Source organism: Scyliorhinus canicula, chromosome 12 (genome assembly GCF_902713615.1).
Source record: "Scyliorhinus canicula chromosome 12, sScyCan1.1, whole genome shotgun sequence".
Classification (NCBI taxonomy): Eukaryota; Metazoa; Chordata; class Chondrichthyes; order Carcharhiniformes; family Scyliorhinidae; genus Scyliorhinus; species Scyliorhinus canicula.
The window spans coordinates 59,423,242-59,495,330 of record NC_052157.1 but is presented as its reverse complement, the minus strand read 5'-3'; the positions used below and the strand labels follow the sequence as shown (position 1 = coordinate 59,495,330).

Below are 72,089 nucleotides of genomic sequence, written 5' to 3'. Positions count from 1 at the left end.
GGCCCCGCAAGTACTGACACACTCCCCGGGGCCCCCTGTAAATATTGACACACTTCTGGGGCCCTGCAAATACTGACACACTCCACGGGGATTCCCCCCTGTAAATACTGACACACTCCCAAGGACCCCCTGTAAATACTGACACACTCCTTGGGGATTTCCCCCTGTAAATACTGACACTCTCCCCGGGGATTCCACCCTGTGGACACTGACACTCCCCGGGGATTCCTCTCTGTGAATACTGACACACTCCCTGGGGATTCCCCCTGTAAATACCGACACACTCCCTGAGACCCCTTGTAAATACTGACACACTCCCTGGGACCCCTTGTAAATACTGACACACTCCCTGGGACCCCCTGCGAATACTGCCAAACTCGCTAGGCACTACTTGTAAATACTGACACTCCCCAGGGGTCCCCTGCAAATAATGACACACTCCCAGGGACGCCCTGTAAATACTGACCCACTCCCTGGGACCCCCTGCGAATACTGCCAAACTCGCTAGGCACCACTTGTAAGTACTGACACTCACCAGGGGTCCCCTGCAAATAATGACACCCTCCCTGGGACGCCCTATAAATACTGACACACTCCCTGGGACCCCCTGCGAATACTGCCAAACTCGCTAGGCACCACTTGTAAATACTGACACTCCCCAGGGGTCCCCTGCAAATAAAGACACCCTCCCTGGGACCCTCTGTAAATACTGACACACTCTCCAGGGGTCCCCTCTAAATACTGACAAATTCGCCCCCCCCATATACTGATGCACTCCCTGGGGGCCCCCTGTAGATACACACACTGGCCCCTGTAAATACTGACAGCTTCTCTATCCACAAATATACAAAGCCTTCCTTATATGGAGCACAATCTATTGGATGTAAAAGCAGTGGAAATAACGAGTTGCTTTATCTTTACAGTGATATATTAATTCTTGGATGTGGGTGCCACTGACAAGGTCGACATTTATTGCACATGCCGAGATGCCCCTTGGCAAGGTGGTGCTGGACCTTCTTGAACCTTTTCAGTTCCGTGTGGTGAAGGTGTTCCCATGGTGCTGGTAGGGAGGGTGTTCCAGGATTTTGATCCAGTGTTGCAAAGTGTGACAAAGTTTGAAACAGCAAAAATAAACAATAGGAATTGAATCGTATTTCACCTTTGACAGTGTTTGTAGAAACAAACAAATAGTTGTTTGTAGAAGGATTTTTAATTTTCAAAACAGTGTACTATTCTTTCAACACTTCCACTGACAAATAAATACATAGCTTCAGTTAATATTGACTGTTCATTTTCATTATTACTCAGAAAAACATCACAATGGGTGAATGGAAAATGTCATTTGGTGGTTCGAAAATGCAAACAGTAACGGCTGCATCCCCATATATCCAAGCTCCCAACGTACTGACTCAATTTCTAAGTCCCTCCCTCCATTTCCATCTCCATTTTCAACCTCCCAACCTCTTGTTCAAACCCCTCCCTGTCTCTGTAACCTCCTTCAGCCCCCAGGGGCTGAAAAAAAAATAAGGTTAAATATAAGGAAATAAGAAAAAAAAAATAAGGTTAATGGGGGTTGTTGGGTTACTGGTATAGGTATACGTGGGCTTGAGTAGGGTGATCATTGCTCGGCACAACATCGAGGGCCGAAGGGCCTGTTCTGTGCTGTACTATTCTAAAAAAAAATCTCTGTAACCTCCTTAGCCCTGACAATCCTCCCTATCTCTGTTATATCCTCCAGCCTTTACAACCGTCCCTATCTCGGCAACCTCTTCCAACCATGACAACCCTCCCTATCTATGTAACCTCCTTAGCCCCGGCAATTCTCCCTATCTCTGTAATATCCTCCAGCCTCCACAATCCTCCCTATCTCTGTAACCTCCTCCAACCCCGAAAATCTCTAACCTCCTTAGCCCCGACAACTCTCCCCATCTCTGTAAAATGAAAATCGCTTATTGTCACAAGTAGGCTTCAAATGAAGTTACTGTGAAAAGCCCCTAGTCGCCACATTCGGGTGCCTGTTCAGGGAGGCTGTTACGGGAATCGAACCGTGCTGCTGGCCTGCCTTGATCTGCTTTCAAAGCCAGTGATTTAGCCCTGTGCTAAACAGCCCCTGTACTGTACTCCTCCAGCCCCTACAACCCTCTGTGATTTCTGTGCTCTTCCAATTCCGGCCCCTTAAGCATCCCATGATTCCCATCACTCCACCATTGGTGGCCGAGCCTTCAACTGACGAGCCCCGAGCTTTGGAATTCCCTCCCGAAACCACTCTGCCTCTCTCTGATTCTCTCTCCCTTCCATCTCTCCCTCTCTCTCTGTCCCTCTCTCCCTGACACAGTCTCTTTCTCTGTCCTCTCTCTCTCTCCCTCACTGCCTTTCTCTCTCTGCCTCTCTCTCTATCCTGCTCTGTCTCTCTCACTGTCTCTCCCTCTAACCCTGTCTCTCTGTGTGATTTGAAGTGTTTATTGGAATTGGAAGGATTTTGTTGGAATTTGAAGACTTTTGTTGGGATTTGAAGGGATATTCCTAGATTTGAAGGGATGTGCTGGGATTTGAAGGGGTGTGCAGGATTTTGGATTTGATTTATTGTCACGTGTACTGAGGTACAGTGAAAAGTATTGTTCTGCGTACTGTCCAAACAGATCGTTCCATACATGAAAAACATATGACATACGATAAATATACAAAGTAAATACATAGACTTCGGGTGAAGCATACAGAGTGTAGTGCTACCCAGTGGAGGAGGTGTTGTTTATCCTTATTAATTGTGTTCTATGGGTCAGGAAGTTGAGGATCCAGTTGCAGAGGGAGGAGCCAAGACCTAAATTTTGGAGTTTTGGTATGAGTCTGGCTGGGATTATGGTGTTGAAGGCGGAGCTGTAGTTAATGAATAGGAGTCTGCCATAGGAGTCTTTGTTGTCGAGATGCTCCAGGGATGAGTGTGGGATGAGGGAGATGGTGGGTGCGATTCTCCGAGCCCCGCGCCAGGCCGGAGAATCGCCGCGACCGTGCACCGCCAACCCGATGCCGGCGCCAAATTCTCCGAGGTGCGTTTGGCACGGCGCCGGCCGCGGGCCGCTGGAATCGGCGGGCCACCGATTCTACGGCCCAGATGGGCCGAGCGGCCGCACGGAGATGGCAGAGTCCTGCCGGCGCCGTTCACCCCGCTCACTGCCGGCGGGAACTCTGCGCGAAGGGTCAGGGGGCGGCCTGTGGGGTGGGGAAAAGCACTCCTTCACCGGAGGGGGGGCCTCCGATGGGGTCTGGCCCACGATCGAGGCCCACCGATCGGCGGGCCGACCTCTCCCCCCACCGGCCTACTTTCTTCCGCTTCCGGTCCCAGAACCCCCGCGCCATGTTGCGTCGGGGCCAGAGCGTTGAAGAAATCCCCCGCGCATGCGCGGGTTGGCGCGGCACCCATTTGGCACCAGGAAGGGAGGCTGGAGCGGCGTGAACCGCTCCAGTGCCGTGCTGGCCCCCTGTGGGGGACAGAATCGGTCATCCCCGTGCCCGTTGCGCGCCGTCGTGAAACGCGACGGCGTTCACGACAGCGCAAACACTTTGTCTCCATTTTGGAGAATCGCCCCCGGCGTCTGCTGTACACTGGATATGGCAGTATGCGAATTGCAGTGGATCAAGGCATTCTGGGAGTATGGAGTTGACGTGTCTCATGACCAACCTCTCAAAGCACTTCATTATGATCGATGTCAGGGCCACCAGACGGTAGTCGTTGAGGCAGGTTGCCTGGTTCTTCTTTGGCACCGGTATAATGGTGGTCTTCTTGAAGCAGGTGGGGACATCGGAACGGAGTAGGGAGATGTTGAATATGTCCACAAACACATCTGCCAGTTGGTCCGCGCAGGATCTGAGCGCATGACGAGTGACCCCGTCACGACCTGTTGCTTTCCAAGGGTTCACTTTCAAGAAGGCTAATCTGACTTTGGAGGCTATGATGGTAGGTATGGGTGTGACCAAGGCTGCTGGGGCAATTGATAACGGTTTGTTGGTTTCCTGCTCGAAACAAACATAGAATGCATTGAGTTCATTTGGGAAGGGTGCACTGTTGTTGGAGATTCTACTCAGCTTTGCTTTGTAGCCCATTATCTTGCTTCAGCCTTGCCACAAACAACAAGAGTCCATGCTGTTAGTCTGTCACTCTAGCTTAGTCTGGTATTGTCTCTTGGCATCCCTGATGACTTTGCAGAGGTCATACCTCGATTTCTTGCATAGGTCAGGGCTGCCTGTTTTGAACGCCTGGCCTTCAGTAAGGAGTGAATCTCCCGGTTAAATCATGGTTTCCGGTTGGGAAACCACGTACTACCTTCTTTAGTACGCAATCTTCTGCACACCTACTGATGAAGTCTGTGAAGGTGGTGGCATACTCGTTTAGGTTGGCCGCTGAGTTCTTGAATATGGACCAGTCCACTGACTCCAAGCAGTTGCGTAGGAGCTCTTACGTTGCCTCGGACCAGCACTGCACGATCTTCTGAACCAGATTCTCCCGCTTATGTTTCTGCTTATATGCTGGGAGAAGGAGCACCGTCTTGTGGTCCAATTTTCCTAAGTGCGGTTGGGGGATGGATCGGGAGGAGCCTTGATTTTTGTGTAGCAGTGATCAACAATGTTGGGGTCCCTGGTGGGAAAGGCGATGTGTTGGTGGAATTTTGGCAGTCCACTCTTGAGGTTGGCCTGGTTAAAGTTCCCGGCCACGATGAACAAGGCCTCGGGGTGTTCTGTTTCACTGTTATTTATAGCAGTGTACAATTTGTGCAGTGCCTTCTTCACTTCCGCCTGGGGTGGGATGTAGACCGCCGTGATGGTGGCAGGAGTGAACTCACGTGGAGGGTAGTATGGGCGGCACTTCACAGTCAGGTATTCCAGGTCCGGGGAGCAGTAGGTCGCCAGGGTCGCCATGTCTGACCACCAGTGGGAGTTGACAAGGAGGCAAACCCCTCCACCCTTCACTTTGCCCGATGACGTCATGCAGCCCACCCCGGTGCATTGCGACGCCTTCAGGTTGTATGGCACAGTCCGGTGAGGCAGGAGCGAGCTATGTCTCTGTAAAACAGAGCACACAGCCGACTCTTACTTTTCTCTGAGAGGTAAGTCTAGCCGTCCAGCTTGTTTTTGAACCTTAGGACATTTGCCAGGAGTGTGCTGGGAGAAGAGACTTGAAACCGCGTTGTTTTAGTTGCACTTGCAGGTTGCCGCATTTCCCTCGCTTCCTCGGTCGGCGGCTGCTTCTGGATGGTCCTGAAATCCGATGGGAGAAGTCTGTCTTTGTGGAAGGTAAGTGGTTGTGTCTGGCCAGGTCCTGGGCGCTAGTTGCGATTTTGAGGTCGCTGGGGGGGGGGGGGGGGGGGGGGGGGGGGGGGGGGGGGGTCATGTTCAGATCCAGTCAGCCCTGGGGTTCTGCGAAGAAGGGTCTACCTCTCAGCATGTTCGGGTCTTTGCGTGGGGCCTTCTCTGGAGGGTCTTCCTCGGTCAGGTTGAGCTGGGTGAGGTGTTCGCTTCCAACATTGTTGGTCTGGTCGGGCTGTCCTGGAATCAGGTCTTGGAGTAGGCCTGATCGGGTCTCCACATCGATTCTACTCTTCTCCATCTGCTGGTTGATAGGTTTTGCTTTGATTTGAAGGGATGTGCGGGGATTTGAAGGGATGTGCGGGGATTTGAAGGGATTTTCTCTGATTTGAGGGGATTTATTTTAATAATCTTTATTGTCACAGGTAGGCTTACATTAACACTGCAATGAAGTTACTGTGAAACTTACAGTTGCCACATTCGAGCGCCTGTTTGGGTACACAGAGGGAGAATTCAGAATGTCGAAATTACCTAACAGCACGTCTTTCGGGACTTGTAGGAGGAAACCGGAGCACCTGGAGGAAACCCACGCAGACATGGGGAGAACGTCCCGACTCCGCACAGACAGCGTCCCAATCCGGGAATCGAACCTGGCACCCTGGCTCTGTGAAGCAACAGTGCTAAACACTGTGCTACCGTGCCCCCACAATTACCAGAGAAAGGTTTTATTAGGATTTGAAGGGGTGTGCAGGGATTTGAAAAGTTTTGCTGGGATTTGAAGGCGTGTGTGGGGATTCGAAGGGTTTTGCTAGGATTTGAAGGGGGTGTGGGGATTTGAAGGGTTTTGCTGGGAGTTGAAAGGATGTGTGGGGATTTGAAGGGTTTTGCTGGGGTTTTGTGGCTTTCTCTGGTAATTGTGGGGTGAATTGCAATTTGAAGATGTCATGTGAGTGTCCCTTTCAGAAAGGTTTTTGTCTTATCACATGGCTTCAGTGATGTCATTGTGCGGGTGGAGCTGAGCTGTGGCTGTAAGTTTTTCTTTCGCTTTGAGTTTTTAAAAAAATTTTAGATTACCCAATCATTTTTCCAATTAAGGGGCAATTTAGAGTGGCCAATCCACCTAGCTTGCACGTTTCTGGGTTGTGGGGGCGAAACCCCCGCAAACATGGGGAGAATGTGCAAACTCCACACGGACAGTGACCCGGAGCCGGGATCGAACCTGGGACCTCAGTGCCGTGAGGCCGCAGTGCTAACCCACTGCGCCCTCGCTTTGAGTTTTTGACTGGCTTGAACTGCACAGGATGAAAGAAGTGTTGTTCTCTATCTTCCTTTTAAAAGCTATTCCAGACTGCTTGGTAACTTAAAAGAGATAATTGCTTTCTGGAAGGAATTCAAACCTGCTGTTTGAAAAGTGGAACAGAGTATCAGTAACAACAGTCTCATACAAGTGAGAATGCCGTGTGCTGGACCAAAAAGGGGTTTCTGATTTTACTTGGATTTTGTCATTGCATTGGAACAGTTCAGGGGGAATTCATTAAGGGTTATACATACTAAAGCTATGTGGCATCTTTATATTAATAATTGATTAAACAAATTCTTGCTATGAGTGTTTATACAAATGTTAACTAAGTTCTTAGAATAAAGCTTGTTTTTTTGATTGAAAGCATGTAAGGATTCCGTTTAATATCACCTGAAACCTAACACCTAAAGGGAAGGTTCTTGTGCTCATCCTAACCAAATTCAACAAAAGGTTGTAGGTCAGGTGGACTCCATCATATACTTTGGAGTTTTTAAACCCTGGCCCATAACTAAGGGTTGCGTTAGGGTTTGCGATACGTTGTGATTTAAAGGGGTGTATTGGGGGAAGCTGCACTGCTGCCATGTTCAGGTGTGAGCTGGGATATATTTCTATGATGTGAGGACGATCTGGTTTCATGCCACTGCTATATCTGCGCTGGAAATACCTCAATATTAATGCCTTGCATTAGGTCACACTCCTGATACACAGATCAAAGATTTTCACGTCACACACATGATGGTGGAGTGCGGTTATAGTTGCTGTCTAGCTACAAAAGGAAACAACAAACACATTTCACAATACGCACAAACGTCGGTCACTACACTTATATGAGAAAAGTGGAAAATCCGGTTTGACAGCAAAGCCCTCACTGTTATGTAGGTGAATATCAGTGGCCAAACTGTACACAGTGCAATCCCAGGGAGCAGGAAAGGGGATACTTGTTTTGGGGGAGGAATATTGGCTCAGGGACTGATCGTAATGCTCAGGGCAGTACAGTGGTTAGCACTGCTGCCTCATGACACCGAGGACCCGGGTTCGATCCCGGCCCTGCGTTACTCTTCGTGTGGAGTTTGCACAATCTCCCCATGTCTGCGTGGGTCTCACCCCCACAAGCCAAAGATGGGCAGGTTAGGTGGATTGGCCATGTTAAATTTGCCCCTTAATTGGAAAAAAATGAATTAGGTACTTTCAATTAAAACAAAACCTGATCTCAATGCTCCATCCACCCTGTGAACTTCCACACCTTCCTGGGCAAATAGCTCGAGCTTTGCATAAATTTCTAATTTAATAGGTCACAGCTCCATTTGTTCTGCACTGGGCTGCCAGCTGAGCAGAATTTGCGTCTCGATATGAAAATGAAATGAAATGAAATGAAAATCGCTTATTGTCACGAGTAGGCTTCAATTAAGTTACTGTGAAAAGCCCCTAGTTGCCACATTCCGCCGCCTGTCAGGGGAGGCTGGTACGGGAATACGAACCGTCCTGCTTGGTCCTGCTTTAAAAGCCAGCGATTTAGCCCAGTGAGCTAAACCAGCGCCCTTGCTTAGACCTTGGGAAGGTGGTGGCATAGTGGTATTGTCACTGGATTGTAATCCAGAGAGCTCAATATAATGCTTGGGTTTGAATCCCACCATGGAAATGATAAAATTTGAATTCAACAGATGTCTGGACTGCCTGAAAGGTCTAATGATGACCATGAAACCATTGTTCTAAAAACCCATTTTGTTCCTTTGGGAGCACTGTGCACAGTTCTGGTCTCCATAGAATTAGGGGCCATCAATATGTGACAGTCACTAATAACTCCAATGGGGAATTCAGGAGAATTTTTTTTACCCAGAGAGCGGGGTGAATGTGGAACTCACTCCCACAGGGAGTGGGGAGAATGTGGGACTCACTCCCACAGGGAGTGGGGAGAATGTGGGACTCACTCCCACAGGCAGTGGGGAGAATGTGGAACTCACTCCCACAGGGAGTGGGGAGAATGTAGGACTCGCTCCCGCGGGGAGTGGGGAGAATGTGGGACTCACTCCCACAGGGAGTGGGGAGAATGTGGGACTCGCTCCCACAGGGAGAGGGGAGAATGTGGAACTCGCTCCCACAGAGAGTGGGGAGAATGTGGGACTCGCTCCCACAGAGAGTGGGGAGAATGTGGGACTCACTCCCACAGGGAGAGGGGAGAATGTGGAACTCGCTCCCACAGAGAGTGGGGAGAAGGTGGGACTCACTCCCACAGGGAGAGGGGAGAATGTGGAACTCGCTCCCACAGAGAGTGGGGAGAATGTGGGACTCGCTCCCACAGGGAGTGGGGAGAATGTGGGACTCGCTCCCACAGGGAGTGGGGAGAATGTGGGACTCGCTCCCACAGAGAGTGGGGAGAATGTGGGACTCACTCCCACAGGCAGTGGGGAGAATGTAGGACTCACTCCCACAGGCAGTGGGGATAATGTGGAACTCACTCCCACAGGGAGTGGGGAGAATATAGGACTTGCTCCCGCGGGGAGTGGGGAGAATGTGGGACTCACTCCCACAGGGAGTGGGAGAATGTGGGACTCACTCCCACAGGGAGTGGGGAGAATGTGGGACTCACTCCCACAGGCAGTGGGGAGAATGTGGGACTCGCTCCCACAGGGAGTGGGAGAATGTGGGACTCACTCCCACAGGGTGTGGGGAGAATGTGGGACTCACTCCCACAGGCAGTGGGGAGAATGTGGGACTCACTCCCACAGGCAGTGGGGAGAATGTGGAACTCACTCCCACAGGGAGTGGGAGAATGTGGGACTCGCTCCCACAGGGAGTGGGGAGAATGTGGGACTCGCTCCCACAGAGAGTGGGGAGAATGTGGGACTCACTCCCACAGGGAGTGGGGAGAATGTGGGACTCGCTCCCACAGGGAGTGGGGAGAATGTGGGACTCACTCCCACAGGGAGTGGGGAGAATGTAGGACTCACTCCCACAGGTAGTGGGGAGAATGTGGGACTCACTCCCACAGGCAGTGGGGATAATGTGGAACTCACTCCCACAGGGAGTGGGGAGAATGTGGGACTCACTCCCACAGGGAGTGGGGAGAATGTGGGACTCACTCCCACAGGCAGTGGGGAGAATGTGGGACTTGCTCCCACAGGGAGTGGGGAGAATGTGGGACTCACTTCCACAGGCAGTGGGGAGAATGTGGGACTCGCTCCCACAGGGAGTGGGAGAATGTGGGACTCACTCCCACAGGCAGTGGGGAGAATGTGGGACTCGCTCCCACAGGGAGTGGGAGAATGTGGGACTCACTCCCACAGGGTGTGGGGAGAATGTGGGACTCACTCCCACAGACAGTGGGGAGAATGTGGAACTCACTCCCACAGGCAGTGGGGTGAATGTGGGACTCACAAGTTCCAAATTCTTCTTTTTTTTGGTTTACCTTGGTCGACAATGATCCATTAAAGACTATCATGAGTTGACTTCTGGTAGCGGCCATGGAGTAAGTGGTCGCACACAGGGCAGTTCCGGCTCAAAGGCATTGGTTTGGGCACCTTGTCCCCATTAGCGGGGTAGCTCCGGCAGGAAAATGGTGCAGAAGGTGGAGAGGGAGATATTCTCCCCAGGATTGGTGTATACAGGCTACCAGACCTGGCAAAAAAAACAGTCAAAGACCTGGCTAAGGAACTGGTGGGGTCGCGTGGTGCAGCAACAATTGTGAAAATGGCGGAGGGGGAAGGGTCGACACCAGAGAGAAAGCCCAGATGGAAGAGTTGATGGCCTTCATCAAAGATGAATTTCGACAGCAAAGGAAGGAGATGCATGGGGACTGGTCAAAGGACATCGAGGGAGCAGTGGCATCTCTGCGAGGGTCGATGGACCGAGTAGAGAAGTGACTTGAGGCACAAGGAGAGAAGATACGAGAGGGTAGGCGGTGGTGTCTGACCACAGCAACTGGATCGTATCCTTGGAGGTGGGAGGTGGGGGTCCTGGGGGACATATGCAAGTCGCTGAGGGTGACGGTGGAGGAGCAAGAAAACAGGTCCAGGTGGCAGAACCTATGGATTGTGGGCCTGCCAGAAGGTGTGGAGGGAACGAGCGCCACAAAATATGTGCCAAGGATATTGGCCGGGCTGGTGGAGCAGGGAGTGCTGAACAAGGCCCCAGAGGTGGACAGGACCCACAGGTCTTTAAGGCAGAGGCCGAGAGTGGGGGAGCTGCTGCGGGAGTGGAGAAGGAAATTATCCTATGATGGGCCAGAGAGAAGCGAGACTGTGAATGGGAGGGGAACCATGTCCGAATACATCAGGATATTGGTGCGGAGCTGGCGAAGAGGCATGCAGGATTCAACAAGGCAGTGTTATACCAAAGGCAGATCCGGTTTGTGGTGCTGTACCCGGCAAAACTGTGGGTCACTTTTGAAAATCGGGAATACTATTTTGAAATGGCAATGACTTTATAGGGATCATAAACTGGGGGAGAACTGAGGTTTTAAAAAAAATTTAGAGTGCCCAATTCATTTTTCCAATTAAGGGGCAATTTCGTGTGGCCAATCCACCTACCCTGCACATCTTTGGGTTGTGGGGGCGAAACCCACGCAGACACGGGGAGAATGTGCAAACTCCACACGGACAGTGAGCTAGAGCCGGGATCGAACCTGGGACCTCGGAGCCATGATCGAACCTGGGACCTCGGCGCCGTGAGGCAACAGGGCTAACCCACTGCGCCACCGTGCTGCCCGGGAGAACTGAAACTTGATGTGATATGGAGCAGCTATAACTGTAAAGGTTGGAGGTTATGATTGTTCTATGTTGCCGATGGGTGGGGGAATGTTTCTTCCGTTTGTTGATGTTACTGTACTTTGGGGAGTTATCCGTTTGTACGGAGGGTAGAGGGTAGCCTGCCCCCTCCCCCCAGCTGTCTGGTGTTTTCATTTTAGAGGGGGTGAATTGTGTGCTTGGTTTGTTTTTTATCTGGGTGGGGGGGGGTTGAAGTGAAGGGGTGTGCAGGGGAATATTCTGCTCTATTTCTGGAAGCACCGATTTCCCTACTACAAAGAGGTCGATGCGGGTGTAGACCTTATGTACTGGCGAGAAGAATGAACATTCCCTCTCACCTCGGTGCAGAAACCGCCATGGGCCTACTTCCCCCATCTGCTCCATGAACATTCCCAGTTCCCTAGCCATGTCTGTCATGTTCCCCGTTCTGGGGTTTGATCTGCCTGTCAGCGCTCCTGTACACAGTTAAAGTCACCCCCATGATACGCGGTTCTTATCTCTTTAGGGGACTTCCGCCATGGTCTTTTTACCAAATTCTGTGTCGTCCCAGCTGGGAGCTTACATGTTCTCCAGGATGTCCAAGATGCCGCTGACAATGTTGTACTGTTCCCCTTGGTGGGTGACTCTCTTTGTCGACGTGAACACGTCCTCTTGCTTATTAGGTCACTACACTCCCCAGTCCTCTTCCCGTAGCAGGAATGGTAGATCTGTCCCACCCAGCCCTTCCTTACCCACATTTGGCCCTTCTCCTAAAGGTATGTCACTTGGAGCAAGACTACGTCGGCTTTCATACTTTTCAGGGTGAGCCAAGACTCTGGATCTTTTCACTGGGCCGATGAGCCCTCTAAAATTCCAGGTGACTACCCTGGTGGGGGTTTTCTGCCCCCCCCTCTTTCTGCAGGATCAACCATACTTACCTTGTGGATGCGGCCCTGCACTCCGCGGTTTCCTTTGTCCAGGGATCACCAAACATGGCCGCCAACTGTGTGTACGGCACATGGGTGAGCCCCTGAACTCCGGGGTTTCCCTTTGTCCAGGGGCCACCAAACATGGCCACCAAATGTGTCTACACCACATGGGTGAGCCCCTGCACTCCGGGGTTTCCCTTTGTATAGGGACCCTCCAAAAGTGCTCTTGCGGTGCCATCTTGTTCCATCAACCTGAAACTGACCTACTGAAGGCAATCAAAAACCCTCTCCTTCCTTATCATTATATTCCCCCCCCCCCCCCCCCCCACGGTTCTGATTCCATCCTGTCCCCCTTTATACCCTTTCCCACCCTCTGTGCCCTCCCCCTTCCTATTTACCCCCCCCACCAGGCACTCCCTCTCCGCTGGGAGATGCGGCCTCACCCTCTTTCATGCTTCCTGGCGCTAGCTTTCCCCGCTAGTGTGGTGGCCCCCTTCCCAGGGCTGATCTGTCCCCCTCCTTTGTCCGATCCGTTGCTGTCCTCGCTGCCTCCCCCTCCCCCTCTCCAGTGCTCTGCTGCCCTTGCCCCTTCCTTCCCATGAGTTAGTGAGGCAGTGTCATCCAGCGCAAAAATTGTCCATATCCGTAACTTTTTTTTTCCTGTATTCCTCACCGCTGCCTTGTTTGCTTTTTGTCCAGGCCGTTCGTTCCTGTTTGTTTTCCAGATCCTCCCGATCCTTCCTCCAAAGGCTTTTGGAAATTGGAGACGGTGATTTAAAAGTTTATATGGGCGGGAAAGGTGCCGAGGATAAAGAGGGCCCTGCTACAGAGACAGAGGCAGAAAAGGGGGTTGGCACTCCCGAACCTGCTGAACTATTATTGGGCAGTGAACGTGGAGAAGGTGAGGTGGGGAGGGAGCCGAATGGGTTAGGATGGAGGAGGGGTCCTGCCAGGGATCCAGTTTGAAGGCTATAGTGACGGCTCCGCTGCCGTTAGTTCTGGGGAAGTATACAGGGATCCTGATTGCACAGTCAACAGTCAGGTTGTGGAATCAGCTTACAACGAACAAAGAAAATTACAGCACAGGAGCAGGCCCTTCGGCCCTCCCAGTCTGCGCCGATCTAGATCCTTTATCTAAACCTGTCGCCTATTTTCCAAGGATCTACTTCACTCTGTTCCCGCCCATTCATATATTTGTCTAGATGCATCTTAAATGATGCTATCATTCCAGCCTATACCACCTCACGGGCAGCACGGTAGCATTGTGGATAGCACAATCGCTTCACAGCTCCAGGGTCCCAGGTTCGATTCCGGCTTGGGTCACTGTCTGTGCGGAGTCTGCACATCCTCCCCGTGTGCGCGTGGGTTTCCTCCGGGTGCTCCGGTTTCCTCCCACAGTCCAAAGATGTGCAGGTTAGGTGGATTGGCCATGGTAAATTGCCCTTAGAGTCCAAAATTGCCCTTAGTGTTGGGTGGGGTTACTGGGTTATGGGGATAGGGTGCAGTTGTTGACCTTGGGTAGGGTGCTCTTTCCAAGAGCCGGTGCAGACTCGATGGGCTGAATGGCCTCCTTCTGCACTGTAAATTCTATGATACTATGATACACCTCCGCTGGCAAAGCATTCCAGGCACCCACCACCGTTTGCGTAAAAAACTTTCCACGCACATCTCCCTTAAACTTTCCCCCTTTCACCTTGAAATCGTGACCCCTTGTAATTGACACCCCCACTCCTGGGAAAAGCTTGTTGCTATCCACCTGTCCATACCTCTCAAAATTTTGTAGACCTCAATCAGGTCCCCCCTCAACCTCCATCTTTCCAATGAAAACAATCCTAATCTACTCAACCGTTCTTCATAGCTAGCACTTTTCATACCAGGCAACATCCTGGTGAACCTCCTCTGCACCCTCTCTAAAGCAGCCACATCCTTCTGGTAATGTGGCGACTAGAACTGCACGCAGTATTCCAAATGTGGCCTAACCAAAGTCCTATACAACTGTAACATGACCTGCCAACTCTTGTACTCAATACCCCGTCCAATGAAGGCAAGCATGCTGTATGCCTTTTTGACCACTCTATCGACCTGCGTTGCCACCTTCAGGGTACAATGGACCTGAACTCCCAGATCTCTCTGTACATCAATTTTCCCCAGGACTCTTCTATTGACCGTATAGTCCGCTCTTGAATTGGATCTTCCAAAATGCATCACCTCGCATTTTCCTGGATTGAACTCCATCTGCCATTTCTCTGCCCAATTCACCAATCTATCTATATTTTGCTGCATTCTCTGACAGTCCCTCTCGCTATCTGCAACTCCACCAATCTTAGTATCATCTGCAAACTTGGTAATCAGACCACCTATACCTTCGTCCAGATCATTTATGTATATCACAAACACAGTGGTCCGAGCACAGATCCCTGTGGAACACCACTAGTCACCCTTCTCCATTTTGAGACACTCCCTTCCACCACTACTCTGACTCCTGTTGCCCAGCCAGTTCTTTATCCATCTAGCTAGTACACCCTGAACCCCATGCGACCTCACTTTTTCCATCAACCTGCCATGGGAAACTTTATCAAACGCCTTACTGACGTCCATGTATATGACATCTACAGCCCTTCCCTCATCAATTAACTTTGTCACTTCCTCAAAGAATTCTATTAGGTTTGTAAGACATGACCTTCCCTGCACAAAACCATGCTGCCTATCACTGATAAGTCTATTTTCTTCCAAATGTGAATAGATCCTATCCCTCAGTATCTTCTCCAACAGTTTGCCTACCACTGACGTCAAACTCACAGGTCTATAATTCCCTGGATTATCCCTGCTACCCTTCTTAAACAAAGGGACAACATTAGAAATTTTCCAGTCCTCCGGGACCTCACCCATGCTCAAGGATGCTAAAAAGATATCTGTTAAGGCCCCAGCTATTTTGTCCCTCGCTTCCCTCAGTAACCTGGGATAGATCCCATCCGGACCTGGAGACTTGTCCACCTTAATGCCAAAACTTCCCCCTTCCTTATGCCGACTTGACCTAGAGTATTTAAACATCCATCCCTGACCTCAACATCCGTCATGTCCCTCTCCTTGGTGAATACCGATGAAAAGTACTCATTAAGAATATCACCCATTTCCTCTAACTAGGAGGCGTTATTGGGTTACGGGGATAGGGTGGAAGTGAGGGCTTAAGTGGGTCAGTGCAGACTCGATGGGCCTCCTTCTGCTTTGTATGTTCTATGTAACGATGCTATGAGGCACTTTAAGTAGGAGGGGATGTCGGTGTTGACGCCACTGTGCGGGAACCGCAGGTTTAGGCCAGGAGAGATGGATGGGATTATATGGGAAGTGGAGGGAGGCGGGGCTGGTGAGGGTGAGGGACTTGTACCTGGAAGGGAAGTTTGCGGGGCTGGATGAATTGCAGGAGAGGTTTGAGTTGCCGAGAGGGAGTGAATTTAGATATATACACGTGTGAGATTATGTAAGAAAGTAGTGGAGGGCGTTTCCCAGGTTGCTAGGATATACTCTTTTGGACCAAGGGCTGCTCCTGGACGAGACAGGAAAGGGTAGGACTCGGGACAGATATGGATGGTTGGAGAACAGAAGGGGGCGCAAGTGCTGAGGATTAAAAGCAAGTGGTGAGGAGGATTTGGGAGGAGGGGGTGGGGGCTACACTGGGGTCTGTGGAGTGAGGTGATGAGAAGGGTGAATTCAGCCTCCTATTGCACGACGATGAGCTTTAGTTCAAGACAGTGCACAGGGTGCACGTGCCTCAGGCGAGGGTGAGTGGGTTCTTTCAAGGAATGGCCGATGAGTGCGAGAAGTGCGGGTGAGGGCCGGTGAATCATGCTCACGCGTTCTGGGGTTGTGAGAAGATGAAGAGTTACTGGGACATTGTCTAAAATTGTGGGGGTCCCAATGGTGGCGGTCTTTGGGGTATCGGAAATGCCGGAGGTGGTGGAGGGGAAGGAGTCGATGTTGTGATCTTCCCCTCTCTAATTACCCGGCGAAGGATCTTACTGAATTGGAGGTCAGACAACACCGCCGGGGGTGGCGGCCTGATTGGGGAAACCTGTATGACTTGGGGGAGTCGGAGGAGGGCTTCGGGACACGGTGGGGTTGTTCATAACAATGTTCAAGGAACTATTTGTCGCAGGCGAATGGGGAGGTAAGGGAGTAAAACGGGGACAAATGGTACAAACTTTGGATTGTGAGGTTGTGGAGTGTGTTGTTACTATTTTTACACGTTTAGAATAAAATACATTAAAAACAAGACTATCATGAGCTAAGTTATTGATCAAACTCTTTACTAAATTAATATTGCATCTGTCACAAGTCGGAATGGATTCTGGAAAACCGGAGTGGGTACATCCCCACGTTGCCGTGGTCAGGAGAATGACGGTGAGTCCTGTCGCAGCCACCAGGTGTACGGTAGATGTAATCACGCGGCACCCTCACCTTCGATTGTGCCCCTCCTCCCTCCCCCACAGCTCAACATGCTCGCTGCCATTGGACACCTGGCACGTCCACCTTCGCGGCGCCCCTTCCACGGCCAATCAAAAAGTCATGATGTGGAGATGCCGGCGTTGGACTGGGGTGGGCACAGTAAGAAGTCTTACAACACCAGGTTAAAGTCCAACAGGTTTGTTTCAAACACGAGCTTTCGGAGCGCAGCTCCTTCCTCAGGTGAATGGCGAGGTCAAAAAGTCAGCAGTCTCCTCGTCGCCCGATTGGATCACCCAAAACTGTCCAACCAACAGCAGCCCCCTGCCCCCCACAAGATCCCCATGAGCAATAAATAACAAAGACGTAATCAAAACCGTCCGAGTCCGTCAACACCACCAGCGATTGTTCTCCCTGTTTCTCTTTTTGCAAGTTGCTGGAGATTCTGTTTTTAATTTTTCAGTAGTCCAGGGGCGTCGCTGGAGGGGCGTGGACCCCTTTCTCAGATGTGCCCCGGATTAAAACCCCGAAGGGGCTTTCCTCAACGTGGCTCCCTTTTGCAAATCCGGAAGTCAAAGCCTCGCAGGGGTTTTAACGGGGGGGGGGGGGGGGGGGGGGGGCAGGCAGGGGGGGGGAATAGAAAAAAAACCTGGCTGGTTTGCTGGTGTTCCTTCAGCGAAAGGCCATCTGCCCCCCGCCCCACCTTACACAGGCCGGACCTCTCCGCGGCTCCAGTCTCAAAGGCCGATGTGGCTATGCGTACTTGTCGAGGAAAGATGCGAGCGTCCTCAAGAGGGAATGAACTCCGAAGCAGTGAGGCCTGTCGGGGTCGGGCACCGATTAGAGGATTGCGGCTGGTTCTGGTCGCCATATGCGAGGGTCCTCCAGAGGGAGATTTACCAGAATGGTTCCAGGGATTTTAGCTCCGAGGTTGGGGTTGGAGGAGCTAGGGTTGGTCTCCTTGAAGCAAAGGAAATTGAGGGGAGATTTGAACGAGGTGGACAAGATGGTGACAGGTTTAGATAGACAAAGGAAGGCTGTTGCCATTTGCTGATGGTACCAGGACTGGGAAGGGGGTGGGGGGGGGGGGGGGGGGGGGGAGAAGGGCACAGATTTAAGGTTTTGGGTGGGGGGGATATGTGCGGATGAACCTTTTTACACATCGTGAGGTAATGACCTGGAACACACTGCCCACGAGGGGGGTGGAAGTGGAGACGATGAACGATATCAAAAGGAAATTGGACGGAGATTTGAGGGAAATAAGCTTGCAGAGATACGGGATAGAGCTGGGGGAATGGACTGACTGGATTGATCTACACTGAGACAGGATAGACTGGATGGGCTGAATGGCCTCCTCCAGTGCAGGAATTACTCGTTTTTCCCTTTTGACCCCTGGAAGGTTTTACCTCCTTTAATGTCCTCAGTTCCCAGCGGAGAAGTCTGAATCTTTTCTCATGTTCCCACCATTGAGAAGAGACTTGTGAATACCTCTGTTGGGCAGCACAGTGGCGCAGTGGTTAGCATTCATTCAGCCCCACGAGCCTGTTACACAGGAACAGGAGGAGGCCCATTCAGCCCCTCGAGCCTGTTACACAAGTACAGGAGGAGGCCCACTCACCCCTCGAGCCTGTTACATAAGAACAGGAGGAGGCCCATTCAGCCCCTTTTCAAACATGTTCTACGGGAACAGGAGGAGGCCCATTCAGCCCACCTCGAATTTGTTACACAGGAACAGGAGGAGGCCCATTTAGCTCCCTGGAACCTATTAGCTAGGAACAGGAGGAGGCACATTCAGCCCCGTCAAGCCTGTTTGGAACAGGAAAAGCCCATTCAGTCATCCTCAAACGTATTATACAGGAACAGGGGTTGGCCCAATCAGCACCCTTGAATCTGGCTGAGAGAGAGAGAGGCAGAGAGAGTGTGAAAGTGGGGAGAGAAAGAGGCAGAAAGTAAGGGGCAGAGAGAAAGAGGCAGAAAGTAAGGGGCAGAGAGAGAGAGGCAGAGAGAAAGAGAGGGTGCAGAGAGAGAGAGATGGTGGGGCAGAGAGAGGGAGAGGGGTGGAGATAGAGTAGCAGAGAAAAAGAGGGGACAGAGAGAGAGCCGGAGAAAGAGAGGAGCAGAGAGCAAGAGAGATCAGAGAGAGGGGCAGAGAGAGAGATGGGGGCGGAGAGAGAAGAGAGAAAGAGGGGTGAAGAGACAGAGAAGAGCAGAGAGAGAGAGAGGTGTTGAGATTTCAGGGAGGGAGTTCCTGGGCTTTGATTCCCCGGCGAGATGAAATGAAATGAATGAAAATGAAATGAAAATCGCTTATTGTCACAAGTAGGCTTCTGTGAAAAGCCCCTAGTCACCTGTTCGGGCGAGGGTGGAGTGAGTGGGAGTGGAATGAGAGGCCCCCCGGCTACAGTTTGGAGCTTTGGGTGTGGTTGAAGGACTGTTCCCTCAGAGCCTCATCCCGCTTGCGGAGGTAGGTGACGAAGAGATGGACGGGTCTGATGGAGCCGAGTTCCTGCGTCAGGCCAGACAGGCAGCCCTTGCAGGTCCTCTTGACAGCAGTGGAGGAGAAGTAAAAGATGATGGGGTCCAGGCTGGTGTTGAAGGTGCTGAGCAGCAGGGCGTTGGTCCGCCAGGAAGGGCTCCTGTGCTGGATGAAGCCCACAAAGTGCGAGATGTTGTATGGAGCAAAGCAGAGCAGGAAGACGAAAAGGGTGGTGAGGACCAGGCCGATGGCACGCTGCTTCTTCTCCGGGCTGATGTGCGACGACGACAGGACAATGCGCACGAAGCTGGCATAGCAGAAGGTGGTGATGAGGAAGGGCAGGAGGAAGAGCACAATGCCCAACTCAAGCCGGAACGGGAGGAGGATCTTCAACTGGCTCTCAGTGAAGTTGTCATAACAGACGTCCTTGTTGGAGCTCTGATTGTTCACGTGACTCAACTCAGTGATGTACACAATGCTGCAGTGTGAAAAGGCACACACCCAGAGCAGGAAGCTGACCAGGACGCCGTAGACGGGCTTCCTGTACATGTTGTACTTGATGGGGAACGCCACACCGAGGTACCTGTCGACACTGACCGCCGTCAGGAACAGGATGCTGCTGTAGACTGCGCTGAAGTAAAAGAGGCCGCTGAGGGGACACAGGAAGTTGGGCAAGATCCAGCGGCTGTCCTTGAACGACTCAATGATCTTAAACGGCAGGAAGAGGAGGAAAGCCAAGTCGGAGATGGTCAAGTTGATGAGGAAGATAATGTTAGGCCCGGCCTTCTGCCTGGCCTTGCACAGAAAGGCGTACAGGGCCAAAATGTTGAAGGGGAGGCCGGTGAGGAGGGCAATGACGTAAATGGTAACGTGGAGCTTCTCAGAGAAGGAGAGCTCGGCCATGCTCGGACATGTCAGCTGCAAATAAAAAGAGAGAGATCGTCAGTGAGTGAGGGTGGCAATTTGACACCTCAGATTTCACACAGACTCCACGATGTTAATGTTGCCCAGTGAGAGAACCGTCCCCATCAGTACTGTACTCCAGTGTTATACAGTGACAGACCCATCCCCATCAGTACTGTACTCCAGTGTTACATAGTAACAGACCCGTCCCCATCAGTACTGTACTCCAGTGTTATATACTGACAGACCCGTCCCCATCAGTACTGTACCCCAGTGTTATATAGTGACAGACCCGTCCCCATCAGTACTGTACTCCAGTGTTAGATAGTGACAGACCCGTCCCCATCAGTACTGTACCCCAGTGTTATACAGTGACAGGCCTGTCCCCATCAGTACTGTACTCCAGTGTTATATAGTGACAGACCCGTCCCCATCAGTACTGTACTCCAGTGTTATACAGTGACAGACCCGTCCCCATCAGTACTGTACTCCAGTGTTAGATAGTGACAGACCCGTCCCCATCAGTACTGTACCCCAGTGTTATATAGTGACAGACCCGTCCCTATCAGTACTGTACCCCAGTGTTATACAGTGACAGGCCTGTCCCCATCAGTACTGTACTCCAGTGTTATATAGTGACAGACCAATCCCCATCAGTACTATACTCCAGTGTTACATAGTAACAGACCCGTCCCCATCAGTACTGTACTCCAGTGTTACATAGTAACAGACCCGTACCCATCAGTACTGTACCCCAGTGTTATGCGGTGACAGAGCCGTCCCCATCAGTACTGTACTCCAGTGTTACATAGTGACAGACCCGTCCCCATCAGTACTGTACTCCAGTGTTATATAGTGACAGACCCGTCCCCATCAGTACTGTACTCCAGTGTTATACAGTGACAGACCAATCCCCATCAGTACTGTACCCCAGTGTTATACAGTTACAGACCCGTCCCCATCAGTACTGTACTCCAGTGTTATATGCTGACAGACCCGTCCCCATCAGTACTGTACTCCAGTGTTATATAGTGACAGACCCGTCCCTATCAGTACTGTACTCCAGTGTTATATAGTAACAGACCCGTCCCCATCAGTGCTGTACTCCAGTGTTATATAGTGAGAGAACCGTCCCCATCAGTACTGTACTCCAGTGTTATACAGTGACAGACCCGTCCCCACCAGTGCTGTACTCCAGTGTTATATAGCGACTGATTCGTCCCCACCAGTACTGTACTCCAGTGTTATACAGTGACAGACTCGTCCCCATCAGTACTGTACTCCAGTGTTACATAGTAACAGACCCGTCTCCATCAGTACTGTACTCCAGTGTTATATTGTGACATACCCGTCCCCATCAGTACTGTAGTCCAGTGTTATATAGTGACAGACCCGTCCCCATCAGTAATGTACTCCAGTGTTATATAGTGACAAACTCGTCCCCATCAGTAATGTACTCCAGTGTTATATAGTGACAGACCCGTCCCCAACAGTACTGTACTCCAGTGTTATATAGTGACTGATCCGTCCCCACCAGTACTGTACTCCAGTGTTATATAGTGACCGATCCGTCCCCATCAGTACTGTACTCCAGTGTTATATAGCGACAGACTCGCCCCAACTGTACTCGTGTTATATACTGACAGACCCGTCTCCATCAGTACTGTACACCAGTGTTATATAGTGACAGACTCGTCCCCATCAGTACTGTACTCCAGTGTTATATAGTGACAGACCCGTCCCCATCAGTAATGTACTCCAGTGTTATATAGTGACAGACTCGTCCCAATCAGTACTGTACTCCAGTCTTATACAGTGACAGACCCGTCCCCATCAGTAATGTACTCCAGTGTTATATAGTGACAGACCAATCCCCATCAGTACTGTACTCCAGTGTTATACAGTGACAGACCCGTCCCCATCAGTACTGTACTCCAGTGTTATATAGTGACAGACTCGTCCCCATCAGTACTGTACCCCAGTGTTATATAGTGACAGACCCGTCCCCATCAGTACTGTACTCCAGTGTTATATAGTGACAGACCCGTCCCCATCAGTACTGTACTCCAGTATTATATAGTGACAGACTCGTCCCCATCAGTACTGTACCCCAGTGTTATACAGTGACAGACCAATCCCCATCAGTACTGTACCCCAGTGTTATACAGTTACAGACCCGTCCCCATCAGTACTGTACTCCAGTGTTATATGCTGACAGACCCGTCCCCATCAGTACTGTACTCCAGTGTTATACAGTGACAGACCTGCGTCCACCAGTACTCTTTCCAAGTGTTGTACAGTGACAGACCTGTCCCCACCAGTACTGCACCCCAATGATACACAGAGACAGACCTGTCCCCACCAGTACTGTACTCCAGTGTTATATAGTGACAGACTCGTCCCCATCAGTACTGTACTCCAGTGTTATATAGTGACAGACCCGTCTCCATCAGTACTATACTCCAGTGTTATATAGTGACAAACTCGTCCCCATCAGTACTGTAGTCCAGTGTTATATAGTGACTGATCCGTCCCCATCAGTACTATACTCCAGTGTTATATAGCGACAGACACGCCCCTACTGTACTCGTGTTATATACTGACAGACCCGTCCCCATCAGTACTGTACACCAGTGTTATATAGTGACAGACTCGTCCCCATCAGTACTGTACTCCAGTGTTATATAGTGACAGACCCGTCCCCATCAGTAATGTACTGCAGTGTTATATAGTGACAGACTCGTCCCAATCAGTACTGTACTCCAGTCTTATATAGTAACAGACCCGTCCCCATCAGTAATGTACTCCAGTGTTATACAGTGACAGACTCGTCCCCATCAGTACTGTACTCCAGTGTTATATAGTCACAGACCCGTCCCCATCAGTATTGTACTCCAGTGTTATATAGTGACAGACTCGTCCCCATCAGTACTGTACTCTAGTGTTATACAGTGACAGACCTGTCCTCACCTGTACTGTACTCCAGTGTTATATAGTGACAGAACCGCCCCCATGAGTAATGTACTCCAGTGTTATCTAGTGACAGACCAGTACCCATCAGTACTACACTCCAGTGTTATATAGTGACAGACCCGTCCCCATCAGTACTGTACCCCAGTGTTATACAGTGACAGACCCGTCCCCATCATTAATGTACTCCAGTGTTATATAGTGACTGACCCGTCCCCATCAGTACTGTACTCCAGAGTTATACAGTGACAGACCCGTCCCCATCAGTACTGTACTCCAGTGTTATATAGTGACATACCCGTCCCCATCAGTACTGTACTCCAGTGTTATATAGTGACAGACGCGTCCCTACTGTACTCTAGTGTTATAGTGACAGACCCGTCCGCATCAGTACTGTACTTCAGTGTTATATAGTAACAGACCCGTCCCCACCAGCGCTGTACTCCTTTGTTATATAGTGACAGACTCGTCCCTACTTTACTCCAGTGTTATAGTGACAGACACATTCCCATCAGTACTGTTCTCCAGTGTTATACAGTGACAGACCCGTCCCCATCAGTACTGTACTCCAGTGTTATATAGTAACAGACCCGTCCCCATCAGTACTGTACTCCAGTGTTATATAGTGACACACCCGTCCCCATCAGTACTGTACTCGTGTTATATAGTGACAGACCCGTCCTCATCAGTACAGTACCCCACTGTTATATAGTGACAGACTCGTTCCTACTGTACTCCAGTGTTATATAGTGACAGACCCCTCCCCATCAGTACTATACTCCAGTTTTATATAGTCAGTACTGTACTCCAGTGTTATATAGTGACAGACCCGTCCCCATCAGTACTGTACTCCAGTGTTATATAGTGACAGACCCGTCCCCAACAGTACTGTACTCCAGTGTTTTATAGTTTTAGATCCGTCCCCATCAGTACTGTACTCCAGTGTTATATAGTGACAGACTCGTCCCCATCAGTACTGTACTCCAGTGTTATATAGTTTTAGACTCGTCCCCATCAGTACTGTACTCCAGTGTTATATAGTGACAGACTCGTCCCCATCAGTACTGTACCCCAGTGTTATACAGTGACAGTCTCGTCCCCATCAGCACTGTACTCCAGTGTTATATAGTCACAGACCCGACCACATCAGTACTGTACTCCAGTGTTATATAGTGACATACCCGTCCCCATCAGTAATGTACTCCAGTGTTATATAGTGACAGACTCGTCCCCATCAGTAATGTACTCCAGTGTTATACAGTGACAGACCCGTCCTCACCTGTACTGTACTCCAGTGTTATATCGTGACATACCCGTCCCCATCAGTAATGTACCCCAGTGTTATACAGTGACAGACCCGTCCCCATCAGTACTGTACTCCAGTGTTATATAGTGACTGACCCGTCCCCATCAGTACTGTACCCCAGTGTTATATAGTGAAAGACCCGTCCCCATCAGTACTGTACTCCAGTGTTATAGTGACAGACCCATCCCCATCAGTACTGTACTCCAGTGTTGTACAGTGACAAACCCATCCCCATCAGTACTATACTCCAGTGTTATATAGTGACAGACCCGTCCCCATCAGTACTGTACTCCAGTGTTATATAGTGACAGACTCGTCCCCATCAGTACTGTACTCCAGTGTTATATAGTGACAGACCTGTCCCCATCAGTACTGTACTCCAGTGTTATATAGTGACAGACTCGTCCCCATCAGTACTATACTCCAGTGTTATATAGTGACAGACTCGTCCCCATCAGTACTGTACCCCAGTGTTATATAGTGACAGACCCGTCCCCATCAGTAATGTACTCCAGTGTTATATTGTGACAGACCCGTCCCCATCAGTACTGTACTCCAGTGTTATATAGTAACAGACCCTTCCCCATCAGTACTGTACTCGTGTTATATAGTGACAGACCCGTCCCCATCAGTAATGTACTCCAGTGTTATATTGTGACAGACCCGTCCCCATCAGTACTGTACTCCAGTGTTATATAGTAACAGACCCTTCCCCATCAGTACTGTACTCCAGTGTTATATTGTGACAGACCCGTCCCCATCAGTACTGTACTCCAGTGTTATATAGTAACAGACCCGTCCCCATCTGTACTGTACTCGTGTTATATAGTGACAGACTCGTCCCCATCAGTACTGTACTCCAGTGTTATATAGTGACAGACTCGTCCCAATCAGTACTGTACTCCAGTGTTATATAGTGACAGACTCGTCCCTACAGTACTGTACTCCAGTGTTATATAGTGACAGACCCGTCCCCATCAGTACTGTACTCCAGCGTTATATCGTGACAGGCCCGTCCCCATCAGTACTGTACTCCAGTGTTATATAGTAACAGACCCGTCTCCATCAGTACTGTACTCCAGTGTTATATAGTGACAGACCCGTCCCCATCAGTACTGTACTCCAGTGTTATATAGTGACAGGCCCGTCCCCATCAGTACTGTACTCCAGTGTTATACAGTGACAGACCCGTCCCCATCAGTACTGTACCCCAGTGTTATATAGTGACGGACCCGTCCCCATCAGTACTGTACTCCAGTGTTATACAGTGACAGACTCGTCCCCATCAGTACTGTACCCCAGTGTTATACAGTGACAGACCCGTCCCCATCAGTACTGTACTCCAGTGTTATATAGTGACAGACCCGTCCCTACTGTACTCTAGTGTTATATAGTGACAGACCCGTACCCATCAGTACTGTTCTCCAGTGTTATCTAGTGACAGACTCGTCCCTACTGTACTCCAGTGTTATATAGTGACAGACCCGTCCCTACTGTACTCTAGTGTTATATAGTGACAGACCCGTCCCCATCAGTACTGTTCTCCAGTGTTATATAGTGACAGACTCATCCTTATCAGTACTGTACTCCAGTGTTATACAGTGACAGACCCGTCCCCATCAGTTCTGTACTCCAGTGTTTTATAGTGACAGACCCGTCCCCATCAGTACTGTTCTCCAGTGTTATATAGTGAAAGACTCGTCCCTATCAGTGCTGTACTCCAGTGTTATATAGTGACAGACCCGTCCCCATCAGTAATGTACTCCAGTGTTATATAGTGACAGACTCGTCCCTATCAGTACTGTACTCCAGTGTTATAAAGTGACAGACCTGCGTCCACCAGTACTCTTTCCAAGTGTTGTACAGTGACAGACCTGTCCCCACCAGTACTGCACCCCAATGATACACAGAGACAGACCTGTCCCCACCAGTACTGTGCCCCAGTATTACACAGTGACAGACACGTCCCCACCAATACTGTACCCATAAGACCATAAGACATTGGAACAGAATTAGGCCACTTGGCCCATCGAGTCTGCTCCGCCATTCAATCAAGGCTGATATTTTCTCATCTCTCCGGCCTTCACCCCATAACCCCTAATCCCCTTATTAACTAAGAACCTATCTATCTGTGTCTTAAAGACACTCAGTGAATTGGCCTCCACAGCATTTTGTGGCAAAGAGTTCCACAGATTCACCACCCTCTGGCTGATGAAATTCCTCCTCATCTCTGTTTTAAAGGATCGTCCCTTTAGTCTGAGATGGTGTCCTCTGGTTCTAGTTTTTCCTCCAAGTGGAAACATCCCCTCCACGTGTACTCTATCCAGACCTCGCAGTATTTTGTAAGTTTCAATAAGATCCCATCTCATCCTTCTAAACTCAACCCCAGTGTTATACAGTGACAGATCTGTATCCACCAATACTGTAGTCCGGTGTTAAACACTGACAGATCTGTATCCACCAATACTGTAGTCCGGTGTTAAACAGTGACAGATATTTCCCCACCAGTACTGTAACCCGGGACAGGATTCTCCAACTCCCCGCCGGGTCGGAGAATTGCCCGGGGCCGGCGCCAATCCCGCTCCCGCCGTGCCCTGAATTCTCCGCCACCAGAGATTCACCGGGGGGGCGGGAATTGCGCCGTGGCGGTCGGCGGGCCCCCCGCAGCGTTAAGCCTCTCCCGCCGGCGGGAATCAAAACACCTACCTGACCGGCGGGATTGGCAGTGCGGGTGGACGCCGGGGTCCTGGGGGGTGCGGGACGATCTGACCCCGGGGGGTGCCCGCACGGTGGCCTGGCCCGCGATCAGGGCCCACGGATCGGCGGGAGGGCCTGTGCCGTGGGGGCACTCTTTTTCTTCCACCTTCGCCATGGTCTTCACCATGGCGGAAGCGGAAGAGACCCCCTCCCCCGCGCATGCGCCGGGATGACGTCAGCAGCCGCTGACACCCCGGCGCATGCGCAAACTTACGCTGGCCGGCAAAGTCCTTTTGGCCCCGGCTGGCGTGGCGCCAAATGCCGTTCACGCCAGCCGGTGGAGCGGGAACCACTCCGGCGCGGGCCTAGCCCCTCAATGCAATGGCTTGGCCCCTAAAAGTGCGGAGACATCCGCACCTTTGGGGCGGCCCAACGCCGGAGTGGTTCACGCCTCTCCAACACGCCGGGACCTCCCGCCCCGCTGGGTAGGGGAGAATCCCGGCCCAGGTATTAAACTGTGTCAGACCTGTCCCCACCAGTACTGTACCCCAGTGTTATACACTGGCACACCCGTCCCCATCGGTACTGTACCCCAGTGTTATATAGTGACAGACTTGTACCCACCAGTATCATACCGTACCCACCAGTACCATGCCCTAGTGTTATACAGTGACGGACAAGTCCCCAGTGGTACTGAAATCCAGTGTGATACAATGGCAAACTCGTCCCCACCAGTACCGTCCTCCAGTGCTTTGCAGTGACAGACCTATCCCCAACAGACCTGTGCACCGGTGTTACTCAATGATAGACCTGTCCCCACCAGGACTGTACCCCAGTGTAATACAGTGATTGACCCGTCCCCACCAGTATTGCATCCCAGTGTTATACAGTGGCAGACTGCCCCATCAGTACTGTGCCCCAGTGTTATACAGTGACACACACTTCCCAACTAGTACTGTACCCCAGTGTTATTCATTCACAGACACGTCCGCACCATAACTGGACCCCAGTGTTGTACAGTGACAAACCCACCCCCAAAAGTATTGTAGTTCAGTGTTATACAATGACAGATCCATCCCCACCAGTACTGTACCCCAGTGTTTAAAAAAAACAAACATTTTATTAGGGTATTTGTAGTTTTTATAATAATAATAAAGATAACAGCAACATAAACAGGGAACATAAAACAATTCCATCTCTATCCCATCCCCTATACTCCTCCACAATAGTCCTCAGTACCGGGGCCCCGCAAGGCTGCGTACTTAGCCCCCTTCTCTACTCCCTGTACACACGACTGTGTGGCAAAATTTGGTTCGAACTCCATCTACAGGTTTGCTGACGATACGACCATAGTGGGCCGGATCTCGAATAATGACGAGTCAGAATACAGGAGGGAGATCGAGAACCTAGTGGAGTGAGGCAGCGACAACAATTTCTCCATCAATGCCAGCAAAACTAAAGAGCTGATCATTGACTTCAGGAAGCAAAGTACTGTACACACCCCTGTCAGCATCAACGGGGCCGAGGTGGAGATGGTTAGCAGCTTCAAATTCCTAGGGGTGCATGATGGAACCATCAATTCACCAGACACGTGTTTTCGATATGAATCTAGGCTTTAATCGACTTACTTCAGAGCCAGCCTGTTACCTGTTGATGAACTCGTAGTGAACTCAGGCTGGCTCTGGACAAGGGTATTTATACAGCTGCACTAGGGGGAGGAGTCATGGGCGGAGCCAAGGGTGGAGCCCAGTACAAGTTCCTGAGTGCTACTCCCCCTAGTGGTAGGATAGCGCTACTGCACGTACAAAGACAGTGTGAATTAACATATATACATCTATATTACATTCACCACATTCACCCCCTGCAAAAAAATCAAGTCCGGCGGGGGTGGTGGTCTAGTCTATAAAGTCAGTCTGTCCGGTGGTCGAATTATCCGCTGAGATCTGCGGAACACCGGGGTTGCAGCCTCTTGCGGTGGCTGGATGGGTGTAGTGTGCTGGGGTACGATGGCGGACTCCAGGGAGGGTTGTATCCGAGCTTCGTACTCTCCTGGTTCGACCGGGGACTGGGGGCGCTGGGGGCTGGCCAGTGCGGGGGCGCAGAACTGGTGGAGCGAGCTCGTGTGCTCGGGAGCGCAAGGGGGTGGCAGCATGGGATGTAGGGTGAGAGGTCCTTCTGTGGGGGTAGAGGGGGCGCTGGATCCGGCGTGTGCCAGATCCCGGAGGGATACTGTGTCCTGACGGCCGTCAGGGAACATGACGAATGCGTACTGGGGGTTGGAGTGGAGCAGGCGCACCTTTTCAACAAGGGGGTCGGTTTTGTGCACCCTGACGTGTTTCCTCAGAAGTACGGGGCCCGGCGTCCTCAGCCATGCCTGAAGTGAGACCCCTGTGGTAGTGCCCCTGGAAAAAGTGAAGAGCCTCTCGTGAGGGGTCTGGTTGGTCGCCGTACACAAAAGGGACCTAATAGCGTGGAGTGCGTCTGGGGGGGACTTCCTGCCACTGGGAGACTTGGAGCTTTCTGGACCGGAGGGTCAGTAGGACGGTCTTCCAGACCGTCGCGTTCTCCCTCTCCACCTGCCCGTTCCCCCTGGGGTTGTAACTGGTAGTCCTGCTCGAGGCAATGCCCTTGTTGAGCAGGTACTGGCGCAGCTCGTCGCTCATGAAGGACGAACCCCGGTCGCTGTATACGTAGCTGGGGAAACCAAACAGGGTGAAGATGCTATACAGGGCCCTAATGACTGTGTGGGAGGTCATGTCGGGGCACGGGATAGCGAATGGGAAACGGGAGAACTCGTCTACGACGTTTAAGAAGTAAACGTTCTTGCTAGTTGAGGGGAGTGGCCCTTTGAAATCAATCGTGAGGCGTTCAAAGGGCCTAGAAGCCTTGACCAGGTGGGCCCTGTCTGGTCTATAGAAGTGCGGTTTGCACTCCGCTCAGGTCGGGCAGTCCCTGGTGCCGCTTTTACCTCCTCGTTGGAGAAAGGCAGGTTTCGGACCCTGACGTAGTGGGCGAGCCGGGTGACCCCCGGGTGGCAGAGGTCATTGTGGATGACTTTTAATCGGTGGATCTGCGCGCTGGCGCATGTCCCGCGGGATAGGGCATCCGGAGGCTCGTTGAGCTTCCCGGGTCGATATTTGATATCGTAATTGTAGGTGAGAGTTCGATCCTCCACCTCAGAATTTTGTCGTTTTTTATTTTGCCCCTTTGCGAGTTTTCGAACGTGAAGGCGACCGATCTTTGGTCGGTGATGAGGGTGAACCTCCTACCTGCGAGGTAGTGCCTCCAGTGACGGATAGCCTCCACGATGGCTTGTGCTTCTTTCTTGACTGAAGAGTGTCGGAGTTCTGAAGCGGAGAGGGTACGGGAGAAAAATGCAACTGGTCTCCCTGCCTGATTTAGTGTGGCTGCTAGAGCTACCTCTGAGGCGTCGCTCTCAACCTGAAATGGAGTGGATTCATCCACCGCCCGCATGACCGCTTTGGCGATGTCCTCCTTGATGCCGTCGAAGGCCTGGCGTGCTCGGCTGACAGGGGAAATCGTGTGGCCCTAAAGAGTGGGCGGGCTTTGTCCGCATATTGAGGGATACACTGGGCGTTTTAGGAAAAAAATCCCAAGCACCGTTTGAGGGCCTTGGGACAATGAGGGGGAGGGAGTTCTAAGAGGGGGCGCATACGGTCCGGGTCAGGGCCCAGGACTCCGTTTTCCACGACATAGCCGAGGATGGCTAGTCTGGATGTGCGGAAAATGCATTTCTCCTTGTTGTATGTGAGATTCAGTTTCTGTGCCGTCTGGAGAAAATGGTGGAGGTTGGCGTCGTGGTCCTGCTGGTCATAGCCGCAGATGGTGACATTGTCCAAGTACGGAAACGTGGCCCGCAGCCCGTACTGGTCTACCATTCGGTCCATTGCTCGTTGGAACACCAAAACCCCGTTAGTGACGCCAAAGGGAACCCGGAGGAAATGGAAGAGGCGGCCATCGGCCTCGAATGCCGTATAGTCCTCCGGGCGGATTGGGAGCTGGTGGTATGCAGACTTCAGATCCACCGTGGAAAAGAGCCGGTACTGGGCGATCTGTTTTACCATGTCTGCAATCCTGGGGAGGGGATACGCGTCGAGGAGCGTAAATCTATTTATGGTCTGACTGTAGTCGACCACCATATGGAATTTTTCTCTGGTCTTAACGACCACCACCTGAGCTCTCCAGGGACTATTGCTGGCCTCTATAACCCCCTCACTGAGTAGCCTTTGGACCTCTGCTCTGATAAATACCCTATCCTGCAGGCTATACCGCCTGCTACGAGTGGCTACGGGTTTACAGTCCTTAGTGAGATTGGCAAAGAGAGGAGGGGGGGGGGCGGATTCGCAGCGTAGCGAGGCTGCAGATCGTGAGTGGGGGCAGGGGCCCTCCGAAGCTGAGGGTGAGGCTCTTGAGGTTGCATTGGAAGTCTAGGCCTAATAAGAGTGGCGCACAGAGTTCGGGCAAAACGTAGAGTTTGAATTTCGAGTAACTAGCGCCTCGGATTGTGAGTGTCGCGGCGGTGCGCCCCTGGATCTGGACCGAGTGGGAGGCTGATGCGAGCGAGATAGTTTGCTGCACGGGGAAAACGGGGAGCGAACAGCGTCTGAGTTCATAGTCGAATTCGAATTCTTCCGCAGAGTTGTCCGAGCGCGGGGATGCCGATCGGGCCCGTGGATCGCACGTGGCGGGCGACGAGGAAGATGGCGTCCAAGATGGCGGCCCCCATGAGTCGCATGTGGCCGGCCGCGTGGTGGAAGTTTTCCAAGATGGCGGCCCCCATGGATCGGCCGTGGCTGGAGGGGGCGGAGTCGGGGCATAGGCCGCAGCGTTTTGGGCCCCGCGGGCCTGCGAGTGAGGGGAGCGATTACTGCGAGTCGCTGGGGAGTTGGAAGCTGGGGCCCTTTTAGTGAGGCACACTCTTGTGTAATGGCCTTTTCGCCCGCAGCTGCTGCAGGTCGCTTTGTGGGCTGGGCAGTGCTGCCGCGGGTGCTGGTTCTGGCCGCAGAAATGGCAGGCTGGAGCGGCATAGTGGCTGGCTGGGGCAGCATGGTGGCTGGCTGGAGCAGCATAGTGGCTGGCTGGGGCAGCATAGTGGCAGGCTGGGGCAGCATGGTGGCTGGCTGGAGCAGCATAGTGGCTGGCTGGGGCAGCATGGTGGCTGGCTGGAGCAGCATAGTGGCTGGCTGGGGCAGCATGGTGGCTGGCTGGAGCAGCATAGTGGCTGGCTGGAGCAGCATAGTGGCTGGCTGGGGCAGCATGGTGGCTGGCTGGAGCAGCATAGTGGCTGGCTGGGGCAGCATGGTGGCTGGCTGGAGCAGCATAGTGGCTGGCTGGGGCAGCATAGTGGCTGGCTGGAGCAGCATAGTGGCTGGCTGGGGCAGCATGGTGGCTGGCTGGAGCAGCATAGTGGCTGGCTGGAGCAGCATAGTGGCTGGCTGGGGCAGCATGGTGGCTGGCTGGAGCAGCATAGTGGCTGGCTGGGGCAGCATAGTGGCTGGCTGGGGCAGCATGGTGGCTGGGCGGCTGCGTAGCACAGGCCTAGGGGAGTCGCTGGTCGGGGGCCCATGATTGGGTCGCGGGGTCCGCGGGGAACGAGTTAAGGCTGCGGAAGGAGACCTCCATCGTGGTAGCAGCTTCCACAGTCGTTTCTAAGTCCTGGGCCCCCTTTTCCAGCAGTCATTGGCGCACATAGTTGGACCTGAGACCCGCTACAAAAACATTGCGTACTGCCAATTCCCTGTGTTCAGCCGTGGTAACCGCTTGGTAATTACAGTCATTGGACAAATTATTAAGTTCCCTTAGGAATTCGGCGAGTGATTCCATCGGCCGCTGGCGGCGAGTCATGAACACATGGCGAGCGTAAACTTCATTAATGGCCTTACATATATTTTATCAGGAACTGCTAGCGCCGCAGTATATGGCTAACCCTCGCGTGCAGTCGACTTAGCTTCTGATCCTCTGTCGTTTCGACTGTGCTCGCTTCTGCCAGGTAGGCCTTGAAGCACCGGATTCAGTGAGAGAAGATTTCTTTACCCTCTGCATCCTGCGGGTCGAGTTCCAGGCGTCCAGGCTTGAGGGCCGATTCCATAATCGATCTTTACTGTTCTTAAGTCGATTAAATTGATGGAACTATCAATTCACCAGACATGTGTTTCCGATGTGAATCTAGGTTTTAATCGACTTACTTCAGAGCCAGTCTGTTACCTGTCGATGAACTCGTAGTGAACTCAGGCTGACTCTGGACAAGGGTATTTATACATCTGCACTAGGGGGAGGAGTCATGGGCGGAGCCAAGGGTGGAGCCCAATACAAGTTCCTGAGTACTCCCAGAGCTACTGCCCCTAGTGGTAGGATAGCGCTACTGCACTTACAAAGACAGTGTGAATCAACATATATACATCTATATTACATTCACCACAGTGCACATCTCCAAAAGTCTGTCCTGGTCCACCCACTTCGACACTACCACCAAGAAAGCACAACAGCGCCTATACTTCCTCAGGGAACTAAAGAAATTTGGCAGGTCCACATTAACTCTTACCAACTTTTACAGATGCACCATAGAAAGCATCCTATCGGGCTGCACCACAGCCTGGTATGGCAACTGCTCGGCCCAAGACCGCAAGGAACTTCAGAGAGTCGTGAACACCGCCCAGTCCATCACACGAACCTGCCTCCCATCCACTGACTCCATCTACACCTCCCGCTGCCTGGGGAAAGCGGGCATCATAATCAAAGACCCCTCCCACCCGGCTTACTCACTCTTCCAACTTCTTCCATCGGGCAGGAGATACAGAAGTCTGAGAATACGCACCAACAGACTCAAAAACAGTTTCTTCCCCACTGTCACCAGACTCCTAAATGACCCTCTTATGGACTGACCTTATTAACACTACATCCTGTATGCTTCAACCGATGCCAGTGCTGATGTAGTTACATTGTGTCGCTTGTGTTGATCTATTATGTATTTTAGTTTATTCCCTTTTCTTCCCATGTACTTAATGATCTGTTGAGCTGCTCGCAGAAAAATACATTTCACTTGCAGCCACCGAAGTTGGCCATTCCCTCAATACAAAATGGAGGAACGCAAAGCTTGCAGGTTAAAATGGACAAAGTTTGCAGCACAAGCAGGCTGCAACAAGCCACTGTGTATTCTGTCTGCTAAGAGAGCAGACAGCACCAAAACAAACATTCCGCATACTAATGAGGCAATCTCCGGGATAGTTAACATGGTAATGGAACAATCCCAGGGACAATGGACACAAATAGGGAAGTGATTGCAACAGTGTATGGGAAACCAGACACCCCGGCACCAGCGGGGTTCGAAAACAAAGCACCTGAAGGTCCGCCCAGTAGCCGAGGAACAGCCTCAGTATTGGGGGGATTCAAACAAATCGATTGGGAAGAGACCCAATCAATTCCCAGCAGGTAGAGGGTCCGCCCAAAAGGGCGCGAAGCCCTAGGACCTATAGAAGACTGGTCCCAAACTTAGTTCGTTCTTCTTGACCAGCCCTCCTCTCTGGACCAGCCCTCTCGACCAGCTTTTTACCGAAGAAGACCTTAACAGAGAGAGAGGAGAGGTTTGGGACAGCAGCCGCCAGCAAGTAAGTGTCTCACAACGATCGCTACCAGTGATAGACACTCCTGACCCCTTTTTAACCCTTACCAACCTGAAGTCTGCAGACCAGAGCAGAGCAAGAGGCCTTGTCCCCTTATCCGGCAGTTCCCTTTAAGGATAAGTATTGGTTTATTTAGTGGTAGGAATAGTTTAATCATCTTAGCGTGTGCATGGGTAGTATTATAATTGTATTATAATAAACTCATTTGTTTGAACTTACTAATTTGTGTATGGTTTATTGCTTTGAACTTGACCTTGAAACTTGTGGCGGTATCTTAACAATACCTGGCGACTCCAGAGCTAAGTAACGAAAAAGAGCCAAATCAAGTGTTAAGCACACTCACCCAGAACGAGCAACATTTAGTGGCAACATCCGACGGGACTCGATTAGAAGTGGCCCCCCCACTCCGAGAGAACCCAGAAATTTGAATCTGAAATCCAATTGGGAAAAGGAAAAACCACAAGTGTTCAAGGAGTTCAAACCAATAATCATAATTCGGAAGTGTGTTTTTGCATGCGTAACTAACAGGGTTGTAAGGTTAAACCGAGAGATTTTTGTCGCGACAAACTGTCGGGAGTTTTCTAAGTTGGAACATAGCGAAAGCCGTACCCGTATTTTAAGCATTGCCTTATCATCCCTCGTTCCAAATTAAAAAGAGAGCATAGAGAAAAGGAAATGGCCATGCAGGCAATGGAACGCCTCATGAACCCAGTGTGAATGAGGAGACAGGTCCCGGGAGTATAGGACATATTTGGTGGGAGAACCTATCTCAAATTCATAAAAAGAATTTAGGAAAAGCACGCAAGACGATGCCAATTGTGTCCTGCTTGGCACAATTGCGAGGCACAGAGGAGGTCGTTCGGACGCTCCGCAAAGAATTAGAAGAGAGGAATAGAATGAGCAAAGTGGATGTCAGGGACATCGAAAAGGAGAATCTAGGTTTAAGGCAATGACTGGCAGAGAAGGATAGAGAGGTGGATGATGCCAAGAGGGCACATCAGTCTTGTCTATCCCATCTGAGCAGTTCCCAAGCCCAGTATGAGAAAGCCTATCAGGATGTGCAGCGCGCAGTTCTGATAAGAGAAGATTCAGAGAAGCAGGTAGAGGCACTGCAAAGGCAATGCTCTGACCTAAAGGCAGCTTTAAGAGCACTACATGCTGCCACCACTGAGCAAAGGCAAAGCACAGTGGATCATGCAAAATGTAGAAAGCAGATTGCGCAGCTGCAATCTCTGCTTTCTGTACAGAATGGGTTCCAAGAGACATTTGGGACCAAATTAGATGAAGAAAATGCCCCAGATTGGCAAGAATTAAGCGAAACCGTGCAGCGTTATGTTCAGGGAACATGTGCGCCAGCAGCGCAACAGAAAAGGAAAGCGCCCCAACCCCCCACAGATCAGATAGCACCCGCACCAATGAACCCAGTCACCACCCAAAGAAAGGCAACCGCAGAAGACGCACCCGAGATCACGTACACCACCCCCTTAACCGTAACACAACTGAGGGACGCATGTGAGAAAATCACCCCGTTCCTCCCCCCTGCAGACCCCCATCAATTTTTCGCAAGAGTGAAACAACAGGCGACCATGTACGGCCTGGATGAGCGAGAGCAAGTTAAGCTCACGGTTTTGAGTTTCGACTCATCGGTTGTAGCAGCCCTCCCCGACCCACAGAACGTTGGAGGAGGCACCCTCGAAGAGATGCATACGTCTATTTTAGACGCGATAGGGTACAACAGAGGAGACCCAGTCAAAGGCCTAAATAATTGTAGGCAGAAGAGGACAGAGCATCCCACAGCATTCGCAGGAAGGCTGTGGATTTATTTCACTGCCGTTTTTTGCGATTTAGACCGAGCACATTTAACCCGCGATAATATGGTTAAATGGACCCGCACCATAATCTCCCACGCCACAGATGCAGAACAGAATGTCTGCGGTTGTTATGACCCCTCATAAGAGGTCCATAATGAAAAATGGGTTTTGAAAAGATTGTCCCGCGCTTGGGAACAATCCGTCCAAGGCAAGGTTAAAGTAAAGACCCCAGAAGAAGCTCAGGCTGCAGCAGATATACAGGCAGTAAGAGCGCACCAAAACCCCGCATGGGTAAACGAAGGAAAGAACAGCCCCCCACAGAAGCCACAAGAATGTTACAACTGCGGACAGTTAGGGCATCTCGTAAGGGAATGCAACGGCCCACAGAAATCTCAGAGAGGCCAGCAGACAGGCACTCTGACCAGGAACAAAGCAAAGCCAATCCATAGTATAGGGACGCAGTCAGGACAGACCAATGTGGATGGAACGGACTGACGGTGTTCGGGCTCCCCCACTTGGGTCTGTGACACCCTCTGGGACTGATCCGGAAGACCGGTGGTCACAGCAAAAATTAGAGGGCAGCCCATAGAATTACTGTGGGACACAGGAGGGTCCCGCACTACCATTAATTCCTCCACTACACCACAGGCAAACACGTGGTCCACTACAGCTTCAATAACCCTCAGCGGCTTTACAGGTCACTCGCAGCAGGGACACATTACTGCCCCTGTATCCATCCAACTAGGGAATATCTCCACCAGACACCCCGTTGTGTTAGTTAATCTGCCCCGCACAGCAGAACACATATGGGCATTGACTTCATGAATGCCCACAGCCTGTCGTTCGATCCAGTAAATCCGTGTGTCTGGCGAATGGCGAAATCTGACAGAGCACCCACAACATTCACAGTAGGAGAGTATGCGAATAGGATTAGCGCTGTAGGCGACTATTGTTTTGACCTGACCATGCTTAGCACAGACAAACAAGTTAGAGCAGTTTTGAACAGACACAGGACAGCATTTGCCAGTCACCGGCACGACTGCGGCAGAATGACTGGACAAGTTCAAGTTACTGGACCTGACCCGAGACCACAGAGACAGTAGCGATTTCCCCTAGAAGCAGAGGGAGAAATTGGAAAGGTTAGAGAGCTTATTAGAGCAGGGTGTACTTAGGACAGTAGCCTCAACTAATAATGCACCTATTTGGCCAGTGAGGAAGCCCGACGGATCATGGCGTCTGACCATAGATTATCGGGAACTCAACAAAGTTACCCCAGCAGTAGCCCCCACGGTAGCAACAAGTCCCGAGACCATGCTCAAGCAGGGACTCCACTCCAAATATTTCACGGTATTGGACATTAGCAACGGCTTTTGGTCAATCCCATTAGCAAAGGCGTGCCAGTACATATTTGGCTTCACATTCAAAGGACAGCAGTATACATGGACATGCCTCCCACAAGGATTCCACAATTCCCCCTCCATTTTCCACCGACAGCTGGCAAATGGACTAGCAAACTTTTCCCGACCTGAATGTCTGGTACAGTATGTGGACGATCTATTACTGCAGACAGACACCAAGGCAGAGCACATTACACTTCTGTCAGAACTCCTGGGACTATTGCAAAGTATTGGATGTAAAGTTAACCCCAGAAAGGCCCAAATATTGGAGAATCAAGTGATGTATTTGGGTACAGTCGTCACACACGGCAAACGCAAGATCGAGTTCAAAAGAATTGAATCGATCGTCAAATTGCCCCTTCCCCAAAATGTTTCAGCCCTCCGGTCGTTTTTAGGACTGTCTGGGTATTGACGGAACCATATCGATGGTTTTGCGACCATGGCAGCCCCACTCTCAGACCTCCTTAAGAAAGGAGCCCCTTGAGAATGGCTTCCGCAGCATACAGAGGCTGTGGAAGAGTTGAAGAAAGCCCTTAGCGCAGCACCCGCGCTACAAGTTCCAGACCAGCTCTCCCCCTTTGCACTAGAGGTAGCTAGCACCGATCTGACCATCTCGGCCGTGCTCCTTCAGGAACGGCACGAGCAGCTACGACCAGTGGCTTATGCCTCACGACTGTTAGACCCCGTGGAGCAAGGTTTCTCAGCCTGCGAAAGGCACCTGCTCACGGTATTCTGGGCAGTACAATATTTTTCGTACATTACCGGACTCAATCCCATCACCATTTTGACCAAACACACCCCCACACAGTTACTTTTAGACGGTCGACTAAAGGACGGTTCAGTGAGCCAGATAAGAGCTGCTAGGTGGACACTTCTGTTACAAGGACGGGACATTACAGTTAAACGAACCAAGACACACTAATTTTTAGCGGACAACCTACAGTATCCAGGACAACCCCATGAATGCGAGATAGTAGCACCCCTACACAACACAGGACCATTCATTGCCAAAACGCCCCCCAGGAAGATAGGGAATTCAAGCCAGAGCCCCCAGCACACAGACACATGTGTCCCACTGAAGATATATGTGGACGGTTCATCCACAGTTTTAGATGGCGAACGCATTACAGGATGCGGGATTTATGTTGAGGATGCACAGGGACGCGCTTTAGAGGAGATATCTCTAAAACTCCCAGGACACTTAGGCGCGCAGGCAGCAGAGCTTGCGGCCATTGCATACATAGTGGACCACCCAGATTCGTTCCCCAGCCCCGCAGACATATACTCGGACAGTTTATATGCCTGTAACAGCCTAACAGATTTTCTACCCCTGTGGAGGACAAGAAGTTTTGTCTCCGCAGACGGGAAGCCCCTTCCATCAGCCCCATTACTCCGACACATCCTAGAACAGGCAAAGGATAGGACGTATGGCATCATTAAGGTTAGAAGCCACCATCGGTCATCCCCCCCTGGAAATGTAAAAGCCGACGCACTGGCTAAAGCAGGTTCCAGGCGAGGTCATTTTTGGACACCCCCAGCTAGCGCACCAGCTAGCGCCCCTGTGAGTTCAGTTCAGGTCTCACAGACAGAAATAGAAGATTTAGTCCAGGCACAGAAGCAGGACGAAAATCTCCGGGAGATTTTAAAAGGAAACTTTGTGGCCCAGTACGACAAATTCAAACACGCTTTGACCACACATGAGGGTGTGATTATAAAAGACAAATTGTATGTGGTTCCTGAAAAGGACAGGAATCAAATGATTGCCTTATTCCATGATGGTCATGGACACCAAGGGATCGACCCTACCACAACAAACCTTAGACAACTCTGTTGGTGGCCCAACTTAAGACAAGATGTTACCCACTATATCGAGAATTGTTTAATTTGTGCACAGAATAACCCGGAGAGGTATTCAAAGAAGGCACAACTCAGCCACACTCGCCCCGTTAATGGCCCCTGGACTAACCTCCAGATCGATTTTATAGGTCCATTGCCCCCTTGCAGGAATGGCTATAAATATGTTCTGGTGGTCATAGATACCTTTACCAAATGGGTAGAGGCATTCCCTTCCCGCACCAACACAGCAAAGACAGCCACAAAGATCCTGACCCACCACATCTTTACGAGATGGGGACTCCCCAGAAGTATAGAATCAGATCAGGGATCTCATTTTACAGGGCGGGTCATGAAGAACGTCCTGACCATATTCGGAATGAAACAGAATTTTCACATTGCGTATCACCCCCAGTCAAGCGGGATAGTGGAACGCATGAATCGGACTCTAAAATCAACCATCAGGAAAATGGTACAGGAGAACAATTTGACTTGGGATTCAGTGCTCCCATTCGCTCTAATGTTCATAAGAAATACTGTTTCATCATCTACAGGTTTCACCCCACACACACTCATGACCGGACGCCCTATGAAAGGATCAGAATTCCTTTTAGGACTCGACATGACCAGCCCAGAAGTGACGGCCCTCACACACGAGAAAGCCGTTAAACAACTAGTTGAGACTATAAGGTCTGCTCAGCTAGCAGCCGCAGTAAAATTGGGTAAAAGGCGGAAACAGAGCAAGGCCTGTTTCAACAAAAATGTCCACACCACAGAATTTCAGGTTGGGCAACAAGTGATGTTATCCGTATATAACCCCAGCACTTTTTTGGCACCAACATTTTCCGGCCCGTACTCAATTTCGGAAAAATCAGCCCCTCAGTATATCGGATAAAGTACCCAAACGGTAAGACTGCGTGGTTACATATAAACCAGCTAAAGGCTTATGGAACACAGTCAAACCACTCACACCATGTCCTGCTAGACGCAGCAGAACACCTCGCCCCGCCCACAGGAGACACATTTCACCCCTCCCCCTCACAGACCAGCACCTCATCGGACTCGACCTCGGCCCCGCCCACTGACTTCAGACCACGCCCCGGAACGCCCACAAGCTGCCACAGCAGAGACAGTGACTGTGAGACTGAGGACAGCCATAGCACTCCACCCTACAGCCCCCACTTCAGCGACTTCGACCACGACTCCAGTGACCCCATGGAGATCACCTACATTAAAAATCCAGACCCACCACCCAACACTGACGACCCCGACAATGCTCCTTCAATTTTAGACCCCACGCTTTGGAACAGGGACAATTCATGGAGACTTGTCCGCAATGACGAGAGTGACCCCCGGTCATACAATGCAAAAATTGCATGCCTGATCCATACAAGGGTATGGGATCCGGGAGAAGAGGATGACTTGATGTCTGACTCCCGACACGGCAACCCTTTTGCGACCCTGTTCGCAGAGAATGAGGAGAAGTGAGGTGTCCAGATGATGTAAAAAGAGGAACTGCTTGAGAGAAGCGCTGTCCTTTCTGATGGAACCTGCACGGATGTTTGTATGTTTGTTTGTTAAATGTTTGCTATGGAGATTGGCCATTCGGTTTTCAGCTGAAAAGCTTGTGACCATCTCACATACCCCCGCCATATCACTGGAAATGTCTTCTGCTGAATCGATCAATGTTCACGACTTGTCTTCTGTTTACAGATGTTGTTCCCGACAACATTTAATCTGAAATGTCTGAAGCCCAGCTCAAGGCTTCACCCTTCACCCCACTAGGAGCATCTTGGCTCCCCCCTTTTTTTTAGGTGCCCCTCTATTCTGGGAATAGAGGCTGCAATTCAACAATGACTACATTCTTGCCCGTTCGTTTCAGGTCGCTCAGGCAGTGGAGAAACGGCATTGAGGACCCGCCCTGTCTGAGGACCCCCCTCTGGTCAGCTAAGCTCGGGTACAGCACAGCACGCCCTACCCGGGGATCCCATTCAACTCTTACCCGTTGCGGCCCATACGCAACTCATTCGACCTTTTTCATTTCTAAAGCTTGGTTTCATTTTGTCTAAGACAGCCCTTCGGCCGCCACTCCATATGCTATTTACATCCAGGAACATTTTGAGATGGTAAATTGCGACACTCTGCGAGACGGCTCGCACTGGTTTAATAGATAAGTATATGTCTGGTCCTAAATCCGCTTTTGAAAAAAGAAAAATGAGGGAGTCACATGGAGGTGACCATCATAAAGGGAAATTTGGAACAAGAGGACAGATATACTTAAAGTCAAGATATTAAGCTGAACACTAACAGGTAATATGCTTGATCCCATAGCTTTCGGACGTTCGAGAGAGGAACCGAAGCAACAGCACAGCAAGATCCCAGGAAGGAAAGAGAAGAGAAGAGACAAAGAAGATGAAGAGCACTCCAATTGCTATGTTTTTAGCTTTTGTGGCATCTGTGTGGTTGCGCGTGGATGAGGACCCCCTTTCCCACAGTACAACGTTTGCTAACTTCTCCCAAACCCAGACCACCCCCAACCCAGTCAATGGTAACAGTACCCCGACCTGGTGTACCAGATTTCTAATGTGGTACTCCTTGTTGTATGTCATAGAATCACTTTTAGCGATACTGTAGCAGTAATCTGCATTATAGTTTGTAGCCACCTAAGATGGACACTGGGCTAACAAAATGGAGAACTGCTAAGACTGCAGGGAGAAAGCAGTTTAGCCAGGACAAGCAGTCTGCAAAGACTAATTAGCATTCTGCACGTAGCAAAACTAGTTTATGGCCAGGTGGAAGATCTCAACCAAAGGTGTAAATAGCAAAACGCTTTGCATAGTAATGAGGCAATCCAGATCCGGGCACACACAATAGCAACATTTGGTTTTGAATGGATACTTTGAGTGGAGGCCCAGACGAAACGGCACCAGATGTATCCATCACAAAAGACCCTAGAGACCGCCCCACCCATCGAGAAGAGACCCTCAGATTGGGGGATTTGTGAGACATCGATTGGGAAATGATCCAATCGATGCATGGCAGGTAAAGCCCGCCCCGAAAAGGCACGGACATTGGGGACCCCTATAAAGATAGACCCCCGCACATGGTCCTGTCTGTTTTGTGCTCCGGCTTGGACTGCTGTTTTGACTTCGACCCAGATCTGCTGTTGTATCCTGACTCCGACTCCAGCCGTTGATCCTGTCTTCCATCACCAGCCGCTGAGCACCAGCCATCGTTCAGTAAGTCCCAAAACGACGCTCGCTACGTGAACTTATACAGTATTCGACTAATAACGAACAGAAGGTGCAGCCCAGAAAGGAACAAAGGCCTTGTCCCCTGACCTTGCTGGTTCCCACTTAGATAAGTATTTAGTCGTTTAATAGTAGAAATAGGTATTAGTCTTTAGCATGTGCATACGTATTTATTATATTTGTATAATAAATATTGATCGTTGGAACTTACTAATCGGTGTATAGTTTTATTACTTTGAACCTGACCTTGAGATACTTGTGAGGTGTTTATATACGACACCTGGCGACTCCGAGCTGAAATTACATATACAGAGCTATAGCAGTGTTAAGCACACGGCCTTTAAACGGAGGCTTGTTAATACACTCCAATAAACGCGTATTACACTCAAGTAAAACGTGCAACATTTAGTGGCGACTTCCTGACGGGACGCGGTTACAAGTGGCACCCCCACTCCGTCGAGGACCCTGAAATTTGAATTAGAAATCTGGTAAAGAAAAAGGAAAGAAATCACAAGTATTCAAGGTGTTCAAAAGAATAAACGTAATTCGGAAGTGTGTTTAGTGCATGCGTACTAACAGGGTTGTAAGGAAAACCTGAAAGCATTTTTGTTGCGACAAACTTTCGGTAGTTTTGTGAACGGAACATAGCGTAAGCCTTACCCGTTTCGTGAGACATAACCTCAACACCCCCTGTTCCAAATTAAGTGAGTCAGAGAAAATGGCCATGCAGGCAATGGAACGCCTCATGAATCCAGAACGGTTTGTGGTCGCAGCGACCAGCAGTAGCCGAGTAGGTCAGTGTCCCGTGTGGGAGCTGGAACTCCGCAAGTATCTGCAAGGAAAGGGATGGCCCCTTTGGAAAGAATTCTGTTTGAATGAGGAGACAGGTCCCGGAAGTATAGGACATACTTGGTGGGAGAACCTCTCTCAAATTCATAAGAAGACCCTTAGTAAAGCACGCAAGCCGATGGCAATCGTGTCCTGTTTGGCACAATTGCGAGGCACAGAGGAGGTCGTTCAGACGCTCCGGGCAGAATTAGAGGAAAGAAATCGCATAAGTAAAGTGGATGTCAGGGACATCGAGAAAGAAAATATGGAACTTAGAGGGAAGTTGGCAGAGAAAGGTAGAGAGGTGGATGATGCCAAGAGGGCACATCAGTCTTGTCTAGCCCATCTCAGCAGTTCCCAGACCCAGTACGAAAAGGCCTATCAGGACGTGCAACGTGCCGTCCTGATAAGAGAAGAATCAGAGAAGCAGGTGGAGGCTTTGCAGAGGCAATGCTCTGATCTCAAAGCAGCTTTGAGAGCACTCCATGCTGCCACCACAGAACAAAGACAGAGTACAGTAGACCATGCAAAATGCAGGAAGCAGATTGCGGAGCTGCAATCGCTGCTTTCGGTGCAGAATGGGTTTCAAAGCACCTGTGGAACGCAGTTAGATGAGGAGAATGCCCCAGACTGGAAAGAGTTAAGTGAGACAGTGCAGCGTTATGTTCAGGGAACATGTGCGCCAGCAGCGCAGCAGAAAAGACAAGCACCCCAACCCCCCACAGATCAGATAGTTACCGCACCTATGAATCCAGTCACCACCCAAAGGAAAGCGACCACAGAAGGCGCACCCGATATCACCTACACCACCCCCTTAACTGTAACCCAACTCAGGGACGCGTGTGAGAAGATCACTCCGTTTCTCCCCACCGCAGACCCCCACCAATTTTTCGCAAAAGTAAAGCAACAGGCAACCATGTCCGGCCTGGACGAGAGAGAGCAGGTTAAGCTCACAGTTCTGAGCTTAGACCAATCGGTAGTAGCAGCCCTCCCCGACCCACAGAACGTTGGCGGAGGCACCCTAGAGGAAATGCACACCTCCATTTTAGATGCCATAGGGTATAATCGAGGTGACCCAGTAGAAGGACTTAATAAGTGCCGACAGAAGAAAACAGAGCACCCCACAGCATTCGCAGGAAGGCTGTGGATCCATTTTAACGCAGTTTTTGGCGATTTAAACAGAGCCCATTTGAACCGTGAAAACATGGTTAAATGGACGCGCACCATAATTTCCCATGCCACAGATGCAGGACAGAGCGCTTGCAAAAGCTATGACCCCTCAGAGGAGGCCCATAATGAGAAGTGGGTCCTGAAAAGATTGTCCCGCGCTTGGGAGCAATCAGTTCAGGGCAGAGGCAAAGTGAAATCCCCAGAAGAAGCTCAGGCTGCAGCGGACATTCAGGCAGTGAGAGCGCACCAAAACCCCGCATGGGTGAATGAAGGAAAGAGCAGCCCTCCACAGAAGTCGCAGGAATGCTACAACTGTGGCCAGTTAGGACATTGGGCTAAGGAATGTCAGGCACCCCAGAGATCACAGAGAGGCCAGCAGACAGGCACTCTGAATAGGAATAAAGCCAAACCAATCCATAGTATAGGCATACAGTCAGGACAGACCAATGTGGACGGGACGGACTGATGGTGTTCGGGCTCCCCCACTTGGGTCTGTGACACTCTTTGGGATCAATCCGGAAGACCGGTAGTCACAGCTAAAGTTAGAGGGAAGCCCATAGAGTTACTTTGGGACACAGGAGGGTCCCGCACCACGATTAATTCCACCACCACGGCACAGGCAGACACGTGGCCGACCACCTCCACCATCACACTTAGCGGTTTCACAGGACACTCGCAGCAGGGACACATTACAGCACCCGTAGCAATCCAGCTAGGGAACATTTCCACCAAACACCCCGTTGTTCTAGTAAATCTTCCCCGGACAGCAGAACACATCCTAGGGATAGATTTCATGAATGCCCATAGCCTGTCGTTCGACCCAGTGAACCAGTGTGTCTGGCGAATGGCAAGATCGGACAGAGCACCCGCTACTCTCACAGTAGGAGACTACGCTAATAGGATTAGCGCAGTAGGAGACTATTCATTTGACCTGACCACACTAAACACGGACAGACAAGTTAAGGCAGTATTAAATAAACACAGGACAGCACTTGCCAGTCACCGGCACGACTGTGGCAGAATGACTGGTCAAATTCACGTTACCGGACCTGACCCCCGACCACAGAAACAATACAGATTTCCCCTAGAAGCAGAGGGAGAAATAGAGAAGGTAATAGGTAGCTTATTGGAGCAAGGTGTACTTAGAACAGTAGCCTCGACCAATAATGCCCCTATTTGGCCAGTGAGAAAGCCCGACGGATCATGGCGTCTGACCATTGATTATCGGGAACTCAATAAAGTAACCCCAGCAGTAGCCCCCACGGTAGCAACAAGTCCCGAGACCATGCTCAAACAGGGACTCCACTCCAAATATTTCACGGTATTGGACATTAGCAATGGCTTCTGGTCAATCCCATTGGCAAAGGCGTGCCAGTACAAATTTGCCTTCACTTTCAAAACACAACAATATACGTGGACATGCCTTCCACAAGGATTCCACAATTCCCCCTCCATTTTCCACCGACAGCTGGCGAATGGTTTAGAAAAATTTTCCCGCCCTGAATGTCTGGTACAGTATGTAGACGACCTACGACTGCAGACAGACACAAAGGCAGAGCACATTACGCTTCTGGCCGAGCTCCTGGAACTTTTAACCTCAATTGGCTGTAAAGTTAACCCAAGAAAGGCCCAGATTTTGGAAAACAAAGTGATGTATTTGGGTACAGTCATCACGCACGGCAAACGCGAGATCGAATTCAAAAGAATTGATTCGATTGTCAAATTGCCCCTTCCCCAGAATGTTTCAGCCCTCCGGTCGTTCTTAGGACTGGTTGGTTATTGTCGGAACCACATTGACGGATTCGCGACAAAGGCAGCCCCACTCTCAGACCTCCTTAAGAAAGGAGCCCCCTGGGAATGGCTTCCGCAGCATACAGAGGCTGTGGAGGAGTTAAAGAAAGCCCTTAGCGCAGCACCCGCTCTACAAGTCCCAGACCACCTTTCCCCCTATGCAATAGAGGTAGCGAGCACAGATCTGACCCTCTCGGCCGTGTTACTTCAGGAACGGCACGAGCGGCTAAGACCAGTGGCTTATGCCTCCCGACTCTTAGACCCAGTAGAACAGGGATTTTCAGCCTGCGAGAGGCACCTCCTAGCAGTTTTCTGGGCAGTTCAGTACTTCTCGTACATTACCGGACTCAACCCCATCACCATTTTGACCGAGCACACCCCCACACAGTTACTCCTAGACGGTCGACTGAAGGACGGTTCAGTTAGCCAGATTAGGGCAGCTAGGTGGACACTACTCTTACAAGGACGGGACATTAGAGTAAAACGGACCCTCACACACACATTTTTGGCCGACAACCTCCAATATCCAGGACAGCCCCATGATTGTGAAATTGTAGCACCCCTACACAACACAGGACCCTTCATAGCGAAGACACCCCCCAGGAAGATAGGGAACCCAAGACAAAGTCCCCAACACACAGACACGTGTGGACCACTACGGATATACGTGGACGGTTCATCCACGGTTTTAGAGGGTGAGCGTATCACGGGATGCGGCATCTATGTCGAGGACGCGCAGGGTCGCGCTCTCGAGGAAATAGCGTTAAAATTGCCAGGTCACTTAGGCGCGCAGGCAGCAGAGCTCGCGGCCATAGCATATATAGTGGACCACCCCGATTCTTTCCCCAGCCCGGCGGACATATATTCGGACAATCTATATGTCTGCAATAGTTTGACAGATTTTCTACCCCTGTGGAGGACACGAGGTTTTGTCTCCGCAGACGGGAAACCCCTTCCATCAGCCCCTTTACTCCGCCACATTTTAGATAAAGCGAAGGACAGAACCTTCGGCATCATAAAAGTTAGAAGCCACCATAGGTCATCCCCCCCTGGGAATGTAAAAGCCGACGCACTGGCTAAGGCAGGTTCCAGGCGAGGACACTTGTGGACACCCCCAGCTAGCGCACCAGCTAGCGCCCCTGTGAGCGCAGTTCAAGTCTCACAGACTGATATCAAGGATTTAGCTGAAGCACAGAAGCAGGATGAGGATCTCAGGGAGATTTTTAAAGGCAACTTTGTGCCTCAGTTTGACAAATTCAGACACGCACTGACCACACATGAGGGTGTGATCATCAAGGATCAGCTTTATGTGGTCCCGCAGCAGGACAGGAATCAAATGATTGCTTTGTTCCATGATGGGCATGGACATCAAGGAATCGACACGACCATGAGGCACCTCAGGCAGCTCTGTTGGTGGCCTAACCTAAGGACAGATGTAACTCACTACATCGAGAATTGCTTTATTTGCGCCCAGAATAACCCGGAGAGGTATTCTAAAAAGGCACAACTTCGGCACACTCGACCAGTTAATGGCCCCTGGACAAACCTCCAGATCGACTTTATAGGACCATTGCCCCCTTGTAGGAATGGCTATAAATACGTTCTGGTGGTAATCGATACCTTTACCAAATGGGTAGAGGCATTCCCCTCTGGAACGAATACAGCTAAGACAGCTGCAAAGATCCTGACCCACCACATCTTCACGAGATGGGGTTTACCCCGAAGCATTGATTCGGACCAGGGATCTCACTTCACAGGACGTGTCATGAAGAACGTCCTGACAATATTCGGCATCAAACAAAACTTTCATATTGCGTATCACCCACAGTCCAGCGGGATTGTAGAGCGCATGAATCGGACCCTAAAATCCACACTTAGAAAAATGGTTCAAGAAAACAACTCAACATGGGATTCAGTGCTCCCATTTGCACTCATGTTTATCAGAAATACAGTTTCAACTTCCACAGGATACACACCACACACACTCATGACCGGACGCTCTATGAAAGGTACAGAATTCCTTTTAGGACTGGACATGAATAGCCCCAAAGTGACGGCCCTCACACACGAAAAGACAGTTAAAGACCTAGTTGAGACTGTGAGGTCTGCACAGATCGCAGCCGCAGTTCAGCTAGGGAAACGCCGTAGACAAAGCACAGCATGCTTTAACAAGACCGTACACCCCACAGAATTCCAGGTTGGGCAACAGGTAATGCTATCTGTATACAACCCCAGCAGTTTTTTGGCACCAAAATATTCCGGCCCATATTCAATTTCGGATAAAATTAGCCCCTCAGTTTACAGGATAAAATATCCTAATGGAAAGACCGCGTGGTTCCATATTAACCAGCTAAAGGCATATGGAACACAGTCCAACCATGTACACCATGTCCTGCTAGACGCAGCAGAACACCTCGCCCCTCCCACTAGAGACACGTTTCCACCATCCCCCTCACAGACCAGTTCTTCATCGGACTCGCCCACGACTCCGCCCACTGACCACGACAGACCACGCCCCGAAACGCCCACAAGCTGCCGCAGCAGAGACAGCGATACAGACACTGACTCTGAGGACAGCCACAGCACACCACACTACAGCCCACACTGCAGCAACTATGACCCCGACTCCAGTGACCCCATGGAAGTCACTTACATTAAAAACCCAGACCCACCACCCGACCCCGACTTCCCCGACAATACCCATTCACTTTTAGACCCAACACTCTGGCACAGGGACAATTCGTACAGACTTGTCCGCAACGACGAAAGTGACCCCCGGTCACATAATGCAAAAATGTCATGCCTGATCCACACAAGGGTGTGGGATCCGGGAGAGCAGGACGACATGGTGTCTGAATCCCGATACGGCAACCCCTTTGTGACCCTGTTCACAGAGACAGAGGAAAAGTGAGGTGTCCAGATGATGTAAAAGAGGAACCGCTTGAGGGAAGCGATCTCCTTTCTGATAGAACCTGCACGCATGTTTGTTTGTCAGTTTATGTTTGTTTCCTTGTTAATATGTTAAGGGTTTGATTGCAGATCTTTTCAGCTGAAAAGATTGTGACCACCTCGCACGCACTTTAGCTTGTCCGCAGATACCTCTGAGAACTTTCTATGGTGAGCAGCTCACCTTATCGGCTACAATATCTGAAGCCCAGCTCAATTTTCAAAAGGAGCACCTTGGCTCCTCCATTGTTTTTAGGTGCCCCTCTATTCGGCGAATAGAGGCTGCAAATCCACGGTAAACACATTCTTGCCCGTTTAATCCAGGTTACTCAGGCAGTGGACAAACGGCACTGAGGACCCGCCCTGTCTGAGAACCCACTTTGGTCAGCCAAGCTCGGGTATGGCACAGCACGCCCTACCCGGGGATCCCATTCAAATCGCACCCATAGCGGCCCATACGCAACCCATTCGACCTTTTGTTTCCAATTTGTTTTCATTTTTCGTTAGGCAGCCCTTAGGCCGCCATCCCACATGCTATTTACATCCAGGAACATTCGGATGGTAAATGAGCAAAGCCTGCGAGACGGCTCGCAGGAGGAGAGTTGTTAGGTGTATTCTGTTCATTAAATTCGCTTTTGAAAAAAAAAATGTGGGGAGTCGCAGGGTGTGACTTGGCCAGTCATTTTAATGGGTCAATTGGAATTACAGGACAGATACACTAACAAGTACGGATATTAAGCTGTGTATTGACAGATACTGCGCTTGATCCCATAGCTTTCGAAGGACGAAAGAGGGTTCACAGCAAGGATCGGCCATACAGGAGGAAGAGAAAGAGAACGAAGAGAAGACCATGATGGAAGCCTACCTATTATTCTTAAATGTTATATTTGTATGTGTGGAAGCAAGGCACGTTTCCCCCACAACCCCCGCCGTCAATGTTTCCCTCACACCAACTCCCCCGTGCTCAGCTCTGATCAGTGAAGTTCAGACCTGGTGCACAAAATTTATGACATGGTACTCCATGTCATACGTGATTGAATCACTGCTAGTGATTGCAATCCTCTGCATAATCGTACAGACCCTCAGGTTGAGGAAGTGGAAGAGGAGAGCCTCCCGTTCCTGCCCCTCAACCATCTATGGAGTTCAATCTCCTATTTTCGGTTTCCACCAATCCCCCCAGCCCCTCAATGAATAAAGCACTATGTGAATAAAAGAAATACCCATGTATTATATTGTCCTGGACTCAACTGCCGAGTCAGGAAATGTTATGTGATGTGGTATGAATGGATGAGGTTTAGACTGTAATAAAATGTTTAAGGTAAGATAAGGATAGTTGTGATAGGTAGAGGTTCCCGGTTTTGGTAATACATGTCCCCTTTGACATAGCGCCAAGTAGAGATGTCAGGTAAAATTTTTCTTCCCATAGTCAAGGACAGAGTAGACGCTCAGGAACTTGCCGAGGTCAGGGAACACAAAGAAGACACCCAGAAGCACTCGAAGCAACGTGCATAGGTGATCCTGCCCAATTTTTAATTGTGAGGATCACAAGGAGGGAATGTAGCCACCTAAGATGGACACTGGGCTAACAAAATGGAGAACTGCTAAGACTGCAGGGAGAAAGCAGTTTAGCCAGGACAAGCAGTCTGCAAAGACTAATTAGCATTCTGCACGTAGCAAAACTAGTTTATGGCCAGGTGGAAGATCTCAACCAAAGGTGTAAATAGCAAAACGCTTTGCATAGTAATGAGGCAATCCAGATCCGGGCACACACAATAGCAACATTTGGTTTTGAATGGATACTTTGAGTGGACGCCCAGACGAAACGGCACCAGAAGTATCCATCACAAAAGACCCTAGAGACCGCCCCACCCATCGAGAAGAGACCCTCAGATTGGGGGATTTGTGAGACATCGATTAGGAAATGATCCAATCGATGCATGGCAGGTAAAGCCCGCCCCGAAAAGGCACGGACATTGGGGACCCCTATAAAGATAGACCCCCGCACATTGTCCTGTCTGTTTTGTGCTCCGGCTTGGACTGCTGTTTTGACTTCGACCCAGATCTGCTGTTGTATCCTGACTCCGACTCCAGCCGTTGATCCTGTCTTCCATCACCAGCCGTTGAGCACCAGCCATCGTTCAGTAAGTCCCAAAACGACGCTCGCTACGTGAACTTATACAGTATTCGACTAATAACGAACAGAAGGTGCAGCCCAGAAAGGAACAAAGGCCTTGTCCCCTGACCTTGCTGGTTCCCACTTAGATAAGTATTTAGTCGTTTAATAGTAGAAATAGGTATTAGTCTTTAGCGTGTGCATGCGTATTTATTATATTTGTATAATAAATATTGATCGTTGGAACTTACTAATCGGTGTATAGTTTTATTACTTTGAACCTGACCTTGAGATACTTGTGAGGTGTTTATATACGACACCTGGCGACTCCGAGCTGAAATTACACATACAGAGCTATAGCAGTGTTAAGCACACGGCCTTTAAACGGAGGCGTGTTAATACACTCCAATAAACGCGTATTACACTCAAGTAAAACGTGCAACAAGTTCAAACCCTCAGGATGAGGAAATGGAGAAGGAGAGCCTACCGCTCTCGTGCCTCAACAGTGTACAGAGTGAGATCCCCTATTTTTGGATTCCACCAGTCCCCCGAACCCCTGGAAACGTAATCAAGTATTTATTTTTACACTCGATGCCTTTGTAAAATAAAGAGATTCTTCCTTTCAATTATGTACCTCTGTACTCGACTGCCGAGTCAGAGAAAATGAAATGTAATGATGCTGCTGTGTGAATGGTTAAGGATTTAGAATGTTGTAGAATGTTTAAATATGAGATAAGAGTAGTTTATTGAGGATAGTTAGAGGTTCCCGATTCCAAATGATAATGCATGTCCCCTTTGATATAGCGCCAATCAGAAATTGTTAGTTAAATTTTTTTTGCCATAATTGAGGAAAGGACAGAAGTCATGGAACTCGCTGAGGTCAGGTGACCCAAAGACACCGTACTTGGGTGATCCTTCATGATTTCTCATGAGGATCACAAGGAGGGAGTGTAGCCACCGAAGTTTGCCATTCCCTCAATACAAAATGGAGGAACGCAAAGCTTGCAGGTTAAAATGGACAAAGTTTGCAGCACAAGCAGGCTGCAACAGGCCACTGTGCATTCTGTCTGCTAAGAGAGCAGACAGCAGAGAAACGAACATTCCGCATACTAATGAGGCAATCTCCGGGACAGTTAACATGGTAATGGAACGATCCCAGGGACAATGGACACAAATAGGGAAGTGATTGCAACATAGTATAGGATACCAGACACCCCGGCACCAGCGGGGTTCGAAGACAAAGCACCTGAAGGCCCGCCCAGTAGCCGAGAGATAGCCTCAGTGTTGGGGGGATTCAAATAAATGGATTGGGAAGAGACCCAATCGATCCCCAGCAGATAGAGGGTCCGCCCAAAAGGGCGTGAAGCCCTGGGACCTATAAACGACAGGTCCCAAACTTAGTTTGTTCTTCTTGACCAGCCCTCCTCTCTTGACCAACACTCTCGACCAGCTTTTACCGAAGAAGACCTTGACCGAGAGAGAGGAGAGGTTTGGGACAGCAGCCGGCAACAAGTAAGTGTCTCACAACGATCGCTACCAGAGATAGACACTCCTGACCCTTTTTTAACCCGTACCAACCTGAAGTCTGCGGACTCAGTGCAGAGCAAGACGCCTTGTCCCCAGATCCGGCAGTTCCTTTAAGATAAGTATTGGTTTATCTAGTGGTAGGAATACTTTAGTCATCTTAGCGTGTGCATGAGTAGATTATAATTGCATTCTAATAAACTCATTTGTTTGAACTTACGAATTGGTGTATGGTTTTATTGCTTTGAACTTGACCTTGAAACTTGTGGCGGTATCTTAACGATACCTGGCGACTCCAGAGCTAAGTAACGAAACAGAGCCAAATCGAGTGGTAAGCACACTCACCCAGAACGAGCAACAACATTTACCAGGACCACCGGCATCCCCTCCAGTTTCCCACTAACCATCACGAATCTCCTCCCGAATCTGTTGCAGCTTTCCCCACCTAGAACACCACACGCTTATTCACCAACACCCCCACTCGCCTTTATGTCCAGTCCCAAATGGAACACCTGCCCTACCCATCCTTTCCTCAGCCACCAATCTTCAAATGCGTCTCTTGTGGAAAAGCCACGCCTGCCTCAGACTCCTCAGGTGCGCGAACACACGTGACCACTTGACTGGCCCATTTAGCCTCCACACATTCCACATGACCAGCCTGGTCAGGGGGGGGGGGTTCCCCGCCCCCCTCCCCTGACGATCAACCAAATCAATTTTCGGGCCAGTCCCCGGCCTGTGTCATGCAGCCATCGCTCCCTTTCCAACTGCGCCACAACAACCACACCCTTGTCAGCACCCCACCCTCCCCCTCCCTCAAACAAAACAACCTCATTCGCCTCCCGTGGACCAATCACCTGACTACCAGCTACTAGCCCGCCCAGCTATCCAGTTACCAGCCCGTACAGTACTCAGGGGGGCTAGACCATCCCCCTGAGTACTGTACCCCAGTGTTATACAGTGATAGACCTGCTCCAACCCATACTGATCCCCAGTATTGTGCAGTGTCAGACTCGTCCACACATGTTTTGTACCCCAGTGTTATGCAGTGACAGACCTGCCCCCAACAGTACTCTACCGCAGTGTTGTACAGTGATAGCCCAGTCCCCAACAGTACTCTACCCCAGTGTATACAGTGGTAGATCCGTCCCCTAGGAGGACTGAATGCCAGTGTTGAGTGGCAGACCCATCTCCGAGGAGGACTGTAACCCAGTGTTATGCAGTGATAGACATGTCCTCACCTGTACTGAATTTAAGTGTTATACAGTGAGAAACCCATCACTCCAGTACTGTACCCCAGTGTTATACAGTGTGATGTACCATCGATTGTACGCGAGGCGAGTGATTTACCAAAGTCTGGCTTTAATTGACTAGAACACAGCTCTGCGGTCGTCTACAATGGAAAGGCACGATCATCAGGCGTCTGACCATTTATACCTCGTTAACAGAGGCGTGGTTAACTCAGCCTCACGGCCAATCAGTCGCGAGGCACATGACCGACCAGGGCCAATGGTAAGCCGACGTTCTGGCCCAATGGCAGACAAGTATGCAGATCGTATCACCACATTCACCCCTTGCGGAGAAGGAAGGTGGGGGGGGGGTGTGTGAACGAGACCCAGGGTGGGGTGGGGGGGGGTAGAACTGGTGATATGAGTAGCCGTCAGGAGAATAAATTTTCTCTCCTTACCCTTATCGAATTTGGGGGCTTCCCACTGGCTCAGACATAACGATATTTACAAAAAAAAGTCCAAAAGTCCATGGGGCTGTAGAACTCTAGAAGGATTCGATCAGTCTTTTGCTGGTCCTTGATGTCCTGGCCAAGCGCCGCAGTGGAGGAGTTGACGTCGGATCGGCCGATGGTCCTGCTGATGTCCTGGAGTCCGGGAACGATAGACTTCGAGTAGTCTCCGTCACCTGAGCTGGCCGCGGAGACGCCATGGATGAGGGATGGGGAAGCTGAGTGGGGTGCTGGGGTAAAAAAGAGGAGGGGGGGGTCTGTGGTGGGGGGGGGGGGGGGCGCACGCCGGCGGGTGCCAGGTCCCGGAGGGAGACCGTGTCCTGCCGACCGTCGGGGTGCTCCACATACGCGTACTGCGGGTTAGCGTGGAGTAACTGGACATGCTCCACCAACGGGTCGGACTTGTGCACCCGCACATGCTTCCAGAGCAAGATGGACCCGGGGGTGACCAGCCACGTCGGGAGAGGGGATCAGGAGGATGACTTCCTGGGGAAAACAAGAAGACGTTCATGAGGTGTCTGATTAGTTGCAGTACAGAGGAGTGAGCGGATAGAGTGTAGGGCATCGGGGATCACCTCTTGCCATCGGGAAATAAGGAGATTTCTGGACCGGAGGCCCAGTAGTATGGTCTTCCAGATGGTACCATTCTCCCGCTCGACCTGTCCGTTACCCCGAGGGTTATAGCTGGTCGCCCTGCTAGAGGCGATGCCCCTGTCGAGCAGGAATTGACGCAGCTCGTCGCTCATAAATGAGGACCCCCGATCGCTGTGTATGTACGCGGGTAGCCAAACAGTGAGAAGATGGAGAGTAGGGCCTTAATGACGGTCGATGTGGTCATGTCGGGACAGGGAATGGCGAAGGGGAAGCGGGAGTATTCGTCAATAACCGCCAGGAAGTAAATGTTGCGGTTGTTAGAGGGAAGGGGCCCCTTGAAGTCAATGCTAAGACGTTCGAAGGGGCGGGATGCTTTGATCAGGTGTTCGCGCTCGGGGCGGTAGAAGTGCGGTTTGCACTCGGCGCAGATGTGGCAGTCACGGGTTACTGACCTGACTTCCTCGATGGAGTAGGGCAGGTTGCGGGCCTTAATGAAATGCTGTAGGCGGGTCACCCCTGGATGGCAGAGGTTTGCGTGGAGGGAGCGGAGGCGGTCTGTCTGCGCGCTGGCGCAGGTACCGCGGGACAGGGCATCAGGAGGCTCATTGAGCTTCCCAGGACGATACAAGATATCATAGTTGTACGTGGACAACTCGATCCGCCACCGTAAAATCTTGTCATTTTTGATCTTGCCCCTTTGTGCATTATCAAACATGAAGGCTACTGACCGTTGGTCTGTGAGGAGGGTAAACCTCCTGCCGGCCAAATAGTGCCTCCAATGTCGCATGGCTTTGACTATGGCCTGGGCTTCCTTTTCCACAGAGGGGTGGCGGAGTTCGGAAGCCTGGAGAGTTCTGGAGAAGAAGGCCAAGGGTCTGCCCGCTTGGTTCAGGGTGGCCGCCAGAGCTACTTCTGATGCGTCGCTCTCGACCTGGAAGGGGAGGGCCTCGTCGATGGCGCGCATCGTGACCTTTGCGATGTCCGCTTTGATGCGGCTAAAGGCCTGGCAGGCCTCCATCGACGGCGGGAAAGTTGTGGTTTGCATGAGGGGACGGGCCCTGTCAGCGTAATTGGGAACCCATTGGGCGTAGTATGCGAAGAACCCCAGGCAACGTTTGAGGGATTTGGGGGTATTGGGGAGAGGGAGTTCCATCAGGGGGCGCATGCGTTCGGGGTCGGGGCCTATCACTCCTTTACGCACTACGTAACCGAGGATGGCTAGGCGGTCGGTGCTAAACACGCATTTATCCTTATTGTACGTGAGGTTAAGGAGTTTTGCGGTTTGGAGGAATTTCTGGAGGTTGGCGTCATGGTCCTGCTGGTCGTGGCTGCAGATGGTGACATTATCAAGATACGGGAAGGTAGCCCGTAATCCGTACTTGTCGACCATTCGGTCCATCTCCCGTTGGAAGACCGAGACCCCATTTGTGACACCAAACGGAACCCTAAGGAAGTGATAGAGGCGGCTATCAGCCTCGAACGCGGTGTACAGTCGGTCACTCGCGCGGATGGGGAGCTGGTGATAAGCGGACTTAAGGTCCACAGTGGAGAAGACCTTGTATTTCGCGATCTCGTTTACCATGGTAGAAATACGGGGGAGAGGATACGCGTCCAGTTGCGTAAACCGATTGATGGTTTGGCTATAATCGATGACCATCCAGTTTTTCTCCCCCGTCCGGACCACCAGCACTTGGGCTCGCCAGGGACTGTTGCTGGCCTCGATGACCCCTTCAGTCAGCAACCTCTGGACCTCGGACCTGATGAAGGACCGGTCCTGGGCGCTGTACCGTCTGCTCCGTGTCTCGACGGGTTTGCAATCGGGGGTGAGATTAGCAAACAGGGAGGGGGGGTCCACTTTGAGGGACGCGAGGCTGCAGACAGTGAGGGGGGGTTTCGGGCCGCCGAATTGGAAGGCCAAGCTCTGCAGGTTGCGCTGGAAGTCCAGTCCTAGGAGTGCCGGTGCGCAAAGGTCAGGGAGGACAAGGAATTTATAATTTTTAAAAACCTTCCCTTGGACCGTGAGGTCCGCGATGCAGCACCCGGTGATGTGGACGGAGTGCGAACCTGAGGCTAAACCGATTTTGTGTGTTACGGGATGGACAGGGAGCGCGCAGCGTCTTACCGTGTCAGGGTGAACGAAGCTTTCCGTGCTCCTGGAGTCCAGCAGGCAGTCCGTCTCGTGGCTGTTGAGGTGGATCAGCGTAGTCGTTTTGGCGAGCGTGCGTGGACGAGACTGGTCGAGTTGAACGGCCGCGAGCCGTGGACAAAATCCGTCGTCGCCGTCCGAGTCGATGCTGGAGGGACGTTGCGTGGCAGACCCGGAAGTCGGTGGCCAGGGTCCATATGTGAGGTCTGCGCCCCAAGATGGCGGCGCCCAGGACCCGCACGTGGGGTCGGGGCCCCAAGATGGCGGCGCCCAGGACCCGCACGTGGGGTCGGCGACCCAAGATGGCGGCGTCCAGGAAGCCCTCGTGGCCGCTGGGGGCGGAGCTAGCGTTGCCGGCGCTGCAAGCGGATGAGGTGAGGCGCGCATTCCGGGTGCAGGAGGCGAGTCGGGTGCATCAGCTGCGGGAGGAGGTAAGGCGCGCAGGCTGGGTGCGGGAGGCCGGGGGCGGGGGGGGCAGAGTCGCGCTGCGGGCAGGCAGGGACCGGGAGGGCCCGGAGAGGCGAGCCGGTCGGGCACAGGGGCCCGGGGGCGGGGGGGAGAAATGTGCGCGGCGGGCCGGCAGAGACCGGGAGGGGCCGGGGAGGTGCGCTTGTCGGCCGGTGGGGCGTACGTCTGGAGCGGCTGGGGGGGCCCTGGGGGAGAGAGAGAGGCACACAGGCCGTTCGCAGAGGCCTGGGGGCGGGGGGGGGGGGGGGGGGGGGGGTGGAGTGCTGTGCAGCTTCCAGAAGTGCTGCAGACAGTGTTTTGGCCTGGCAGACCGTGGAGTAGTGGCCCTTCTTCCCGGAGCTCTTACAGAGGGCGGAGCGGGCTGGGCAGCGCGAGCGAGGGTGTTTAGCGTACCCGCAAAAGTAGCAGCGGGGCCCCGCGGATTTATCGGGGCGTCCCGCGGCACAAGCCTGAGGGAGGTCGGGAGCGGCGGGTGGCGGGTGGGAAGCATGTCAGGAGGCCTGGCCAGGGTCTTTGAGGCAAGTCAGCCAGAGTTGGAAAAGTTCTGCAGAGTTCGGAGTTTGCGGGCTGATGCGGAGGCATTCGGGCTTGATGGGGAACTCCATCTTCAAAGTCGTAGTCAATTAAATTGATGTACCATCAATTGTACGCGAGGCGAGTGATTTACCAAAGTCTGGCTTTAATTGACTAGAACACAGCTCTGCAATCGTCTACAATGGAAAGGGACGATCGTCAGGCGTCTGACCATTTATACCTCGTTAATAGAGGCGTGGTTAACTCAGCCTCTCGGCCAATCGGTTGAGAGGCACATGACCGACCAGGGCCAATGGTAAGGCGACGTTCTGGCCCAATGCCAGACAAGTATGCAGATCATATCACCACACAGTGAGAAACCTTTCCTCACCAGTACTGTACCCCAGTGTTACACAGGGACAGACCTGACCCCACCAGCACTCCACTGCAGTGTTATACAGTGACAGACCTGCCCCAAGCCTAGTGTAATCCAGTTACAGACCTGTCCTCTCCAGTACTGTACCCTAATGCTATAATGGCAGACCCAACCCACCAGTACAGTATCGAAGAGTTGTACAGTGTCGAAGAGTGACAGACCTGTCCCTATCAATACTGTACCGCAGTGTTACAGAGTGACAGACCTGTCCCTATCAGTACTGTACCCCAGTGTTACAGAGTGACGAACCTGACCCTATCAGTACTGTACCCCAGTGTTACAGAGTGACAGACCTGTCCCTATCAGTACTGTACCGCAGTTTACAGAGTGACAGACCCGTCCCTATCAGTACTGTGCCCCAGTGTTACAGAGTGACAGACCTGTCCCTATCAGTACTGTACCCCAGTGTTACAGAGTGACAGACCTGTCCCTATCAGTACTGTACTCCAGTGTTACAGAGTGACAGACCTGTCCCTATCAGTACTGTACCCCAGTGTTACACAGTGACAGACCCGTCCCTATCAGTACTGTGCCCCAGTGTTATAGAGTGACAGACCTGCCCTATCAGTACTGTACCCCAGTGTTATAGAGTGTCAGACCTGTCCCTATCAGTACTGTACCCCAGTGTTATAGAGTGTCAGACCCGTCCCTATCAGTACTGTACCCCAGTGTTATAGAGTGACAGACCCGTCCCTATCAGTACTGTACCCCAGTGTTATAGAGTGTCAGACCTGTCCCTATCAGTACTGTACCCCAGTGTTATAGAGTGACAGACCCGTCCCCAGCAGTATTGTACCCCAGTGTTGTAGAGTGTCAGACCCGTCCCTATCAGTACTGTACTCCAGTGTTATAGAGTGTCAGACCTGTCCCTATCAGTACTGTACCCCAGTGTTATAGAGTGTCAGACCTGTCCCTATCAGTACTGTACCCCAGTGTTATAGAGTGTCAGACCTGTCCCTATCAGTACTGTACCCCAGTGTTATAGAGTGTCAGACCTGTCCCTATCAGTACTGTACCCCAGTGTTATAGAGTGTCAGACCTGTCCCTATCAGTACTGTACCCCAGAGTGATAGAGTGTCAGACCTGTCCTATCAGTACTGTACCCCAGTGTTACAGAGTGACAGACCTGTCCCTATCAGTACTGTACCCCAGTGTTATAGAGTGTCAGACCTGTCCCTATCAGTACTGTACCCCAGTGTTATAGAGTGTCAGACCTGTCCTATCAGTACTGTATCCCAGTATAATAGAGTGACAGACCTGTCCCTATCAGTACTGTAACCCAGTGTTATAGAGTGTCAGACCTGTCCTATCAGTACTGTATCCCAGTATAATAGAGTGACAGACCTGTCCCTATCAGTACTGTACCTCAGTGTTATAGAGTGACAGATCTATCCCTATCAGTACTGTACCTCAGTGTTACAGAGTGACAGACCTGTCCCTATCAGTACTGTACCCCAGTGTTATAGAGTGACAGACCTGTCCCTATCAGTACTGTACTCCAGTGTTACAGAGTGACTAATCTGTCGCTATCAGTACTGTACCCAGTGTTACAGAGTGACTGACGTGTCGCTATCAGTAGTGTACCCCAGTGTTACAGAGTGACAGACCTGTCCCTATCAGTACTGTACCCCAGTGTTATAGAGTGACAGACCTGCCCCTATCAGTACTGTACTCCAGTGTTACAGAGTGACAGACCCGTCCCTATCAGTACTGTACCCCAGTGTTACAGAGTGGCTAATCTGTCGCTATCAGTACTGTACCCATTGTTACAGTGACTGACCTGTCCCTATCAGTACTGTACCCCAGTGTTATAGAGTGTCAGACCCGTCCCTATCAGTACTGTACCCCAGTGTTACAGAGTGGCTAATCTGTCGCTATCAGTACTGTACCCATTGTTACAGTGACTGACCTGTCCCTATCAGTACTGTACCCCAGTGTTATAGAGTGTCAGACCTGTCCCTATCAGTACTGTACCCCAGTGTTACAGAGTGACAGACCTGTCTCTATCAGTACTGTACCCCAGTGTTACAGAGTGACAGACCTGTCCCTATCAGTACTGTATCCCAGTGTTACAGAGTGACAGACCCGACCCCATCAGTAATGTGCCCCAGTGTTATAGAGTGTCAGACCTGTCCCCACCAATACTGCACCCCAGTGTTATACAGTGTCAGACCTGTCCCCACCAATACTGCACCCCAGTGTTATACAATGACAGACGTACCCAGTGTTACAGAGTAACTGACCTGTCGCTATCAGTAGTGTACCCCAGTGTTACAGATTGACTAATCTGTCGCTATCAGTACTGTACCCAGTGTTACAGAGTGACTGACCTGTCCCTATCAGTACTGTACCCCAGTGTTACAGAGTGACAGACCTGTCCCTATCAGTACTGTACCCCAGTGTTACAGAATGACAGACCTGTCCCTATCAGTACTGTACCCCAGTGTTACAGAGTGACAGACCCGTCCCTATCAGTACTGTATCCCAGTGTTACCGAGTGACAGACCTGTCCCTATCAGTACTGTATCCCAGTGTTATAGAGTGTCAGACCTGTCCCTATCAGTACTGTACCCCAGTGTTATAGAGTGTCAGACCTGTCCCTATCAGTACTGTACCCCAGTGTTATAGAGTGTCAGACCTGTCCCTATCAGTACTGTACCCCAGTGTTATAGAGTGTCAGACCTGTCCCTATCAGTACTGTACCCCAGTGTTATAGAGTGTCAGACCTGTCCCTATCAGTACTGTACCCCAGAGTGATAGAGTGTCAGACCTGTCCTATCAATACTGTACCCCAGTGTTACAGAGTGACAGACCTGTCCCTATCAGTACTGTACCCCAGTGTTATAGAGTGTCAGACCTGTCCCTATCAGTACTGTACCCCAGTGTTATAGAGTGTCAGACCTGTCCCCACCAATACTGCACCCCAGTGTTATACAATGACAGACGTGTCCCCACCAGTATTGTACCCCAGTGTTATACATTGACATACCTGTCCCTACCAATACTGTACACCAATGTTATACAGTGACAGACCCGTTCCCACCAGCACTGTGTCCCAGTATTATACAGTGACAAACCTGTCCCCACCAGTACTGAACCGTAGTTTGATACCGTGACATACCTGTCCGTACCAGTACTGTACCCCAATGTTATACAGTGACAGACCCGTTCCCACCAGCACTGTACCGTAGCGTGATACCGTGACATACCTGTCCCTACCAGTACTGTATCCCAGTGTTATACAGTGAAAGACCAGTCCCACCAGTACAGTTTTGAAGGGTTACACAGGGACAGACCCATCCCCACAAATACTGTATCCCAGTGTTATTCAGTGACAGACCCGTCCCCATTAGTACTGTATCCCAGTGTTATTCAGTAATAGACCCAACCCCACCAGTACTGTATCCCAGTATTATTCAGTGACAGACACATCCCCACCAGTACTGTATCACAGTGTGATTCAGTGACAGACCCATCCCCACCAGTACTGTATCCCAGTGTGATTCAGTGCAGACCCATCCCCACCAGTACTGTATCCCAGGGTGATTCAGTGCAGACCCAACCCCACCAGTACTGTATCCCAGTGTTACTCAGTGACAGACCCAACCCCACCAGTACTGTATCCCAGTGTTATTCAGTGACAGACCCATCCCCACCATTATGGTATCCCAGTGTTATACAGTGACAGACCCATCTCCATGCGTATGTACCCCCGTGTTTATGCAGTGACAGTACCTTCCACACCACTATTATACCCCAGTGTTACATGGCAACAGATCTGTCCCCACCATTACTGTATCCCAGTAGTATAGAGTAACAGACCCCTTCCCACTAGTATAGGAGCTCAGTGTTATAGAGTGAAAGATCTGTCCCCACCAGTACTGTACACCAGTGTTTCACAGTGACAGACCTGCCCCCAACTATACTGTTCCCTAATGATATACAGTAATTGACCCGTCCTCCGTGTACTTCACTCCACTGTTATATGGTGACAGACCCACCCCAATCCATACTTACGTCCAGTATTGCACAGTGACAGACCCATCTCCACTAGTACTCTGCCCCAAGTGTTAGGATAACAGGCCTGTCCCTGTCAGAACTTTGCCCCAGTGTTATAGAGTGTCAGACCTGTCCCTGTCAGAACATTGGCCCAGTGTTATAGAGTGACAGACCTGTCCCTATCAGTACTGTACCCCAGTGTTATAGAGTGTCAGACCTGTCCCTATCAGTACTGTACCCCAGTGTTATACAGTGACAGACCCGTCCCCATCAGTACTGTACTCCAGTGTTATATAGTGACAGACCCATCCCCATCAGTACTGTACCCCAGTGTTATAGAGTGTCAGACCTGTCCCTATCAGTACTGTACCCCAGTGTTATACAGTGACAGACCCGTCCCCATCAGTACTGTACTCCAGTGTAACAGAGTGACAGACCCGTCCCTATCAGTACTGTACCCCAGTGATATACAGTGACAGACCTGTCCCTATCAGTACTGTACCCCAGTGTTATAGAGTGTCAGACCTGTCCCCACCAATACTGCACCCCAGTGTTATACAATGACAGACGTGTCCCCACCAGTATTGTACCCCAGCGTTATACATTGACAAACCTGTTCGAATCAGTTCTGTAGCCAGTGTTATACAGTGACTGAACTGTCCCCATCAGTTCTGTAGCTCAGTGATAGGCAGAGATGCACCCGGCTCCACCAGTACTGTATCCCAGTGTCATCCATTTGCCGACCTTTTCCATCAGAATTCTACCCCAGTGTTACAGTGACAGACCTGCCCCAACTACTACTGTAGCCCAGTGTTATCAAGTAACAGACCTGCCCCAACCAGTAATGTAGCACATTGTTATACCGTAGCAGAGCAGTCCCCACCAGTAGTCCCCCAGTGTTATACATCCACTGTATGAACACACACTCTCAGATACATGCAGAAATACATTGACAATGTGAACACACACAGAAATACTTCCACAGTACAAACACACACACTCAGACACACACAGAAATACTTCCACAGTACAAACACACACACTCAGACACACACAGAAATACTTCCACAGTACAAACACACACACACTCAGACACGCACAGAAATACATCCACAGTACAAACACACACACACAGACACACACAGAAATACTTCCACAGTACAAACACACACACTCAGACACACACAGAAATACTTCCACAGTACAAACACACACACTCAGACACACACAGAAATACTTCCACAGTACAAACACACACACTCAGACACACACAGAAATACTTCCACAGTACAAACACACACACTCAGACACACACAGAAATACTTCCACAGTACAAACACACACACACTCAGACACACACAGAAATACATCCACAGAATGAACACACACACACTTGGACACACACAGAAATACATCCACAGTATGAACACACACTCTCAGATACACACAAAAATACCTCGACAGCATGAACACACACTCAGGCACACACAGAAATACATCCACAGTATGAACACACACACATAGAAATACATCCGCAGTATGAACACACACACGGACACACACAGAATTACATCCACAGTATGAACACGCACACGGACACACACAGAATTACACCACAGTATGAACGCGCACACACTCAGACACACAGAAATAGATCGACAAAACAAACACACGTATACATGGACACACATAGAAACATATCCACAGCACGAACACAAACACAGTCAGACACACACATAAATACATCCACAGCACCGACACACACAGAAATACATCCACAGTATGAACCCACACACTCAGACACACACAGAAATACATCCACAGTATGAACCCACACACTCAGACACACACAGAAATACATCCACAGTATGAACACACACACTCAGAAATACATCCACAGCACTGACACACACACTCGGCCACACTCAGACATACATCCACAGTATGAACACACACACTCAGACACACACAGAAATACATCCACAGTATGAACCCACACACTCAGACACACACAGAAATACATCCACAGTATGAACACACACACTCAGACACACACAGAAATACATCCACAGTATGAACCCACACACAGAAATACATCCACAGTATGAACCCACACACTCAGACACACACAGAAATACATCCACAGTATGAACACACACACTCAGAAATACATCCACAGTATGAACACACACACTCAGAAATACATCCACAGTATGAACACACACACTCAGAAATACATCCACAGAACTGACACACACACTCAGACACACACAGAAATACATCCACAGTATGAACACACACACTCAGACACACACAGAAATACATCCACAGTATGAACACACACTCAGAAATACATCCACAGTATGAACACACACACACAGACACACACAGAAATACATCCACAGTATGAACACACACACTCGGCCACACTCAGACATACATCCACAGTATGAACACACACACACAGACACACACAGAAATACATCCACAGTATGAACCCACACACTCAGACACACACAGAAATACATCCACAGTATGAACCCACACACTCAGACACACACAGAAATACATCCACAGTATGAACACACACTCAGACACACACAGAAATACATCCACAGTATGAACACACACTCAGAAATACATCCACAGTATGAACACACACACACAGAAATACATCCACAGTATGAACACACACACACAGAAATACATCCACAGCACTGACACACACACTCGGCCACACTCAGACATACATCCACAGTATGAACACACACACACAGAAATACATCCACAGCACTGACACACACACTCGGCCACACTCAGACATACATCCACAGTATGAACACACACACAATCAGACACACACGTTACCAACAGTGAAATGACCTCGAGACAGACCCATTCTCTCCTTCCCGCACCCCCACACCCACTCTGAGTGTATGTGTGTTTGTTTGTGTGTTTGTGTGTGATTGAGTGTGTATAAAAAATATAAGAGTCATTACATGAATCATGGGAACATGAGGAAAGGGGCCTCAAGCTATTTTACAAGTAAAATACCGTGAGTGTATGTGTGAGCAGAGTGTGTGAATGCATGAGTGTGTGTCTGTGTGAGAGCTTGAGTGAGGAGGTGAGTGATGTGTGTGAGTATGTGAGTGTGCGATGTGTGTGTGTGTGTGAGAGCTTGAGTGAGGAGGTGAGTGATGTGTGTGAGTATGTGAGTGTGCGATGTGTGTGTGTGAGAGATGTGAGTGTGCACAGCAGAGTAGAAGCTTACCTTCAAGCATTTGAACAACGGCAAAGAATGATGTAGTGTGAAGTTGGCTGTTGTTCAGCAGTAACTAGCACAGGCTTGTTCCTGCCGGACGGACCAACCTCTGCCAACTAACTGGCTGTTAAGCAACCTCAGAATTTCCATGGCTTATATTTCTCTTCCCGATATCTGGTGTAGTCCCAGCAGGTGTCTGCAGGTTGCAGGTACCGTGAGCTGTAACGTGGGGCGGGGGCAGGCAGGGAGGTTGGATCGTGGCTCTTATCTCAAATGTAGTGGTGATTGGACACAGTGCCAGACAGCAGTGTAACAGGGACGGCACTGAGAATCCCCCTTGCCCAACCCCGCCCCATTCTCCCCATTCACCAGGAAATATAGGGTGATGGGGGAGATTGAAGCAAGATGTTATCCTGAGGGAAGGGGATAGAGTGGATAAGGAGAAAGTGTTTCCCAGTGGGAGGAGAGTCGGTAACCAGGGGGGGGGGGGGGGGGACACAGATTGAAGAGAATCGGGATAAGAACCAGAGGGAGGGATAGATGAGGAGAATTGTTATTTCGCACACAGCGAGTTGTTGTGATCTGGAAGGTGCTGCCTGAAAGGGCGGTGGAAGCAGATTCAACAGGAACTTTCAGAAGGAGAGTTGGAGAGATAAGAGAAGGGATATGGGGGGTAAGATTGAGAGAGGGGGGAGTGGGGACGAATTAGAAGCATTTTCATAGAATTTACTGTGCAGAAGGAGGCCATTCAGCCCATCGAGCCTGCACCGGCTCTTGGAAAGAGCACCCTACCCAAGGTCAACACATCCACTCTACCCTATCCCCACAACCCACTAACCACACACAACACTAAGGGCAATTTTGACACTAAGGGCAATTTATTATGGCCAATCCACCTAACCTGCACATCTTTGGACTGTGGGAGGAAACCGGAGCACCCGGAGGAAACCCACGCACACAGGGGGAGGATGCGCAGACTCCGCACAGACATTGACCCAAGCCGGAATTGAACCTGGGACCCTGGAGCTGTGAAGCAATTGTGCTATCCACAATGCTACCGTGCTGCCCATCCCTATCTCATTTACACATCACTACCACCTGTCAGCATCTCTGCATGTTCCGGGAAGCCCATGGAGCAATTATGTTGCAGTCAGGTGGGGAATGCGTCTGCCAATCTGTACACAGCAAGATCCCACAACCACAAACTTTACCTATTCCTGCCCCTCCTGTCTTTACCATTGTGAACAAGGGATAAATGTTGCACCAGGACAGCAGGATGAAGGATCCACACCGCGGGTACCAGCACCGCTGAGAAGGCAGGTGACAGCCTCGGTTTAATGTGTCAGCACCCCTGACAGTGCAGCATTCCCTCAGTACCGACCCTCTGACAGTGCAGCACTCCCTCAGTACTGACCCTCTGACAGTGCAGCACTCCCTCAGTACTGACCCTCTGACAGTGCAGCACTCCCTCAGTACTGACCCTCTGACAGTGCAGCATTCCCTCAGTACTGACCCTCTGACAGTGCAGCATTCCCTCAGTACCGACCCTCTGACAGTGCAGCACTCCCTCAGTACTGACCCTCTGACAGTGCAGCACTCCCTCAGTACTGACCCTCTGACAGTGCAGCACTCCCTCAGTACTGATCCTCTGACAGTGCAGCACTCCCTCAGTACTGACCCTCTGACAGTGCAGCATTCCCTCAGTACCGACCATCTGACAGTGCAGCACTCCCTCAGTACTGACCCTCTGACAGTGCAGCACTCCCTCAGTACTGACCCTCTGACAGTGCAGCACTCCCTCAGTACTGACCCTCTGCCAGTGCAGCACTCCCTCAGTACTGACCCTCTGACAGTGCAGCACTCCCTCGGTACTGACCCTCTGACAGTGCGGCACTCCCTCAGTACTGACCCTCTGACAGTGCAGCACTCCCTCAGCACTGACCCTCTGACAGTGCAGCACTCCCTCAGTACTGACCCTCTGACAGTGCAGCACTCCCTCAGTACCGACCCTCTGACAGTGCAGCACTCCCTCAGTACTGACCCTCTGACAGTGCAGCATTCCCTCAGTACTGACCCTCTGACAGTGCAGCGCTCCCTCAGTACTGACCCTCCAATAGTGCAGCACTCACTCAGTACTGACCCTCTGACAGTGCAGCACTCCCTCAGTACTGAACCTCTGACAGTGCAGCACTCACTCAGTGCTGACCCTCTGACAGTGCAGCACTCCGTCAGTACTGACCCTCTGACAGTGCAGCACTCCCTCAGTACTGACCCTCCGACAGTACAACAATCCTCCCACAGTACTGACCCTCCGACAGTGCAGCACTTCCTCAGTACTGACCATCTAACAGTGCAGCACTCCCTCAGTACTGACCCTTTAACAGTGCAGCACTCCCTCAGTACTGACCCTCTGACAGTGCAGCATTCCCTCAGTACAGACCCTCTGACAGTGCGGCACTCCCTCAGTACTGACCGTCTGACAGTGCAGCACTCCCTCAGTACTGACCCTCTGACAGTGCAGCACTCCCTCAGTACTGACCCTCTGACAGTGCAGCACTCCCTCAGTACTGACCCTCTGACAGTGCAGCACTCACTCAGTACTGACCCTCTGACAGTGCAGCACTCCCTCAGTACTGACCCTCTGACAGTGCAGCACTCCCTCAGTACTGACCCTCCAATAGTGCAGCACTCACTCAGTACTGACCCCCTGACAGTGCAGCACTCCCTTAGTACTGACCCTCTGACGGTGCAGCACTCACTCAGTGCTGACCCTCTGACAGTGCAGCACTCCCTCAGTATGGTAGTATGGTAGCATTGTGGTCAGCACAATTGCTTCACAGCTCCAGGGTCCCAGGTTCGATTCGCGGCTTGGGTCACTGTCTGTGCGGAGTCTGCACATCCTCCCCGTGTGTGCGTGGGTTTCCTATGGGTTCTCCGGTTTCCTCCCAATGTCCAAAGATGTGCAGGTTAGGTGGATTGGCCATGCTAAATTTCCCTTAGTGTTGGGTGGGGTTACTGGATTATGGGGATAGGTGGAGGTGTGGACCTTGGGTGGGGTGCTCTTTCAAAGAGCCGGTGCGAACCCGATGGGCCGAATGGACTGCTTCTGCACTGTAAATTCTATGATTCAGTACTGACCCTCTGACAGTGCAGTCCCCCTCAGTACTGACCCTCTGACAGTGCAGCACTCCCTGAGCACTGAGCCTCTGACAGTGCAGCATTCCCTGAGTACTGACCTTCTGACAGAGCAGCTCTCCCTCAGCACTGACCCTCTGACAGTGCAGCACTCCCTCAGTACTGACCCTCTGACAGTGCAGCACCACCTCAGTACTGACCCTCTGACAGTGCAGCACCACCTCAGTACTGACCCTCTGACAGTGCATCACTCCCTCAGTACTGACTCTCTGACAGTGCAGCACTCCCTCAGTACTGACCCTCTGACAGTGCAGCACTCCCTCAGTACTGACCCTTCGATAGTGCAGCACTCCCACAGTACTGTCCCACCAACAGTATAGCATTCCCTCAGTACTGACTCTCCCGAAAGTGCCACACCCGCTCAGTATTGACCCTCTGACAGTACAGCACTCACTCAGTACTGATCCTCTGACAGTGCAGTACCTTCTCAATACAGACCCTTCGACAGTGCAGCACCCCCTCAGTACTGACCCTCCAATAGTGCAGCACTCCCTCAGTACTGACCCTCTGACAGTGAAGCACTCCCTCAGTACTGACCCCCTGACAGTGCCGCTCTCCCTCAATACTGACACTCTGACAGTGCAGCACTCCCTCAGTACTGACCCTCTGACAGTGCAGCATTCCCTCAATACTGACTCTAACAGTGCAGCACTCCCTTTAATCCGCTGCTGGATAATCAGCTGAGGGAAGCATATTGACCTAGTAGAAACTTGATGGTTAATTAGTTTCCTCCTGTTGATTCTGCAAGGCCAACCTCAAGCCTTCTCCTTTCTGGAGTATACTGCCACAATCGTACTCAAGCAAGGTGATGCGGTTTAGACTCTGCTCCTCCACTCCCCTCCGCATGCAGGAGATTAACGTGTAATTTCCGGTAAACAATTGCTGAGAATTTCCCTTTGTTTCCCTCCTGCTGCCACTCCCACCCAGACCTGACCTCTGCTATTCGCGAGGAACTGTCCTCCTCCACCTTGACAGTGACCAACAGGAAATATTTATTGAATAACGTCATCGACTCTCAGAAAAAACGTTCCAACCTGACCTCTAGTGTGGGAGAATGTAAATATTGACAAAATATATTTTCAATCCGGTGCTGTTCTTGTCCTGGGAGTGCTTGATGGGACAGTGCAGAGGGAGCTTTACTCTGTATCTAACCCCGTGCTGTACCTGTCCTGGGAGTGTTTGATGGGACAGTGCAGAGGGAGCTTTACTCTGTATCTAACCCCGTGCTGTACCTGTCCTGGGAGTGTTTGATGGGACAGTGCAGAGGGAGCTTTACTCTGTATCTAACCCCGTGCTGTACCTGTCCTGGGAGTGTTTGATGGGGACAGTGTAGGGGGACCTTTACTCTGTATCTAACCCCGTGCTGTACCTGTCCTGGGAGTGTTTGATGGGGACAGTGTAGAGGGAGCTTTACTCTGTATCTAACCCCGTGCTGTACCTGTCCTGGGAGTGTTTGATGGGGATAGTGTGGAGGGAGATTTACTTTGTACCTAACCCTGTGCTGTACCTGACCTGGGGGATGTTTGATGGGGACAGTGTAGAGAGAGCTTTGGTCTGTATCTAACTCTGTACTGTACCAGTTGTGACATTATCATAAATGTAAAGAACTGGAAGGGTTAATGTTATGTCCAAATCAATCACTAGAGGGAGCTAGATGTAGAACTGTATGAGGCATCAATGCTCAGCCTTGTGGGTTAGAGGTTGAAGAGAAAGCGAGAGGATAAACTGAAGGAAAGATTGCATCAGTGAGAGCAGATCATAGTTATTGTATTACTGTAGAGATTAGTAGTAGTTGAGTATAGATTGTATGTTTATTATCAACTGTTTGTTACATAGGAGTAAGTGTTGAATCCAATTAAAGAGTGTTAATAAATCAATAGCTTTGCTCAATATAAAGCTATTTGTGGTCTTTGTGAAGGCAATGCCAACCATCCTAGAATTAGCAACGCAAAGAACACCACATGGTACTAGGAGTGCATTTCTACAAATAATAAGCAGTTACATTTGACAGGTTAGCTTTAAGAAGATTGAAGAAAACAATCACGCCGCTACACCAATCAGAAAATCTACACAGAAGGAAAATTGTAAGGTGGAGAGTCTAAAGAAGCCTGAGTACTTCAGAACAAACTGGAAACTATGTCAAAACTGGGCTTTCTTCAAACAGCAGTTTGACGTTTTCCTATCTGCCTCCGCACTATAAAATGCTTCCGATCAGGAAAAAATAGCGCTTTTTCTTAATTTGACTGAAACGCAAGCATTTGAGCTTCAGAACTCCTTTAATTTGCTGAAGATGAGGATAAAACAAAGTAAAACATAGTGCTACAGAAATTCGATGCAAGCTGCAAAAAGCAGGTGAACGAGACCAATGAGCGCTACATGTTCAGGAAAAGGCTGCAG

The 72,089-nt window shown here is 50.7% G+C and overlaps 1 protein-coding gene across 1 annotated transcript; it reads right to left on the bottom strand.

Moving 5' to 3' along the window:
* Positions 1 to 19,032: 19,032 nt before the first annotated feature.
* Positions 19,033 to 66,681, bottom strand: LOC119974577 (free fatty acid receptor 2-like). The gene is made up of 2 exons (XM_038813598.1): positions 66,507 to 66,681; positions 19,033 to 20,082 (listed from the first exon to the last, which is right to left on the bottom strand). Exon 2 carries the CDS (start codon positions 20,065 to 20,067, stop codon positions 19,087 to 19,089), a length of 981 nt encoding a protein of 326 aa, XP_038669526.1. The 5' UTR covers positions 20,068 to 20,082; positions 66,507 to 66,681; the 3' UTR covers positions 19,033 to 19,086.
* Between the last annotated feature and the right edge of the window lie 5,408 nt (positions 66,682 to 72,089).

What these genes read in the sequence shown, in the direction of transcription:
- LOC119974577 (XM_038813598.1), bottom strand. Translation starts at nt 20,067, where the DNA reads ATGGCCGAGCTCTCCTTCTCTGAGAAGCTCCACGTTACCATTTACGTC.